The following is a 72089-nucleotide window of genomic DNA, read 5'->3' on the forward strand; positions in this document are numbered from 1 at the left end:
ACAATATGGTAAATACAGATTTTTCAGCTTTAGTGTGTATATCGTATCCACTTAGTTATGTTCGGAAGTTTGCCATCTTTATGGCCGGCCCTGGTAACTTCACCCAAACTTCTCTTATCCCCAGAACACAGTAACTTAAGAACATAAGTGTTTTGGGGAAATTTTATGGAAAATAAAAAATGCATTCGTAGCAGAGCCCCAAGTCCCATGGGGACGTCCTCCCCATCAAAGGCCAGCGGGATTTCACTCTCATGGTGAAATGGATTTCCGCCAATGTGCAGTAAAGAGTGAAGAGCAGTGAAGTCAACAAATGTAAGATTAATACACATACAATCAACAAAGAACAGAACAAATGTTCAGCGGTAGTTTTATATAAGCATGCACACCTATGTTTATGAAGAAACAGATGATTTGTGCATAGGCATACCTTGTCACGGACATAAAGGCCACGCGTGTCCTCATTGAAGAGGTAGGGCAAGAGCAGGATCGCTGCTGTGGTCTCCAGTCCTTGTAAAGTAAAGCAATGATCTTACTACACTTGCTAATTTTATTACAAAATACATTAGAGAAAGGGAAGGAATACCTCTTCTGTATTGTCCTTCAGGGACTGTCGAAATAGCAGGATGATGTCCTCACCCCTGCCTCGCCTCTCTACCTCTGATAGTCCTTGAATTATATTTTTGTCTATATCCATTCCATGGACTTGATTTATTTCTGAGAAGATCTGAAAATATCATTTGCACACATTTTGTATGCGGAACCCCTAGACATAACAAGTTAAGGAAGTGATTGAGGTGGAAACTGGTTATTGGGATTCTAACCTATGGTTAGAATGGATTCAGTATAAAGCCAGATCAGTATCGAATGAAGAATGTTAGGCCTGCGCCTCAGCAAAACCTCAGTTCATAACCATTCCCTTTCCATTTGATGGAATTGTTCACCTAGGGGAATGGCCTGTGTGGTAAAGCTGTTCAAGAGGGCAGGGAGCTGAACAATGACAGTTGCATTGATCTGTGATATCAGTCCCCAGGTGCCAATTACATCCAGACTTCCCCCTTTCACAGTTACAGGAGGATATTATTATTGTATGGCTCGCTACACCACACACAGATAGGACGTAGGGGAAGTAAGAACATAGAACTTGCCATAGGAAAGAGTCTTTACTCTTACCCAGAGTCAGGTAGAATAGTGAGAAGGAGTGCTCTGTCAGGATCTTTTGACAATAGAGTTTACATTGATAGCATTGGAGTTCCAAGGGGGTTACCTGATGAGTTCTGGATTGGAATCAAGCATTTATGGTGATAACTGCTGCAACTAGGTTGATGGGATGACAGAATAGAATAGTCTTGGATATGTCACTGGCTGAAAAGGGGGGGGGGGTGTATGAGGTTCTGAGCAGAATGTTGTAATTTCATCCCCGATAACACGGCTCCAGACAGATCAGTGACCAAGGCCCTGGCTGGTTTAACCACACTAGCTTACGGGCTGGCAGAAAACTCTGGGGTGGATACTTCTCTGACTAATTGGAATGACAGTATGTTTAGAAAATGGAAAAATGTCATGATCACTGTATTGTGGGCTACCTTCACCTGTGTGACTGTGTTAGTTTTGTGCGGATGATTTAGGTGTGAAAGGTTCTTATTTCCAAGACTCTGGAAAAATCAATGACACAACAGATGAGATATGGACCGATTCCAAGCTCTGACCAATGGAATGATGAATACATGCCTCAGATCTAGTAGATGAGTGAATCCGTATCCTTCACATTTTGATGTTTAGAGAATCTAGGTTGTATCTTGTTTTGATGCTAGAATGTTTCTGATGAAGATGGTAACGAAAATCCTGATAAGAAGAGTTTGATTCTGATGTAGGCCTACAGCAGCCAATGTAAATGCATGTATTGGTTTCTATTAGGTTGTATTTGGATAACAATAAATATTTCTAATAAAAATAGATGTGCTTTTTAATATTCTAATAAAAAATAGAGGTGTGATTGGATGTAAGATTTAGTCATAGGCTGGAAAATAGTTTTTTTTCATTCTTTATACAATAAATGTGTGTTTCTTTTAAACTTTGTATTCTGAGTTTGACACCCAAAAATCATCGGGTTTTTATATTTATGTAAAAAGGGGGATTGTGAGGTTCTGTGTTATGCACTATAGCCCGTTACCATATAATATGTGATTGAATATTATTTGCTGTTGGCTTGTGTGGGTGTATGTGTTGTGCAACATAACTGACTTGTGACAATGTGTAGCATAGTGTGAATTGCAACTAATCTAGGGTGTCAACAGTTTCAGGGCCATGGACCTTTCTCGTGATGGAAAAATACAGAATAACATAACAGGAACTGTGCAAAGAGTTGTGGGGGACACATACAGAACGTAGTGTAGCAAACAGACTGTCTTTTAGAACTCAAACTTAGCAATGACAGGAACCAGATGTGTGATAATGGTATCTAGGGTTTGAGCGCATAGATATTCTACTCAGCAACAGTTACATCTATCAACTGGAGTGCCTAGGGGCTGGGACCAGCTCGTGCGCCAACAATCAATGATAGGTTGAGTAAGTTTAAACCACACTTGACCTCTACTCTGACAGGCCGACTCGGAAGCAGGAACTACTTCTGTCAGAGTATTAAAGAAGATACCGTTAGGGTGTTGGCCAGTTCTCTGTTTGCCCTGCGAGGTGTGACAGAGAGCCCGTATATACGAAATCCGCATTTACCTGACATTAGAGAGACATAAAACGAGGCATAATCACAGGTGTTGATTGGGAGAACTAGCTAAGACAACAATGTGTAAGACAACAACAGTTAATCAGCTAAGACAACAACAACTGATAAAATGGCGATGCATGGGCAGAGAGGGTCAGTTAACTACACACAGGGCCTGAATTCGAGGCTGGGGCCGACAGATGAACAAAACAAACAAAATGGAGTACCGTGATTAATGAACAGTCCAGCAGGCATCAGCTATGTAGCCAAGTGATCATAGGGTCCAGTGAATAGGAATATATGAAACAGGGAAGCCGTTAGGTAGTCATTACTACGCTTGCCAGGAGATGCGCCTGGCTTGAGGCAAACTGGTGCTAGCATCGGGACAAGGGTGTCAACAACGTCCGGCAAAGGCCGGTTGAGGGCACATCAGACGGAATTACGTTGGCAGACCAGTCGTGATGGATCGGCAGGGCTCCGTGTCGACAAAGGGTCCAGGCCAATTGGAAAAAGAGGTATTGTAGCTGGAGTAATTTGGTTTGCTAGCCGGGAGATGCACCTGGCTGGAGGATAACTGGTGCTAGCTTCGGGACAAGGGCGTTAGCCACTATAGCCACTCCGGTGCAAAGGTCCAGAGCTTAACGGCAGGAATCCGGTGATGTAGTGGCTTCTAGTCGTCTTGGTGAAGAGTCTGGGAGGCATCAAATGTGTAGCCGAGTGATCATAGGGTCCTGACCTCAATCCTATAGAACATTTGTGGACAGAACTGAAAAAGCGTGTGCAAGCAAGGAGGCCGACATCCTGACTCAGTTACACCAGCTCTGTCAGGAACAATGGGCCAAAATTCACCCAACTTATTGTGGGAAGCTTGTGGAAGGCTACCCAAAACATTTAACCCAAGTTAAACAATTTAAAGGCAATGCTACCAAATTCTAATTGAGTGTATTTCTGACTTCTGATATGTTCTCACCATCACAAGTATATATACCAAACTTTGGACACTCCTTCTCTCCAATCCTTACATCTCCTGGTTCCAGAGGAAGAGGGTAACAAGACACTAAACCCTTATTACTCCCTTTAGGGGATCTGACCTGACCTCCTGACCTCAACCCCTCCTTCGCCTTTTCCACAGGATGTCCATCCGCTTCCCTTATAGCAATCCTGTGATCTCCTCCCATCCACCCAGCACATTCTACAGCCACTCTGTCTTTCTACAGATCTCACTCCTTTATATACTCTGTGTCTGAACTAGCATGTCTTTAATATCTCAATGTTCAAAGTTTAGAATCCAACAATAGTCATAAAGTTACACTCCCTTTCAGTCGGTCAACTTCGGTAAAACATACTATGGGAAAATGCAATCATTCCCCATTCCGACCCAATCGGATACTAAATGAAACGGCCCCTGGCAGACCACCCAGACCTGACCCTGCAAGATGCGCAAGTTTTGTCTTTTGTTTGAAACACCCCTGTCAATGTTGAGTAAGGATGCACACCCAATTACGCATATAGAAGTAGGACTAGTCTACCTGGCCTGTGTGCAAATCTAGGCCTATAAATGTGCCCATTTGGGGATGTCTGATAGTATTTCTAATTGTCTTAATGCACCATCAGTAATGGGTTGTGGAGTTTCTCAAAGTAAATATTTCTTCACCTCAAACAGCAAGTTTGTCAAAATCAATTACGTACGACAATAGTTCCTCAAAGCAATTTCGTTAAATATTTCCACTCGGCATGAAAGGGAAAACTGTAATGCTCTGATCCAATGGAAAAGTCATAAAATACCTGATTACTTTTTATCCTTTGCACAAATAGCCGACAGCTGTGTCTGTCCCGACCTCACTGGCGCGGGAAACTCTGAGGGCCTAAAATATTTTATACAATGTTGCATGCTTGCTATCACGTTTCAGAGGACCCAGTTGATAGTTGATACAATGCAAATGTGATTTATAGGATATTTTCTACCTGCTGGCTGCAATGTTTATTTGTTGGCTTTATGTAGGCTATTTTAACATAGTTGGCAATGGCAATAAAAGTTACTTTTAAAGTTGTATAATTTTCCTTTAGATTTAGATAGAATGTAGCTTAGTCACAGACAATAATTTTGAGATACTATTATAAATTAAATTCAACTGTTCCCCGAAAATGTGCATATGAAAATCATAACTGGCACACAGATTGGTAGAAATGGTCAGATAACTTGACACTCCAAATGGAAAAAGTTTGACGACCGCTGGTGTAGTCTATTACTGAAAACTGCCTGGAGCAGAACGGCAGTCAGGTTATATTGATGACCGGCTCCCTCTAGTCAGGTTATATTGATGACCGGCTCCCTCTAGTCAGGTTATATTGATGACCGGCTCCCTCTAGTCAGGTTATATTGATGACCGGCTCCCTCTAGTCAGGTTATATTGATGACCGGCTCCCTCTAGTCAGGTTATATTGATGACCGGCTCCCTCTAGTCAGGTTATATTGATGACCGGCTCCCTCTAGAGCGTTGGACTAGTAACCGGAAGGTTGCAAGTTCAAACCCCTGAGCTGACAAGGTACAAATCTGTCGTTCTGCCCCTGAACAAGCAGTTAACCCACTGTTCCTAGGCCATCATTGAAAATAAGAATTTGTTCTTAACTGACTTGCCTAGTTAAATAAAGGTAAAATAAAATATTGATGACCGGCTACCTCTAGTCAGGTTATGTTGATGACCGGCTCCCTCGAGTAACTTGTGTATCTGTAATTATTTAATCAAACAGCATGCTTAAAGCATCAGACAAGTTACGTACATATAGTTGATTTTATCAAAACACATGGTGATTGGTAGAAAGAACAGATGACTTGGTTGACCAAGATTTATTTTATGGTGATTGGTAGAAAGAACAGATGACTCTTGGTTGACCAAGATTTATTTTAGTTGGGGACAGCACTAGAACATGATTTTGGGACTCCCGAGTGGCGCAGCGGTCTAAGATACTGCATCATTGGGGCGGCAGGGTAGCCTAGTGGTTAGAGCGTTGGACTAGTAACCGGAAGGTTGCATGTTCAAATCCCCGAGCCGACAAGGTACAAAACTGTCGTTTTGCCCCTGAACAGGCAGTTAACCCACTGTTCCTAGGCCGTCATTGAAAATAAAAATTTGTTCTTAACTGACTTGCCTAGTTAAATAAAGGTAAAAAAGAAAATCTTGGTGATTGAGGCGCCACTACAGACACCCTGGTTCGAATCCAGGCTGTATCAACATGTTTCAAGCAGACCACTATAGTCCCTGTGCCCAAGAACACGAAGGCAACCTGCCTAAATGACTACAGACCCGTAGTACTCACGTCCATAGCCATGAAGTGCTTTGAAAGGCTGGTAATGGCTCACATCAACACCATTATCCCAGAAACCCTAGACCCACACCAATTGGCATACCACCCAAACAGATCCACAGATGATGCAATCTCTATTGCACTTCACACTGCCCTCTCACCTGGACAAAAGGAACACCTATGTGAGAATGCTATTCATTGACTACAGCTCAGCATTCAACAACATAGTACCCTCAAAGCTGATCACTAAGCTAAGGATCCTGGGACTAAACACCTCCCTCTGCAACTGGATCCTGGACTTCTTGACGGGCCGCCCCCAGGTGGTGAGGGTAGGTAGCAACACATCTGCCATGCTGATCCTCAACATTGGAGCCCCCCAGGGGTGCGTGCTCAGTCCCCTCCTGTATTCCCTGTTCACCCATGACTGCATGGCCAGGCACAACTCCCACACCATCATTAAGTTTGCAGACGACACAACAGTGGTTGGCCTGATCACCGACAACGACGAGACAGCCTATAGGGAGGAGGTAAGAGACCTGGTCGGGTGGTGCCAGAATAATAACATATCCCTCAACGTAACCAAAACTAAGGAGATGATTGTGGACTACAGGAAAAGGAAGACTGAGTATGCCCCCGTTCTCATCGACGGCGCTGTAGTGGAGCAGGTTGAGGGCCTCAAGCTCCTTGGTGTCCACATCAACAACAAACTAAATGGTCCAAACACACCAAGACAATCGTGAAGAGGGCACGACAAAGCCTATTCCCCTTCAGGAAACTAAATAGATTTGGCATGGGTCCTCAGATCCTCAAAAGGTTCTACAGCTGCAACATCCTGACTGGTTGCATCACTGCCTGGTACGGCAATTGCTAGACCTCCGGCAGCAAGGCACTACAGAGGGTAGTGTGTGGTCCAGTACATCACTGGGGCTAAGCTGCTTGCCATCCAGGACCTCTACACCAGGCGGTGTCAGAGGAAGGCCCTAAAAATTGTCAAAGACCTCAGCCACCCCAGTCATAGATTGTTCTCTCTACTACCACATGGCATGCGGAACCAAAGTGCCAAGTCTAAAACAAAAAGGGTTCTCAATAATTTTTTACCCCCAAGCCATAAGACTCCCGAATCAAATCAAATCCATTTTTTTATATATATATTTTTTATATAGCCCTTCGTACATCAGCTGACATCTCAAAGTGCTGTACAGAAACCCAGCCTAAAACCCCAAACAGCAAGCAATGCAGGTGTAGAAGCACGGTGGCTATTACCTGAACAGGTTATCAAATGGCTACCCCGGCCTATTTGCATTGTGTGCCTCCCAAAACCCTATTTTACGCTGCTGCTACTCTCTGTTCATCATATATGCATAGTCACTTTAACTGTACATACTACCTCAATTGGTCTGACCAACCAGTGCCCCCGCACATTGGCTAACCGGGCTATCTGCATTGTGTCCCGCCACCCGCCAACCCTTTTACACTACTTTTACACTACTGCTACTCTCTGTTCATCATATATGCATAGTCACTTTAACCATATCTACTACATGTACATAGTACCTCAATCAACCCGACGAACCAGTGCCTGTATGTAGCCTCGCTACTGTATATAGCCTCGCTCCTGCTATTTTTCACCTAATACCTTTTTTTTTGCACTGTTGGTTAGAGCCTGTAAGTAAGCATTTCACTGTAACGTCTGTTGTATTCGGCACACTTGACAAATAAACTTTGATTTGATCACAACCGGCAGTGATTGGGAGTCCCATAGGGCGGCATACAATTGGCTCCCTGTCGTCTGGGGTAGGCAGTCATTGTAAATAAGATTTTATTCTTAACTGACTTGCCTAGTTAATCAAAGGTTACATTTAAAATAAATAAAAAATAGTGTTTTATGGCAAATAGTTTTTTACAAATCAGTCAAGGACCCAACTTTGAGAAGGGTTTAAAACAAACGTTTCAAACCAATTCATGAATGTAACTGAATCTAGGTATGTTTCGCCGAGACCTTATAACTGTTAGACCAAGATGTCTGAACTTCTTGACGAGGTCGCTAGGTGTTGGGTTAAGATTGATACAATAGCTTTCTCTATGAATTTGAGAGTGGTTACATTTCTCCAGCCCCCATCCCTCAGCTGTTTACCAAACCAAGTCTCTGGGCAGCCATTTTGTTGCTGTTTAAAAAACCCTCACATCAATCAATCAACCAATCTGCAGTTCAAATACTGTTTTGGTAACAAGATGATGGATGGGGATGGAACGGGATGGATGGGGCTGGAGAAATGTAACTACTTTCAAATTCATAGACAGACCTACGAATGCAAGGCCTGACCATCCATGATATCAACATTATAGTTTTAACCATGTTGAGGCTATACAGTGTTGATTTACATTGTTTCTAAACATTGGAGTAAAAAAAAGCTTATTTGGGGTTCTGATGGGGTACAACAGTTGAACTAAGCTCATGAGGCATGTGTTATATTCTTCAAGAATCAATAGCTATGAATAAATAATTTGAAAGTCCAAAAATTGATGTAGCAATTGCATATTTCCTCTTTAACACCACACATCAGTTCAACAACTGCAGAGTTTGTGCCTCTGTATTTAAGACAGTACATACTAGTTTTAATCACGGGCCGGTTTCTCAAAAGTTCAACGTTAGAACCATTGGATGCCTTAAGATGCGTTTGGGAAACCAGGCCCAGATATCCAGTTTCCTCATCTCCTTCCTCCTCCTTTTTCGATGTGACAGTCATCTCCCCCTCCTCCTCTTTCACTCCAAAAACTGAATCCTCCTCTCCTTTTACTGTAATACCCTCCTCATCTTTCACTCTGAACGTATCTTCCTCTTCTTTCACTGAAACGTCTTTCTTAACTCTAACAGCCTCACTTAGTACTTTTTTTTACTGTAACAGCCTCCTCTTCCTCCTCCTCTTTCACAAGAGCTTCTTTCTCCGTCCAGCAGACCCCCTCTTCTTTAGCAAGAGGAGAGTAGCTTAGTGACCTCATGGTTGGAGACATTAGCTATCTAGGCTAATTCTAACTTAACCAGTCCGCTAGCTGACTAATAACAACAACACAGTAAATATGACATTTATTTGGATAACTAACTAGACGACATAAGTGGTTTTATAACACAGAGTCTAATATACACTAAAGCGTCTAAAGAGCTTTATTGGTTCATCAATTTTGGCTAGCAAGCTACCAAGGTGGCTGACTAACTGTTGCTGCTGTTGAAAGGAGCGTTACATCCACTAGATTATATGTCACACTAGCAGCATAACCTTAAAATCCCACACCACCATCTGCTGACTGGAGTGGGTAACGCAGTTGAGCAAAATGTATATTACAATGTTCAGGCAAAAAGTTGAAGGGGGTAGGAACTTCCTGAATTGGAATTATTCCTCTACACCCTTTACACATGTACTGCACTGGAATTAACCCTTTACACATATCCTGCACTGGAATGATCCCTTTACACATGTCCTGCACTGGAATTATCCCTTTACACATGTACTGCACTGGAATTATCCCTTTATACATGTACTGCACTGGAAATACCCCATTGGCTGGCAGAAACATGCAGTTTAATTTTTATTGAGCCATCAAAGCTTTCTTAGTGATTTTTGTGATTGGTTACATTTCAGTCACATGTGCATACGGGAGAGTGTCTGATGTCTGCAGGTCAATGCAACTGAGAAATATGATCCTTGTAATTATATTATTCTATGTGAATATCAGTAGTGGTAATGATTGTAAAATATTTTGTTCATTTCATGAGAGCAACATGATAAATAATGATTTCTGAACAACCATTTTTTATTTAATGACTATTAAGAGTATCTTATCAACTTTATTTCACTTGGTGATGTTTCATTATAGAGAGCATAACATGACAATACATGACATCTACAGTGGCAAGAAAAAGTACGTGAACCCTTTTGAATGACCTGGATTTCTGCATAAATTGGTCATCACATTTGATCTGATCTTCATCTAAGTCATCTAGGGAAAAATGAATTCCCGAGTTTATCAAGACATTTTACAGGAGAATGTAAGGCTATCTGTCCGCCAATTGAAGGTCAAGTTGGGTGATGCAACAGGACAACGACCCAAAACACAGAAGTAAATTAACATCAGAATAGCTTAAACAGAAGAAAATACGTTTTAAGACTATTGGCAATCTGTCAAGTAAATTAAGTGATAAAAACAAACAAAAATTATATTACAAAGTAAATCTGCTGAACGATACATCATGTAGCCTCAGAAATAGTGTCTCATTATTGATACTCATTCATAGGTGTAAAGGCCTGTTGGTTAAGAGTTCAGAAATGTCTGCTCCTACTTTTTTCCATGTGTCCAAAGAGGACACATCTGGTGTTGTGTCAGGTTCCTCAGGGAAGCAAAGCTCTTCCCACCGTCAGAGCAGTGGTAAGGTTTCTCTCATGGGTGTGTTTGCTTATGTTCAGTCAGATAATAAGTTCAACCAAAGCTATTCCCACATTGATCACAGCTAGAAGATTTCTCTCCTGTGTGTGTTCTCTGGTGTCGATTCAGGCTGTTTGACTGAATAAAACTCTTCCCACACTGATTACAGCTGTACGATTTATATCCTGTGTGTGTTCTCTGGTGTCCTTTAAGGTGGTCTATCCGAGAAAAGCGTTTCCCACATTGCTCACAGCTATATGGCTGCTCTCCTGTGTGTATTTGCTGGCGTTTTTTAAGTTCTGATGAAGATTTCCCACAGTGAGAGCAGCAGTGAGATTTCTTTCCTGTGGGTCTCTGATGGTGTTTCTTGAGGTGTCCTGATCTGGAGAGACTCTTCTCTGCCTCTTCAGCTTCATGATGTTGTTGAGGCTCCCCAGAGGTTCCATAATAGTCACTTCTGTCTCCTGTGTGAACAACAAAGTCAGACAGATGATTAAAGGCCCACAAAAGCATAAATCCACAGTTTTTTTAGGTAAAAGGTGATGTCCAGAGCGTACCCATGAAGTTGTACAACAATTGCTGTCTTAAATTCAAATACAAATCTTGAATTGTCTTAAGACAGTCAAATGAGCAACAATAGTCATATTTGTCTTGTTTTCACATTAGTAGTAACATTGACGATTGTAGGCTAGAAATATGTCATTAAAGTTGTTGAAATCCTAAGCAGTGTCCCAGACGACTTTTGGTCTCCAATATAGGCTCCTTTCTGTGTTTGCTAAAATTGCGGCACGATGGCGATGGTCACGCAATTTGGTTGTAGAAACTCCTCCCTGCTAATGCGGAAAACACTAGTTATACCAATACCATAGACCTACTGTAGGACCCATAACTTCACCAAACAATAACATATACCTACTGTAGGACCCATAACTTCACCTAACAACAACATAGACCTACTGTAGGAACCATAACTTCACCTAGCAATATAGACCTACTGTAGGACCCATAACTTCACCTAACAGCAGGACTATAAATCATTTAATATTTCAGGTGAAACATAGAAACTAAAATGTCTTTGTCGTGACATTTCATAACCTGATCACCAGATAATTTCGTGAATAATCCCACTAGGCTACTCTGTAATGTGTTGTCATTCTAAATGTCCTGAATAAAGGAAAATAGCTCTGTGTGTTGTACAATAGCCTATCTATCAAGGAACAGTTCTCTGCACATTATGAGATAAGTATCTCTGTGTCCAAACTGACTAACGAGACCTGACAGTAAATCAAGCAGACAATAACATTATAAACATCAATTTGTTAGGGATGTTGGATCCAACGTGGAGCACAGCATAACTGTCTTTACCAGAGTAATGAATGAAGAAGCACTTTGGTTGTTGTTGCATGTCTTGATGTTTGTCATTCGACTGGCATCCAGAAAATTATTTCCTAGATCAGCTGATGATAGTTGAACATGTGACTGTAACTAAATTGCTACAGTATTAAGAATTATGTGTAATTATTGAAGAAGCGCATTAATGACAGTATCCATTTGGGTGTTGTCAATAAAGTTAAGGGGACTCAGTTAAAACCATTGGATTTTGCAAACTCTGAAATTATTTTTAATTTCTGTGCCCATGAAAACTGATTTCCCAGCATAATATAAGGAGACACTAAATGTTACGTAGGTAGAGTGCATTTCAGAGATCTGAATACAAAAAACTGTCCGACAGCAAGATCCAATATTTAAGATGTAGTTCATCATATGACAAGCTTAACGTTATGACTATAACTACTGTTCCCTGAAGGAGGGAAATTAGGTACAACATACTATTAAATCAACATGTTATGACTATAACTACTGTTCCCTGAAGGAGGGAAACTGGGTGCAACATACTACTAAATCCACACGTTATGACTATAAATACTATTCCCTAAAGGAGGGAAACTAGGTACAACATACTATTCAAATCTGTGCCTCGCTGGAAGCCCCGCATTCCACAGGTAATGATTGTGAGGCTTTGATTCATTCCTTCAATTTAATATCGCTCTTCACTGACCCAGGAAAGGGCGGGGCCAAACAGATGTTATACCTCGTTTCCCTCCTTCAGGGAAGAGTAATTATAATCAAAGTTATACTCCCTTTCAGTTACACTCCCTTTCAGTTGGGCAACTTCAGTACAACATACTATGGAGAAATAGAATCATTCCCCATGCCGACCCAAACGGATACTAAATGAAACGGCCTATGGAAGACCACCCAGACCTGACCCCGCAAGATGCGTAATACATTTTGTAAATGTATTCATTGTTTTTTGTTTGAAACACTCCTGTCAATGTTGAGTAAGGATGCACACCTGATTACGCATATAGAAGTAGGACTAGTCTCCCTGGCCTGCGTGCAACTGTAGGCCTATAAATGTGCCCATTTGGGGATGTCTGATAGAATTTCTGATTGTCTTAACGCACCACCACTAATGAGTTGTGGAGCATCTCAAAGTCTTTTTTTTCACCTCAAACAGCAAGTAAACAAAGTCTAATCAAAATCAATTGCAAATGACAATAGTTCCTCAAAGTATTTTCGTAAAATATTTCCAGCTCTCGCCCTTTCGATAACCACTTGTCATAAAAGGGGAAAATGTAATGCTCTGATCCAGTGGAAATGTCATAAGATACCTGATTATTTCTTATTCTTTGCACAAATAGCCTAGAGCTGTGTCTGTCCCAAACTCACTGGTGTGGAAAACTTTGAGGGTCCAAAATATTTTATACTATGTTGCAAGCTTGCTCTCTCGAATTTTGGGCCGAAACAGTTGATAGTTGATGCAGTGTTTCAAGTTTGTTGTAGACAGGCCATGTGCAACAAATGTGATTTGTAGGATATTTTCTACCTGCAGGCTATTTAGGCTATTTTTACATAGTTGGTAATGGCAATAAAAGTTACTTTTAGATTTGTATAATTTTCATTTAGATTTAGATAGAATGATTTTGAGATACTATTATAAATGACATGAAACTGTTCCATGAAAATGTGCATATGAAAATCCTAACTGGCACGCAGATAGGTAGAAATGGTAAGATAACTTGGCACTCCAAATGGAAAAGTTTGCCGACCGCTGGTGTAGCCCATTACCGGAAACTTCAGGAGCATAACGGCAGAATTTTTCTCCTTCTGGTTAAGTTATCTTGATCTCTGGCTCCCTCGAGTCATTTGTGTGTCTTAATTATTTAATCAAACAGTGTGCTTAAAGCATCAGACCAGTTCAGTACATATAGTTGATTTATTAAAAGACATGGGGTGTGTTTATATATGGAAAACCACACATAACATTTCAACCAATCGATTGGTAGAATGAACAGATGACTCTTGGTTGACCAAGATTTATTTTAGGTAGGGACAGCACTAGAGCATTATTTTGGGGCTCCTGAGTTGCGCAGCGGTCTAAGTCACTGCATCTTAGTGCTTGAGGCGTCACTACAGACACCCCGGTTTGAGTCCACAACCGGACGTGATTTGGAGTTAAATCAAGGTTACATTTTTTAAAATTAAATAAAACAGTTCATTCAGGAAGTTCAGACCCCTTCCGTTTTTCCACATTTTGTTACGTTACAGATTTATATTACAATTGCTTTTTTAAAAAGAGAATCCTCATTAATCTACACACAATAATGAAAATGTGAAAACAGGCAAAAAACAGAGAAACCTTATTTAGAGTTGACAGAGCATGTCAGAGCAAAAAACAAGCCATGAGGTTGAAGGAACTGTCCGTAGAGCTCCAAGACAGGATTGTGTCGAGGCACAGATCTGGGGAAGGGTACCAAAACAAATTCTGCAGCATTGAAGGTCCCCAAGAACACAGTGGCCTCCATCACTCTTAAATGGAATACTCTTCCTAGAGCTGGTCACCTGGCCAAACTGAGTGATTGGGGGAGAAGGGCCTTGGTCAGGGAGGTGACCCAAAACCTGATGGTCACTCTGACAGAGCTCCAAAATTCCTTTGTGGAGATGGCGACCGTTCGTCCTACTCCCTCCAGAGAGGAGAGCGTGAGCGCCCTCGTCTCCTCTCTGACTGGACGAGCCCTAAAGTGGGCAAAAGCAGTGTGGAATGGCCCAGACTCGGCGAGGGATCACTACCCCGAGTTCACCCGCCGATTTCGAGCTGTATTTGATCACTCACCAGAGGGTCGTGCGGCGGGTGAACGGCTGGTCCACCTGCGTCAGGAGACGAGGAGCGCGCAGGACTTTGCCCTGGAGTTCAGGACCTTGGCCGCAGGAGTGGGGTGGAACAACAGGGCCTTGATAGACCATTTACGATGTAGCCTCAGGGAGGACATCCGCAGGGAGATAGCGTGTCGGGACACCACCCTCACGCTGGATGGGGGCGGCTTCGAGGGGGACCGGAGGAGGAGTTTCCTCCTGCACCAGTTGTGGTCGGCGATGACACACGGCCGACCGGTGCTGGAAGAACTCGTCTGGGAGTTGGGAGGGCAGGCGGAGCACTACTCGATCACCCCAGGTGAGTCAGCACCAGACTCACCCAGAGCTTCCTGTCGGTCATATGTATGTGTTACCTTCATTCCCTGGGTTTTCTCCCTCTCTACAGCATAAGGCGCTAGTCGATTCAGGCGCAGCTTGGAATTTCATGGATCGGGGGCTCGCATTAAGGCTAGGGATTCTCCTTGTGTCGTTAGACCTACCTTTCCCCGTGCACTCCTTAGATAGCCGACCATTAGGGTCAGGAGTGGTCAGGGAGGCCACGGTGCCGCTGGACATGGTAACTCATGGGAGTCATAAGGAGCAGATTAGTCTGTTCCTTATCGATTCACCTGCGTTTCCAGTGGTGTTGGGAATTCCCTAGCTAGCTCAGCACAACCCAGTTATTTCCTGGCAACAGGGGGCTCTTAAGGGGTGGTCAGAGGAGTGTTAAGGCAGGTGTATAGGGGTTGACGTTGGTGCAACTACGGTGGAGAGTCAAGACCAGGTTTCCACCGTGCGCATTCCCTCTGAATATGCCGATTTGGCTATCGCCTTCAGTAAAAGGAAGGCGACCCAATTACCACCCCATCGTTGAGGAGATATACCTCCTGGAGAACGCTGGAGAACGCTGCACTTCCTAGGAGTCACGTGTACCCCTTGTCCCAGGAGGAGACAGTAGCTATGAAGACATATGTTGCTGAATCGCTGGGACAGGGGTACATTCGGTCCTCCGCATCACCTGTCTCCTCAAGCTTCTTTCTTGTGAAGAAGAAGGAGGGAGGTCTGCATCCGTGCATTGATTATTGAGGTCTAAATTCCATCACAGTGGGGTTTAGTTACCCACTACCTCTGATCGCTACGGCGGTGGAATCATTTCACCGGGTGAGCTTCTTCACAAAACAGGACCTGTGGAGTGCGTATAATCTGGTGCGTATCCGGGGAGGAGATGAGTGGAAAACCCCATTTAGTACTACATCTGGCCATTATGAGTACCGCGTCATGCCATATGGGTTGAAAAATGCTCCAGCCGTCTTCCAATCCTTCGTAGATGAGATTCTCCGAGACCTGCTCGGGCAGGGAGTGGTAGTGTACATCGATGACATCTTGATCTATTCTGCCACACGTGTCTCTGGTGCGTAAGATACTTGGGCGACTGCTGGGGCATGACCTATATTGCAAGAACAGAAATGTGTGTTCTTCAAACAGGCCGTTTCTTTCCTGGGTTATCATATTTCCACCTCCGGGGTGGTGATGGAGTGTGACCACGTTACAGCCGTGTGTAATTGGCCGACTCCGACCACGGTCAAAGAGGTGCAGCGGTTTTTAGGGTTTGCCAATTACTACCAGAGGTTTATCCGGGGTTTTGGTCAGGTGGCTGCTCCCATTACCTCACTGCTGAAGGGAGGACCGGTGCGCTTGCGTTGGTCAGCAGAGGCGGGCAGAGCTATCAGTCGTCTGAAGGAGCTGTTCACCAATGCGCCCGTGTTGGCGCATCCGGACCCCTCTTTAGCATTCATAGTGGAGGTGGACGCGTCCGAGGTGGGGGTCGGGGCAGTGCTGTCCCAGCGCTCGGGCGTGCCACCCAAGCTCCGCCCTTGTGCCTTCTTTTCGAGGAAGCTCGGTCCAGCGGAGAGGAACTATGACGTGGGGGACCGGGAGTTGTTAGCTGTAGTCAAGGCTCTGAAGGTGTGGAGACATTGGCTTGAGGGGGCGAAACACCCTTTTCTCATCTGGACTGACCATTGTAATCTCGAGTATATCCGGGCAGCGAGGAGACTAAATCCGCGTCAAGCTAGATGGGCCATGTTTTTTACCCGGTTTCGGTTCACCATCTCGTACCGGCAAGGCTCCCAAAACACCAAAGCCGACGCGTTGTCCCGCCTCTATGATACCGAGGAGTGGTCCGTTGAGCCAACTCCCATCATTCCACCTTCATGTCCACCTTCACATTTTGAGCTTCTAGTCATGAAATCTATGCAGCCTACTCAATCACTTTTTATAGCTACTGTTTACAGGCCTCCTGGGCCATATACAGCGTTTCTCACTGAGTTCCCTGAATTCCTATCGGACCTTGTAGTCATAGCAGATAATATTCTAATCTTTGGTGACTTTAATATTCACATGGAAAAGTCCACAGACCCACTCCAAAAGGCTTTCGGAGCCATCATCGACTCAGTGGGTTTTGTCCAACATGTCTCTGGACCCACTCACTGTCACAGTCATACGCTGGACCTAGTTTTGTCCCATGGAATAAATGTGGTGGATCTTAATGTTTTTCCTCATAATCCTGGACTATCGGACCACCATTTTATTACGTTTGCAATTGCAACAAATAATCTGCTCAGACCCCAACCAAGGAACATAAAAAATCGTGCTATAAATTCACAGACAACACAAAGATTCCTTGATGCCCTTCCAGACTCCCTCTGCCTACCCAAGGACGCCAGAGGACAAAAATCAGTTAACCACCTAACTGAGGATCTCAATTTAACCTTGCGCAATACCCTAGATGCAGTTGCACCCCTAAAAACTAAAAAAAAATCTCATAAGAAACTAGCTCCCTGGTACACAGAAAATACCCGAGCTCTGAAGCAAGCTTCCAGAAAATTGGAACGGAAATGGCGCCACACCAAACTGGAAGTCTTCCGACTAGCTTGGAAAGACAGTACCATGCAGTACCGAAGAGCCCTTACTGCTGCTCGATCATCCTATTTTTCTAACTTAATTGAGGAAAATAAGAACAATCCGAAATTCCTTTTTGATACTGTCGCAAAGCTAACTAAAAAGCAGCATTCCCCAAGAGAGGATGACTTTCACTTTAGCAGTGATAAATTCATGAACTTCTTTGAGGAAAAGATTATGATTATTAGAAAGCAAATTACGGACTCTTCTTTAAACCTGCGTATTCCTCCAAACCTCAGTTGTCCTGAGTCTGCACAACTCTGCCAGGACCTAGGATCAAGAGAGACGCTCAAGTGTTTTAGTACTATATCTCTTGACACAATGATGAAAATAATCATGGCCTCTAAACCTTCAAGCTGCATACTGGACCCTATTCCAACTAAACTACTGAAAGAGCTGCTTCCTGTGCTTGGCCCTCCTATGTTGAACATAATAAACGGCTCTCTATCCACTGGATGTGTACCAAACTCACTAAAAGTGGCAGTAATAAAGCCTCTTGAAAAAGCCAAACCTTGACCCAGAAAATATAAAAAACTATCGGCCTATATCGAATCTTCCATTCCTCTCAAAAATTTTAGAGAAGGCTGTTGCTCAGCAACTCACTGCCTTCCTGAAGACAAACAATGTATACGAAATGCTTCAGTCTGGTTTTAGACCCCATCATAGCACTGAGACGGCACTTGTGAAGGTGGTAAATGACATTTTAATGGCATCGGACCGAGGCTCTGCATCTGTCCTCGTGCTCCTAGACCTTAGTGCCGCTTTTGATACCATCGATCACCACATTCTTTTGGAGAGATTGGAAACCCAAATTGGTCTACACGGACAAGTTCTGGCCTGGTTTAGATCTTATCTGTCGGAAAGATATCAGTTTGTCTCTGTGAATGGTTTGTCCTCTGACAAATCAACTGTAAATTTCGGTGTTCCTCAAGGTTCCGTTTTAGGACCACTATTGTTCTCACTATATATTTTACCTCTTGGGGATGTTATTCGAAAACATAATGTAAACTTTCACTGCTATGCGGATGACACACAGCTGTACATTTCAATGAAACATGGTGAAGCCCCAAAATTGCCCTCGCTAGAAGCATGTGTTTCAGACATAAGGAAGTGGATGGCTGCAAACTTTCTACTATTAAACTCGGACAAAACAGAGATGCTTGTTCTAGGTCCCAAGAAACAAAGAGATATTCTGTTGAATCTGACAATTAATCTTAATGGTTGTACAGTCGTCTCAAATAAAACTGTGAAGGACCTCGGCGTTACTCTGGACCCTGATCTCTCTTTTGAAGAACATATCAAGACCATTTCAAGGACATCTTTTTTCCATCTATGTAACATTGCAAAAATCAGAAACTTTCTGTCCAAAAATGATGCAGAAAAATTAATCCATGCTTTTGTCACTTCTAGGTTAGACTACTGCAATGCTCTATTTTCCGGCTACCCGGATAAAGCACTAAATAAACTTCAGTTAGTGCTAAATACGGCTGCTAGAATCCTGACTAGAACCAAAAAATTTGATCATATTACTCCAGTGCTAGCCTCTCTACACTGGCTTCCTGTCAAAGCAAGGGCTGATTTCAAGGTTTTACTGCTAACCTACAAAGCATTACATGGGCTTGCTCCTACCTATCTCTCTGATTTGGTCCTGCCGTACATACCTACACGTACGCTACGGTCACAAGACGCAGGCCTCCTAATTGTCCCTAGAATTTCTAAGCAAACAGCTGGAGGCAGGGCTTTCTCCTATAGAGCTCCATTTTTATGGAACGGTCTGCCTACCCATGTCAGAGACGCAAACTCGGTCTCAACCTTTAAGTCTTTACTGAAGACTCATCTCTTCAGTGGGTCATATGATTGAGTGTAGTCTGGCCCAGGAGTGGGAAGGTGAACGGAAAGGCTCTGGAGCAACGAACCGCCCTTGCTGTCTCTGCCTGGCCGGTTCCCCTCTTTCCACTGGGATTCTCTGCCTCTAACCCTATTACAGGGGCTGGGTCACTGGCTTACTGGGGCTCTCTCATGCCGTCCCTGGAGGGGTGCGTCACCTGAGTGGGTTGATTCACTGTTGTGGTCATCCTGTCTGGGTTGGCGCCCCCCTTGGGTTGTGCCGTGGCGGAGATCTTTGTGGGCTATACTCAGCCTTGTCTCAGGATGGTAAGTTGGTGGTTGAAGATATCCCTCTAGTGGTGTGGGGGCTGTGCTTTGGCAAAGTGGGTGGGGTTATATCCTTCCTGTTTGGCCCTGTCCGGGGTGACCTCGGATGGGGCCACAGTGTCTCCTGACCCCTCCTGTCTCAGCCTCCAGTATTTATGCTGCAGTAGTTTATGTGTCGGGGGCTGGGGTCAGTTTGTTATATCTGGAGTACTTCTCCTGTCCTATTCGGTGTCCTGTGTGAATCTAAGTGTGCGTTCTCTAATTCTCTCCTTCTCTCTTTCTTTCTCTCTCTCGGAGGACCTGAGCCCTAGGACCTGAGCTCCAGGACTACCTGACATGATGACTCCTTGCTGTCCCCAGTCCACCTGGCCATGCTGCTGTTCCAGTTTCAACTGACCTGAGCCCTAGGACCATGCCCCAGGACTACCTGACATGATGACTCCTTGCTGTCCCCAGTCCACCTGGCCATGCTGCTGCTCCAGTTTCAACTTCCACCTGACTGTGCTGCTGCTCCAGTTTCAACTGTTCTGCCTTATTATTATTCGACCATGCTGGTCATTTATGAACATTTGAACATCTTGGCCATGTTCTGTTATAATCTCCACCCGGCACAGCCAGAAGAGGACTGGCCACCCCACATAGCCTGGTTCCTCTCTAGGTTTCTTCCTAGGTTTTGGCCTTTCTAGGGAGTTTTTCCTAGCCACCGTGCTTCTACACCTGCATTGCTTGCTGTTTGGGGTTTTAGGCTGGGTTTCTGTACAGCACTTTGAGATATCAGCTGATGTACGAAGGGCTATATAAATAAATTTGATTTGATTTGATTTGATTTGATGTCTCGTGGCACAGGTAGTATGGGAGGTGGACACGCGGAGATAGAAAGGGCCGCCCCCCCCTAACTGTCCAGCGGGGGCTCAATTAGTCCCGAGTTCGTGTCCGGGATAAGCTAATGAGTTGGGCTCATACTCTACCCTCCTCGGGTCATCCTGGCATCGAGAGGACAGTGCTGAGTCTTAGAGGGAGATACTGGTGGCCCACGTTGGCTAAGGACGTGAGATTTTATGTCTCCTCCTGCTCGGTGTGCGCTCAAAGCAAGGCTCCTCGACACTTGCCTAGAGAGAAGTTACAGCCCCTCCCCGTTCCACAATGGCCGTGGACACACTTATCGGTGGACTTTCTTACCGACCTTCCCCCGTCCCAGGGAAGTACTACGATCCTGGTCGTTGTGGATCGGTTTTCTAAGTCCTGCCGTCTCATCCCATTGCCCGGTCTCCCTACGGCCCTGCAGGCTGCGGAGGCCTTGTTTATGCATGTCTTCCGGCACTATGGGGTGCCTGAGGACATCCTTTCTGATCGGGGCCCCCAATTCACGTCCAGAGTTTGGAGGGCGTTTGTGGAGAGACTGGGGGTCTGGGTCAGCTTGACCTCGGGTTTTCACCCCGAGAGTAATGGGCAGATGGAGCGCGTAAACCAGGATGTGGGCAGGTTTCTGCAGTCATATTGCCGGGACCGTTCTGGTGAGTGGGCGATGTATGTTCCTTGGGCTGAGCTTGCTCAGAACTCCCTCCGCCACTCCTCAATGAACATGTCCCCTTTTGAGTGTGTGTTGGGTTACCAGCCGGTCCTGGCCCCATGGCATCAGAGCCAGACCGAGGCTCCTGCAATAGAGGAATGGGTACAGCGCTCCAAGGACACCTGGAAAGCCGTCCAGGAGTCGCTAAGACTAGCGGGAGAAAGGCAGAAGAGGAGCGCTGACCAGCACCGCAGTGAGGCCTCCATGTTCGCACCGGGGGACCGGGTCTGGCTCTCGACCCTCAACCTGCCCCTCCACCTGCCCTGTCGGAAGCTGGGGCCGCAGTATGTGGGGCCATTTAAAGTCCTGAGGAGAATAAACAAGGTGTGTTACAGGTTACAACTTCCAAGGTTTCAGGATTATCCCCTCATTTCATGTGTCTCTCCTGGTCCCCTGCAGGAAGGTGAGGTGCGTGAGGTCCCTCCGCCCCTTCTGGACATCGAGGGGTCCCCGGCGTACACAGTACGTGGCATTCTGGACTCGAGACGCCGGGTGAGGGGCCTACAGTACCTCGTGAACTGGGAGGGGTACGGTCCGGAGGAGAGATGCTGGGTTCCGGTGGGGGACATTTTGGACCCTTCTCTGCTGAGAGACTTCCACCGCCTCCACCCGGATCGCCCGGCGCATCACCCTCCGGGTCGTCCTCGAGGCCGGTGGCGGCGCGCTGCGGGAGCCGCGCGTCAGGTGGGGGGTACTGTCATGACTTCCGCCGAAGTTGGCTCCCATGCCTGTTCGGGCTGTGCTCGGCGGTCGTCGTCACCGTCCTACTAGCCGCCACCGATCCCTTTTTCGTTTGTCTGTTTGTTTTGTCTTATTATGGCTTAATGAGCTTCCCTATTTTACGTACGTGTACCCGCCCTTGTTTTGTGCGGGATTGTCTTTTTGTTACGTGTTACGGACTTGGCATCCTGTGTTTTTGGGTAGTCACTTTGTTGTCTGCGCCCTGTGTTGTTGGGCTTGTCAGTTTTGTGTGCCGTATTAAAGAGCACTTTTCCCCAGTGGAACTCTCTGCGCCTGATTCCTTCACTCACCTAGTCTCGCATGACATATAGTGTTTTATGACAAACTGTTTTTTACAAATCCGTCAAGACACCAACTTAGACTTTACTGTGAAATGCTTTACTTACAAGAACTTAACCAACCGTGCAGTTCAAGAAGAAGAAAACATTTACAAAGTAGACACAAATAAAAAGTAATAATAAAAAGTAGCACAATGCGAAAAACAATAACGAGGCTATATACAGGGGGCACCGGTACCGAGTCAGTGTGGAGACTATATACAGGGGGCACCGGTACTGAGTCAGTGTGGAGGCTATATACAGGGGGCACCGGTACCGAGTCAGTGTGGAGGCTATGTACATGGTGCACCGGTACCGAGTTAATGAGGAAGCTATATACAGGGGGCACTGGTACCGAATCAGTGTGGAGGTTATATACAGGGGGCACCGGTACTGTCACGAGAATCTTCAATCCCAATGATGATAACTAAATAATTATTTAAGCTTTGACCAATCCCCGAGGTTTGTAAGAACCTGGGTTTAATATTAATTAGGCAAAAGGTCCGTAAGGTTTATTCAGAGAACGTTCTGAATAAGTTAAATATGCAAAGACATGTCATTTTATAACTCCCACCCCCACCTACTTACATGCACATACACACACACAAACAGTAGGTGGGATGTATCTTTCCCCAATGTCCACATTCCTCGTTTATCACTACCAAGCTGGCAGTTCCATGCCATTTCCTCCCTCCCTAGATAAGAGGGACCTTGACAAGGTCTCTTTCCTGTCGTAAGTTTTTCAAAGTTCCAACCAGGTCAGGTCATGCATAGTTTAATTGTCCTCTGTATTTTCTTAGTCACACACACACATTTCTCTCCCTTACTTGTCTCGACCAAACCTTATTGGACTTAAGTTTATCACTCTAATAATTCATTATAAATGTTACATAATCTAATAATTACTAATAGCTCCATTTGTCTAATTATTCATGTAACATAATTTAATAATTACATTTCAGGGTGGAATTCTTTAGTCATTACCTTAAACATAAATTCCCTTATCAGGTGGACTGCTGAGGACTGGGGTAAAGACATTTTCTCTGATGAATCCCCTTTCCGATTGTTTGGGGCATCCAGAAAAAAGCTTGTCTGGAGAAGACAAGGTGAGCGCTACCATCAGTCCTGTGTCATGCCAACAGTAAAGCATCCTGAGACCATTCATGTGTGGGGTTGCTTCTCAGCCAAGGGAGTGGGCCCACTCACAATTTTTCCTAAGAGCACAGCCATGAATAAAGAATGGTACCAACACATCCTCCTAGAGCAACTTCTCCCAACCATCCAGGAATAGTTTGGTGACGAACAATGCCTTTTCCGGCATGATGGAGCAACTTGCCATAAAGCAAAAGTAATAACTAAGTGGCTCGGGGAACAAAACATCGATGTTTTGGGCCATGGCCAGGAAACTCCCCAGACCTTAATCCCATTGAGTACTTGTGGTCAATCCTCAAGAGGCGGGTGAGCAAACTCCAAACATTGATTATGTAAGAATGGGCTGCCATCAGTCAGGTTGTGGCCCAGAAGTTAATTGACAGCATGCCTGGGCAGATTGCAGAAGTCTTGAAAAAGAAGGGTCAACACTGCAAATATTGACTCTTTGCATCAACTTCATGTAATTGTCAATAAAATCCTTGACGCTTATGAAATGGTGGTAATTATACTTCAGTATTCCATAGTAACATCTGACAAAAATATCTTAAGACACTGAAGCAGAAAACATTGTGGAAATTAATATTTGTGTCATTCTCAAAACTTTTGGCCACAACTGTACATCTACATGATGTATTGTTACACCATTTAGGAGCAGTATAGACCTAGTCTGTCCATTATATACATCTACGTGATGTATTGGTACACCATTTAGGAGCAGTATAGACCTAGTCTGTCCATTATATACATCTATGTGATGTATTGTTACACCATTTAGGAGCAGCATAGACCTAGTCTGTTCATTATATACATCTACATGATGTATTGTTACACCATGTAGGAGCAGTATAGACCTAGTCTGTTCATTATATATATCTACATGATGTATTGTTACACCATGTAGGAGCAGTATAGACCTAGTTTGTTCATTATATACATCTACATGATGTATTGTTACACCATGTATGAGCAGTATAGACCTAGTCTGTTCATTATTTACATCTATATGATGCATTGTTACACCATGTAGGAGCAGTATAGACCTAGTCTGTTCATTATATACATCTACATTATGTATTGTTACACCATGTATGAGCAGTATAGACCTAGTCTGTTCATTATTTACATCTATATGATGCATTGTTACACCATGTAGGAGCAGTATAGACCTAGTCTGTCCATTATATACATCTACATGATGTATTGTTACACCATGTAGGAGCAGTATAGACCTAGTCTGTCCATTATTTACATCTATATGATGCACTGTTACACCATGTAGGAGCAGTATAGACCTAGTCTGTTCATTATATACATCTACATGATGTATTGTTACACCTTATAGGAGCAGTATAGACCTAGTTTGTTCATTATATACATCTACATGATGTATTGTTACACCATGTATGAGCAGTATAGACCTAGTCTGTTCATTATTTACATCTATATGATGCATTGTTACACCATGTAGGAGCAGTCCATTATATACATCTACATGATGTAGTCTATCCATTATATACATCTACATGATGTATTGTTACACCATGTAGGAGCAGTATAGACCTAGTCTGTTCATTATATACATCTATATGATGTATTGTTACACCATGTAGGAGCAGTATAGACCTAGTCTGTTCATTATTTACATCTATATGATATATTGTTACACCATGTAGGAGCAGTATAGACCTAGTCTGTCCATTATATACATCTACATGATGTATTGTTACAGCAAAAAAAAAAGGAAATTATATTATTTTGTACGGATACAATTGCTCAGAGAAAGAGATTTAGTTTAACATGTAATTCTCAAAAGGTAGGGGTCTGAATTATTGCCACCCTTGTTTTCAATACTCCAGCACCCTCCCCTTGGGAGGATAACTACACTGACATGTTTTATGAGATTAGAGAACACATTGGGTGGGATCTTAGACCGTTCCTCCATACAGAATCTCTGGTTTATTTTTTCTGCGCTTGTGGACTTCCCTGTTCATTTCAAACCACAGGTTTTCAATGGGGTTATAGTCTGAAGACTGAGATGGCCATTGAAAATGTTGATTTTGTGCCCAATTAACAATTTCTTTGTGAATGTTGATGTGTCTTGCTTGAAGATCCACTTATGGCCAAGTTTCAGCCTCCTAGCAGAGAGGTAACCAGGTTTTGGGCTAAAATATCCTGGTAGTGGGTGAAGTTCATTTATCTATTTTATACATACATTTTTAATCATCTTTATCAAGGGTATCAATAACTAGGTGCTTATTTTGATATCTAGTTATTTGACTGAATCAGAAATACAGATGTGGAGTAGATGTAGAGTTTGTTTTAAATTATCATAACTAATCAAACAACACTTGTTGCTCTTTGTACGTGTTGATATAATATTCATATTTAATAGAGAGAAAAAAACGTTTCCCGAAACTGCTTTATAATATTATAATTCAATGAAGAAGAAAAAAAAGTTTTCCCTCCTCAACTGCGTTAACTCCCTCCAGACAGCAGATGGCGATATGTTTCTTTCAGGAGATGTTTCTAGTGTGACGTATAATCTAGTGGACGGAACGCTTCTTCAACAACTGCAGCCACCGCGGTAGCTCGCTAGCCAACAAAGTCGGAACAGTCAAGTTCTTTAGACAATTTCGTGGTTCATTTTCCACAATGATTTAAACATACTTATGTGGAAACAACTAGCTACCCCATTTAATGTAATATTTAAGTTGTAAGTCAACTAGCTGGCTGGTTAAGTTAGCACTAGTCTAGTCGCTAATGCTAACTAGGTAACATCCCCGAACATGAGTTCATTAAGCTACTCTCCTCCTGCTAAGGAAGAGAGGATCTGCTGGACCGAGAAAGAAGTTCTCGTGAAAGAGGAGGAAGAAGAAGAGGCTGTTACAATACAGAAACAAGTAGAGGGTGAGGCTGTTACAGTGAAAGAAGAAGAGAAAGACGTTACAGAGAAAGACGCCTTCAGAGTGAAAGAGGAAGGGGCTGTTATTGTGAAAGAAAAGGAGGAAGATGCAGTTTTGGGAGTGGAGGATGGAGTGAAAGAAGATGAAGACGTTTTTGGAATAAAGGATGAAGAGGGGGAGATTACTGTCACATTAGAGGAGGACGAAGAAGAGAACACTGGAGAACTGATTAACACCAGTAAATACAGTGAGTACTATCTTAAAACAGGGACATTGATCTGATTAACACCAGTAAATACAGTGAGTACTATCAGGGACACAAACTCTGCAGTTGTTGAACTAATGTGTGATTTTTAAAGGGGCATTCCACACTTGAATATGTTTTTGTACTGTCAGAAATTGTTCATGACGTCCTCCAGTGATTTTTAACTTTTCCTGTTGAAAAGTGATATATAAATACAGTAAAGTATAAACACACTAAAGGGAAACAAATAAATGTTTTGAGCAAAATAGTGTTTCTTTTAGACAACTGCAAACTTGAAGGAGTGAGTGATGTCATAGTAAGGCCTTCAAGGAGTTGGCTTAATGGGAAATCGTGATGTCATCCAATAGGCGACAGATCTTAATGTGAATATTCATTATTCTTTTTAAAATCCTAACTGTTCTGTCAAGTTAGTTGTTGATCATTACTAGAAAGCTATTTTCAAGTCTTGCCATAGACTTTCAAGACGATTTATGTCCAAACTGTAACTGGTTTAGGTTATTGTCCTGTTAGTACAGTTTTTTTTGTATTCAGATCTCTGAAATGCTCTCTAACTACGTAACATTTAGTGTCTCCTTATGTTAAGCTGGGAAAACAGTTTTCATGGGCACAGAAATCCTAAATCATTTCAGAGTTCGCAAAATTAAATGGTTCTAACCGAGAGTCACCGTAACTGTATTCACAACACCCAAATGGATACTGTCATCAACGCGGGTCTTCAATAATTAGACATTCTTAATACTGTAGCTACAGTGGGGAGTATGATACACTGCCGATTTTGCAGGTTTTCCTACTTACAAAGCATGTAGAGGTCTGTAATTGTTGTCATAGGCACACTTCAGCTGTGAGAGACAAAACACAAATCCAGAAAATCACATTGTATGATTTTTAAGTAATTCATTTGCATTTTATTGCATGACATAAGTATTTGATCACCTACCAACCCGTAGGAATTCTGGCTCTCACAGACCTGTTAGTCTTTCTTTAAGAAGCCCTCCTGTTCTCCACTCATTACCTATATTAACTGCACCTGTTTGAAATCTTTACCTGTATAAAAGACACCTGTCCACACACTCAATCAAACAGACTCCAACCTCTCCACAATGGCCAAGACCAGAGAGCTGTGTAAGGACATCAGGGTTAAAATTGTAGACCTACACAAGGCTGAGATGGGCTACAAGCAGCTTGGTCAGAAGGCAACAACTGTTGGCGCAATTATTAGAAAATGGAAGAAGTTCAAGATGAAGGTCAATCACCCACGGTCTGAGGCTCCATGCAAGATCTCAACTCGTGGGGCATCAATGATCATGAGGAAGGTGAGGGATCAGCCCGGAACTACACGGCAGTACCTGGTCAATGACCTGAAGAGAGCTGGGACCACAGTCTCAAAGAAAATCATTAGTAACACACTACGCCGTCATGGATTAAAATCCTGCAGCGCACGCAAGGTCCCCCTGCTCAAGCCAGCGCATGTCCAGGCCCGTCTGAAGTTTGCCAATGACTATCTGGATAATCCAGAGGAGGGATGGGAGAAGGTCATGTGGTCTGATGAGACAAAAAATTGAGCTTTTTGGTCTAAACTCCACTCGCCGTGTTTGGAGGAAAAATAAGGATGAGTACAACCCCAAGAACACCATCCCAACCGTGAAGCATGGAGGTGGAAATATCATTCATTGGGGATGCTTTTCTGCAAAGGGGACAGGACAACTGCACCGTATTGAGGGGAGGATGGATGGGGCCATGTATCGTGAGATCTTGGCCAACAACCTCCTTCCTTCAGTAAGAGCATTGAAGATGGGTCGTGGCTGGGTCTTCCAGCATGACAACGACCCAAAACACACAGCTCGAAGTGGCTCCGTAAGATGCATCTCAAGGTCCTAGAGTGGCCTAGCCAGTCTCCAGACCTGATCCCAATAGAGAATCTTTGAAGAGAGCTGAAAGTCCGTATTGCCCAGCGACAGCCCCGAAACCTGAAAGATCTGGAGAAGGTCTGTATGGAGGAGTGGGCCAAAATCCCTGCTGCAGTGTGTGCGAACCTGGTCAAGAACTACAGGAAATGTATAATCTCTGTAATTGCAAACAAATGTTTCTGTACCAATTATTAAGTTCTGCTTTTCTGATGTATCAAATACTTATGTCATGCAATAAAATGCAAATTAATTACTTAAATCATGCAATGTGATTTTTTTTTTTTCTGGATTTTTGTTTTAGATTCCGTCTCTCACAGTTGAAGTGTGCCTATGATGAAAATTACAGACCTGCACAATTGGCAGTGTATCAAATACTTGTTCTCCCCACTGTATGTAGCTAGTCATATGTTCAACTATCATCAGCTGATCCAGGAAATCATTTTCTGAATGCCAGTTGAATGACAAACATCATGACATGGAACAACAACCAAAGTGCTTCTTCATTCATTACTCTGTTAAAGACAGTTATGCCGTGCTCCATGTTGGATCCAACATCCCCAACAAATTGATGTTTATAACGTGTTATTGTCTGCTTGATTTACAGTAGGGTCTCGTTAGTCTGTTTGGACACGGAGATACCTAGCTCATAATGTGTAGAGAACTGTTCCTTGATGGATAGGCTATATTTATTGTATTTTTATTTAACCTTTATTTAACCAGGTAAGCTATTTGAGAACAAGTTCTCATTTACAACTGCGACCTGGCCAAGATAAAGGAAAGCAGTGCAACAGAAACAACAACACAGAGTTACACATGGAATTAACAAGTGTACAGTCAATAACACAATAGAAAAGAAAGAAAGTCTATATACAGTGTGTGCAAATGGCATGAGGAGGTATGGCAATAAATAGGCCATAGTAGCAAAGTAATTACAATTTAGCAGATTAACACTGGAGTGATAGATGAGCAGATGATGATGAGCAGATGATGGTGTGTAAGTAGTGCTACTCGTGTGCAAAAGAGCAGCAAAGTAAATAAAAACAATATGGGGATGAGGTAGGTAGATTGGGTGGGCTATTTACAGATGGACTATGTACAGCTGCAGTGATCGGTAGCTGCTCAGATAGCAGATGTTTAAAGTTAGTGAGGGAAATGTAAGTCTCCAGGACTATAGAACCACACACATAGCTATTTTCCTTAATTCAGGACATTTAGAATGACAACACATTACAGAGTAGTTTAGTGGGATTATTCACAAAATTATCTGGTGATCAGGTTATGAAATGTCATGACAAAGACATTTTAGTTTCCATGTTTCACCTGAAATATTAAATGATTTATAGTCCTGTTGTTAGGTGAAGTTATGGGTTCTACAGTAGGTCTATGTTGCTGTTAGGTGAAGTTATGGTCCAATTTGGCAAACACTTAGTGGACAAACCCTTATTGTCAGGCTTTTGGCAAAGCTAGCCAAATTGCATTTTAAGTGTTTAAAAAAGAAGTATAAAGCAGTTGATTTGCAACAATAACACAAACATTATATTAAGCAGGACATTCAAACGAGCCTTGCAATTCTAATCCAAAAGTAATGTGAAATGCACTCATAAGCAACCTGGAAATTTTGCTGTCAGCCTATGAGAACTCCAGTGAGTTTTCCCCCACGGTGGTGAATTAGTGAATAGACACAGAGCTTAATGTGAGCTTACTTGAGTAGCACTCCTGATCTTGCGATAATAGGGAGCTGTAATATTCAGAATACATTGTGGAAACTAAAGTCTTTGCTCAACATTTTTGCTCCATGCACATATACTACATCCGTAACTAGTGGTTTCCTCATCACCAGATATACTACATCCATAACTAGTGGTTTCCTCATTACCAGATATACTACATCCATAACTAGTGGTTTCCTCATTACCATGGAGGAGTTTCTGCAATCAAATTGTGTGTGCATCGCCCCTGTGCCGCAATTTTACCCAACACAGAAATGGGCCTGTATTGGAGACCAAAAGTCATCTGGCACACTGCTTAGGATTTCAAAAACTTTAATAACTTATTTCTGGTTACTACTAATGTGAAAACAATACTAAATATAACTATTGTTGCTATCTTGACAGTCTTGTCAAATAATTTAACAGACGTCAATTGTTATACAACTTCATGGGTATGCTCTGGGCATCATCTTTTACCTCAAATAAACAGTGGATTTCTGCTGTTGTGGGACTTTATCCATCTGTCTGACTTTGTCATTCACACAGGAGAGAGACGGGACTATCGTGGATCCTCTGGGGATCCTCAACAATATCATGATGCTGATGAGGCAGAGAGTCTCTCCAGATCAGAACTCTGCAAGAAACACCAGCAGAGATTTATAGGGAAGAAATCTCACTGCTGCTCTGACTGTGGGAAAAGATTCAACTCTTCATCAGACCTTAAAATACATCAACGAATTCACACTGGAGAAAAACCTTATGGCTGTGATCACTGTGGCAAGTGTTTTACTACATCTAGCTATGTAACTATACACCAGAGAACACACACAGGAGAGAAACCATATGTCTGTAGTCAATGTGGGAAGAGTTTTATACGGCTACAAACCCTGAAAGCACACCATAGAATACATACTGGAGAAAAACCTTTTGGCTGTGATCACTGTGAGAAGAGTTTTTCTACATCTAGCTATCAAATTATACACCAGAGAACACACACAGGAGAGAAACCATATAGCTGTAGTCAATGTGGGAAGTGTTTTACACACATCAAAAGCCTGATAGTACACCAGCGGACACACACAGGAGAGAAACCTTATAGCTGTAATCAATGTGGGAAGAGTTTTTCCACATCTAGCTATGTAACTATACACCAGAGAACACACACAGGAGAGAAACCATATAGCTGTAATCAATGTGGGAAGAGTTTTACTCAGCTAAACAGCCTGATAGTACACCAGCGGACACACACTGGAGAGAAACCTTTTAACTGTGATCAATGTGGGAAGAGTTTTGCTACATCTAGCTGTCTGACGACACACCAGAGAACACACACAGGAGAGAAATCTCTTAGCTGTAATCAATGTGGGAAGAGATACTCTGATAAAAGATCACTGATTAAACATCAGAAAATACATGGAGTTGTTTCATGATATCAATGAAATGATGTCTCAATGTAGAACCTAAACGTTTGCCCCCTGTTCTATTTATGTCAGCATGATATGGATATTCGGAACAAATCCAGGCTCTGAATTGATAAAGTACTATTTATAAGCTTTAACAAAAACTGACTAACTGACTAAAAAATTAGTTGTGTTACACTTACCACGTTGGTGACCCACTTGAATTAAAATGCAACACTTCAAAATGTAGCGAGCTGTTTTCTACAAATTGTCCTCTAACCAATGCTGTACACATTATTCTCAGATTCCGTGTGGTTTTTAAACTCTTAACTCATCGATATCATGTTGAAATCAATTATGACTGATAAGTGTTGCGTTCCTTTGTTTAGCGACCCCTACATTTAAATGCATCACTCCAAAATGTAGCTGACTGTCTTATGCAGGTTGTCCTTTAACTAGTGAGGTGAAAGATTTCTCCTTCCATTTGTTTTTTTTAGTTGTGTTAATTTCAACATCAGGTACAACCTGATTTCCCCCCTAATTGATATCAGTGATGTATTGCTACTTGTCAAAACAACAGTGTTTCTGGTGCTTGTGCAGTTAAAAATAAAGAGTAATATGATTATTGTGGCAGATGTTTGTGTATATAGCACATGTTATGTTTTCAATATATCACAAACTGTTTCTGCATATTGGTTATTGATTTGGACATGTTAAAACTGTGTTTTGTCATTGGGGCTGTCCCACCTAGCAAAATATAATTGAAAATATGTTGAAAGAAGACCAATTGGTTGAAAGATGTATTTTCTGGTTGTTTTTTCAATTACTTGATATTTCATATTTACAATTGAATAATCATAATTATTTATGCAATCAACTGACCATTTTTGGGTACAATTATATTGACATTGTTGCCCTACTTTTATAATATCAGGGTTCATTCTCACATGTGCCAACCCAAATGTACTAGAGCATGACATTGGGGACTGGGCCCTGATCCAACAACATGTCTATCTAGTGAACCCTGAAAAGAGAGAGAGAAGCTCCGCAGTGAGGTGGAAAGTTACTACGGATATTGCAGGAGTTTCCTCTTGAAATCAGACATGTCTGTTGTAAGGACAACTTGGTTGCTGATTGTCTAAAGGGTGGGCAGTCAAAAAGGGTTGTGTTTTGCGTTTAGCCATTGCGTTGCCATGGATCCCAATTGATTTTGACTGCACGTTATTTTGACAGAGTTCTAGAAGCTAGTGAGTTTTAGGAAGATGAGAGTTCTAGAAGCTAGTGAGTTTTAGGAACACGAGAGTTCTAGAAGCTAGTGAGTTTTAGGAACACGAGAGTTCTAGAAGCTAGTGAGTTTTAGGAACACGAGAGTTCTAGAAGCTAGTGAGTTTTTCAAAACTTGTGAGTTTCAGAAAGAAAAAGGAGAAAAAATATATATATTTAAAATGTGTTTTTGCTTGTTTTTAATTGTTGCCTTCCAGTAGACACCATGTTTTATATTGGTGAAGCATTGTAGTTGATTATAATGTGAAATGGAAGTTGTTTTCTGTTGGTGGTGAGCAAACATTTCCAACAAAAATATAGGATATATTTGTTGTCTTAAGGGGGGGAAGGTGTTACAGGCTTTGGTTTTTCCATTTATGTTTTGAGGTTGGACTTTCGCACATAGGAAAAGGGGATACCTAGTCAGAATGCATTCAACTGAAATGTGTCTTCGGTGCATTGATTGGTTTCACCTCGTTAGTCAGTATGTGTTACACCTGTGCTGGCTTGTCCATCTCAATTAGTGGGAAGGTGTTTCACCTGAGCTGGTCCAGGTTCTATGTAAGAGTGTCTGGCCCAGTGCTCCAGTTGTCTTGATAGAAGTGGAGAGGCAACATCTTTAGTTGCGCTACCTTTTTGGTTTGCTTCCTGTCTTTAAGTGGTGTGGGTTTTTCTTTTGTATGCCTCTTCTTGGGCAGATTTAGTGGGTCTCATGGTGGGTGTCTTTTAGGTCCCAGTTGTTGTTACTAGTCAACTTTCAGTGGACACCCCATAGTGTCTTTCAGAACCCCTCCAAAAACCCCACCTGTTTAGTTGTTAGTGACTCTTTGTTAGTTCCCTTTTCTGTTTGAGCAACAATTTAGATTTGTTTTACGGGGAACGTAAAAACAATGTAGTAAAACAAGCTTATATTTTGGGTTGGATATTGCATAATTTTTATTTTTTTGAATCAATGACATTTCCTTAGAATGTATATTAGTCTTTCAGTTGTTAGTCTTCTGTTTTTTTATCCTCATGTTTGTTGTGTACTAAATATTGTTTATTTTCATTGTTTTTCTCCTGTGATCGCGTTCCATCCATGTCTGAAATGTGCTGTATAAATAAAGCTTGATTTGAACAAACAAATGAACCCAATGACTGACCAATCAAGACTCTTGCCAAACCAATGAACAAATATGTGTAAAAGCAACACATTTCTTGGTCCATCTTAATATGAAAAACTATCACTTTTCAAGCCTGCTGAAGGCGTGGTGGAGTGGTAAACACCACCCCCGGCTCTACCAGGGGCTTGATGTGGTCTCCCACAGCTCTGCTTATGTCATGTTCTGTGGCCTTGCTGTTCCATTTCTTGACTGCCCCTGAAACACATTTAGTCATATTATATAAATAATTTAGGGCCGGTTTCACATACAAGGCTTAAGCTTAGTCCCAGGCCAAAATGCTTGTTTGAGCTGTCTTAACTCAAAGCAACTTACACAGACTTACCTTAAAATAGTGGTATATGTTGCCTGTTCTGGACTAAACATAGCCGATTGTAAGTGGGCAGATTAGAGCTACTTTAGGTCTAAATGGAAGTTTAAGTTAATCTTTCAAAGAGGCAGGTTTAACTTCTGCTTCGCGCTGTTTGTGAGGGAGCAAGGACTATTTGCAATGTCTAAATGAAGGCCAACTTGCACTACAGAGTCCAGCCAGACCAGTACTTGTGGATAGGAGTAATCCATTAAATTACTTTGAGACCACTTTCGTATGTACAAAGAAAATGCATTGGAGATAATATCTCTGCTTGAGCCTAGACTTTCCTCTCTGTCTCAAAGAGGAAGGCTTTTACCCAATTCTCTCGAAGTTCTGATCACTTTGAGGTTTTTGGCATCTGGAGTCTTTTATCGTGAAACTGGCTATTTGTGTGGTGCCAGTGAAGCAACTGTGTGTTTAATCGTTCACAAAGTCTGCAGGGCCATTTGTGATCTGAGGAGTCTTTACATCAAGTTTCCTGATGCTGCTGGCCAAGCCAGCTATAAGTGCAATTCTATGAATATGGGCAGTTCCCAGGAGTGATTGGCTGGTTAGATGGATGTCATGTTCTCATCAAGTGTCCATCAACTCCTGATGCTGAGGAACACCGTAACCATAACAGCTGGTTTTCCATCAACTCCTGATGCTGAGGAGTACTGCAACCATAACAACTGGTTTTCCGTCAACTGATGCTGAGGAGTAACGTAACCATAACAACTGGTTTACCATCAACTCCTGATGCCGAGGAGTACCGTAAACATAACAACTGGTTTTCCATCAACTCCTGATGCTGAGGAGTACCGTAACCATAACAACTGGTTTTCCATCAATGTTCAGGGTGGATGCACTCCTCATTTAGAGTTCTCAAACATTGTTGCCCGTTGGAAAGGTGCAACTCAGGATGGAAGGATTTCCCTCAACTCTTCTTTGGTCTCAGTTTCAGAGAGGACAACATAGTGGACTACTACTTGGTGACAGTGGATATTAGGGTGAGAAACATGGTCTACTAATAGTTACATAGTAACATGGTCTACTAATAGTTACTATATATTAATATGGTCTACTAATAGTTACTACATAGCAACATGATCTACTAATAGTTACTATATAGTAACATGGTCTACTAATAGTTACTACATAGTAACATGGTCTACTAATAGTTACTACATAGTAACATGGTCTACTAATAGTTACTACATAGTAACATGGTCTACTAATAGTTACTATATATTAATATGGCCTACTAATAGTTACTACATAGCAACATGGTCTACTAATAGTTACTACATAGTAATCTGGTCAGAGTAACTTTTTATTCACTCCAGACATAAATCCCACAACCGCTGAGCAGCAAAGATACAACAGAGCTCATATCCACATGAGAGGGATGGTCGAGCGTATGTTTGGAGTATGGAAAAATAGATGTGCCCATGACTGAGGCAGATGTATCCGTGGCTGAGGCAGATGTGCTCATGACTGAGGCAGATGTGTCCATGGCTGAGGCAGATGTCCACATGACTGAGATAGATATGGCTGTGGCTGAGGCAGATGTACCCATGTCTGAGTCAGATGTATCTGTGGCTGAGGCAGATGTGCTCATGACTGAGGCAGATGTGTCCATGACTGAGGCAGGCAATGATCAACGAGGACTTGCACATGGAGTTGCTTCACATTGCAGCACTTCAGCTAGATGAGATGCATTTAAATATGGAATGTATTCATGATGGCTTATTTTTGCTTTGATAATGTTTGTTCGGTACAAAATTCAAATAGTGTGTAGCAAAATTAAACAAGTGACTAAACCAAGGCTGGTTTAAAATGTAGTTTGTGGTGATTAAAATACTCTCTCTCATGAATATCCAAATGACAAAACATTTATTTTTGAACATATCATATTGTTCACCATGGCTGGTAATCACTATTGTCTCATTACTGTCTCTTTGTTGGATCATACCTCTCTTCCAACTTCATATCCAATTCAACCTGTAGAATTCTCATGTTCTTCCTTCAGATATTTAATTTTATGCTCATTAAATTCTCTGTTTAACTTTTCATGCATGGTCATCTTCCTTGTTCTCTGCTGAAAGGTGGTGGCAGCATCTTCTCTCAGGGATGTTATAGCAGATGTGGAGGGAACACACTCACTGTGTACTTGCTCTTCCAACCTGTTCACATTACACACTCACTGTGTGAGGTCGGTCATCATCCGGCGTACCATCCAGAGGTCGGTCATCGTTCGGCGTACCATCCAGAGGTCGGTCATCGTCCGGCGTACCATCCAAAGGTTTAGTTATTACAATAGGTGTCTGCTTACCTTTTTTAGTTGACCAGTCAGGATTTTCTGAGGCACAACGTCCGACAACAGTACTGGCCAATCGGCTGGCACACCAGCGTCCAGCGAAGTCCTTCACCAGATCACGTCGGGGCCACCATGTTAAGGGTTGCGTTAATTCGAATCTGCTATCAGAACAAGTATGACACTGAGTCACCGCTTTCGGGAAAAAGATTTCCGAACACCCTCCTGTATTTGAGCTCCTTGATGTGGGGGCTGTTGATGGAGAGCGGCATGCAGACAGCTAGATGCTCTCCCTACATTCTGTTCCGTAAGTCTGTTTTGACCTGCAATAATAGAGATAATAAGACAAGGGAGAGGGACAAAGAGGATCTACTTTCACCTCCGAACTTCCGGTCTAGGCTGTCCTGGAGGCCAACAAGATGAGGATAATTACAGCCATTACATTAAAAGCGAAACGTACCTAGATTCAATAACATTTATGAATTGGTTTGAAACCTTTGTTTTCAACCCTTCTCAAAGTTGGTGCCTTGATGGATTTGTTAAAAATTGTTTATCATGAAACACTTCTTGCCTTTCCTTGTATTTATGGCAGTGTAGTTCCCTTAAGGGTCAGTCAACTTTGGTACAACATACTATGGGGAGTTGTGACTTCGTTGAAGGATCTAAAATCACACCTGAAAAGGCCAATGAAATCCTATCCTGGCTGGAAGCCCTGCCTTCCACAGGTGATGAGCGTTAGGCTCGGATTCATTCCTTCAATTATTCCGCTCTTTACCTCGATGTGAACAGGAACAATTAATGCTACTAAAACAAACAATTGAAACACGAGACTGTCTTACGTTGCACCAACTAAACTGACCCTTGTGGTAGAGCGTAATCACCCCCTGGACTTTGTGTGGTTCTCATAGTTTCCTAATAACTAATTCTGATTCAGCTACGACAATGGTAAAACGTTTGATTTAATTACATCAAGTGTTCCAATGGTAAAACGTTTGATTTAATTACATCAAGTGTTCCAATGGTAAAACGTTTGATTTAATTACATCAAGTGTTCCAATGGTAAAACGTTTGATTTAATTACATCAAGTGTTCCAATGGTAAAACGTTTGATTTAATTACATCAAGTGTTCAAATGGTAAAACGTTTGATTTAATTTTGTCCTGACACTGTCACTTTGCCTGCTGTTTATTGCCCCCATTTTTTTCTTGAATGATAGTGTTTCACAATATTCCTAAACAAAAAAAAGAATCTCAATCTTCTATTGTGTTATTGACTGAACATTTGTTGATGTGTAGCTCTGTGTTGTTTGTTTATGTGTAACTCTGTGTTGTTGTTTTTGTCGCATTGCTTTGCTTTACCTTGGCCAGGTGGCAGTTGTAAATGAGAACTTGTTCTCAACTGGCCTACCTGGTTAAATAAAGATGAAATAAAAAAAGAATTAAAAGAACTGTAGGATCAGTATAGACCTAGTTTATTCATTATATACATCTACATGATGTATTGTTACACCATGTTGGAGCAGTATAGACCTAGTCTGTTCATTATATACATCTACATGATGTATTGTTACACCATGTAGGAGCAGTATAGTCCTAGTCTGTTCATTATATACATCTACATGATGTATTGTTACACCATGTAGGAGCAGTATAGACCTAGTCTGTTCATTATATACATCTACATGATGTATTGTTACACCATGTAGGAGCAGTATAGACCTAGTCTGTTCATTATATACATCTACATGATGTATTGTTACACCATGTAGGAGCAGTATAGACCTAGTCATCATGTAATACATCTACATGATGTATTGTTACACCATGTAGGAGCAGTATAAACCGTATAGGAGCAGTATAAACCGACAGTAGCTGGCTACTTATTTAAATGTACTTTGACTGAATGAAACTGCCTTAAATGTGCTGTAGTAAACCATTTTTGTTTGCACTAATCAATCAACACATTACTGTCTTTGTATGTCTCAATATAATAGTATTATTTAATTAAATCCATTTTATTGAATCTCTGTCTGAAAATAAAATATGATCCTCAACTGCGTTTCTCACTCCAGTCAGCAGACGGCGATGTGGGCGGCAGGGTAGCCTAGTGGTTAGAGTGTTGGACTAGTAACCGAAAGGTTGCAAGGTCGAATCCCCGAGCTGACAAGGTACAAATCTGTCGTTCTACCCCTGAACAGACAGTTAACCCACTGTTCCTAGGCTGTCATTGAAAATAAGAATTTGTTCTTAACTGACTTGCCTAGTAAAATAAAGGTAAAATAAATAAAAATGTGCGTCTTTCAGGTGATGCTGCTAGCGTGACGTATAATCTAGTGGACGGTTCTTCATAAACAGCTAGTCAACCACCTCGGTAGCTTGCTAGCCAACATAGCGGAAAGATTCAAGCTATTTTACGCTTTCGGTACATATTAGCTACTGTGTTTTAGACACCGCTGTCGTATCTACTTGTTAACCTTACGTTATTTTTTATAAGTCAGCTAGAGTAGCTGGCTGGTTAAGTTAGCACTAGCCTAGTCGCTAATGATAGCTAGCTAGCTAACATCCCCGAACATGAGCTCCCTAAACTACTCCCCTCCTGTTAAAGAAGAGGAGGTCTGCTGGACGGAGAAAGAAGCTCTGGGGCTGAACATTGTCGTGAAAGAAGAGAAGGAAGAGGAGGATGTCACAGTAAAACAAGAAGTAGAGGGTGAGGCTGTCACAGTGAAAGATGAGGAAGACACGTTCAGAGTGAAAGAAGAGGATGACGATGTTACTGTGAAAGAAGAGAAATACGCATTCAGAGTGAAAGAGGAGATGGATGTAACTGTGAAAGAAGAGAAAAAGGAGGATGAAGTTTTTGAAGTAAAGAAGGAAGGGGAGATTACTGTCACATTGAAAGATGAAGAGGTGGAGATGGATCTGATTAACACCAGTAAGTACCGCCTTCAATTGCTTTTTAACTTTGGATATTCGGAGTTCGCTCATCAATACCTCAACGGAGGGCCCTAGGATGATGACTGATATGTCTAGAATCAGACGTAGCGAGCAAGCTACCCCTTGTTTTCTCCGTTCCGTTTCCAAAAAGTGACTAGACCCTTATTTGAGAAGGGTCTATCTCCTTACTGCAGACTGGGGGGCACGGCCTATAGTGATTTTCATGTAGTGATGATTTACTACACACCGTGCCCCCCCAATAGTGCCATGCGAGAGTTGGGTTGGCTACACCGAAGATTATGGATATTTTTTTTAAATGTATTTTACCTTTATTTAACTAGGCAAGTCAGTTAAGAACAAATTCTTATATTCATCCTGTCTTTGGATTGGTGGATAGATCTTATTATTGTAATCTATATTTTATATTCTATGAGGGTTGTTGACGTCAGCCGACTGTATTCAATGGAGAGAGATGCTATGCTACTAGCATGAATATGCATAGGGATCTGGAGACAACTCCTATAGTTTTATCAAAAGTGTCTGTATGTCTCCTGTCCACATAACTTAAGCATTACGAAACTTCTGTTGGATCAAGTAAATCTCACCTAACAAATAAGCCATTAATTTGGTTGTTTACCAAATTCGACACTTATTACATTAGGTTGATAATTGTTTCCACTTGGATACAACCTACTGTAGCCTACTGGCATGACCTAGAGAGATACAACCTACTGTAGCCTACTGGCCTGACCTAGAGAGTTACAACCTACTGTAGCCTACTGGCCTGACCTAGAGAGTTACAACCTACTGTAGCCTACTGGCATGACCTAGAGAGATACAACCTACTGTAGCCTACTGGCATGACCTAGAGAGATACAACCTACTGTAGACTACTGGCATGACCTAGAGAGTTACAACCTACTGTAGACTACTGGCATGACCTAGAGAGTTACAACCTACTGTAGCCTACTGGCATGACCTAGAGAGATACAACCTACTGTAGCCTACTGGCATGACCTAGAGAGATACAACCTACTGTAGACTACTGGCATGACCTAGAGAGTTACAACCTACTGTAGCCTACTGGCATGACCTAGAGAGATACAACCTACTGTAGCCTACTGGCATGACCTAGAGAGATACAACCTACTGTAGACTACTGGCATGACCTAGAGAGTTACAACCTACTGTAGACTACTGGCATGACTTAGAGAGTTACAACCTACTGTAACCTACTGGCATGACCTAGAGACATAAAACCTACTGTAGACTACTGGCCTGACCTAGAGAGTTACAACCTACTGTAACCTACTGGCATGACCTAGAGAGTTACAACCTACTGTAGACTACTGGCATGACCTAGAGAGTTACAACCTACTGTAACCTACTGGCATGACCTAGAGAGTTACAGCCTACTGTAGCCTACTGGCATGACCTAGATAGTTACAACCTACTGTAATCTACTGGCATGACCTGGATAGTTACAGCCTACTGGCATGACCTAGAGAGTTACAGCCTACTGTAGCCTACTGGCCTGACCTAGATAGTTACAACCTACTGTAACCTACTGGCATGAACTAGAGAGTTACAGCCACTGGCATGACCAAGAGAGTTACAATCTACAATAGCCTACTGGCATGCCCTAGAGAGATACAACCTACTGTAACCTACTGGCATGACCTGGATAGTTACAGCCTACTGGCATGACCTAGAGAGTTACAGCCTACTGTAGCCTACTGGCCTGACCTAGATAGGCTAGATAGTTACAACCTACTGTAACCTACTGGCATGAACTAGAGAGTTACAGCCTACTGGCATGACCAAGAGAGTTACAACCTACAATAGCCTACTGGCATGCCCTAGAGAGATACAACCTACTGTAACCTACTGGCATGACCTAGAGAGTTACAGCCTACTGTTGCCTACTGGCATGACCTACAGTGATACAACGACTGGTATTCTAAAAAAAAATCTAATTTTTATGGGGTATTGTGATGTCATTACGAGGTATTGTCTGAAGATGGATGACTTTTTTTTTTAAATATCAATTTTGTATTAAGGCTCTAACGTAACAAAATGTAGAAAAAGGGAAGGGGTCTGAATGCATGCATGTTGTATGTCCCAGATATTAAAAAAAAAAAGTGTTTTATTTCTACCAATTGATTGGTTGAAATGTTATGGTGTGTATTTTTCCATATAGACACACTCCATGTGTTTAATCAAATCAACTGTATGTGTTTAATAAAATCAATTGTATGTGTTTAATCAAATCAACTGTATGTGCGGAACTTGAACTGAACTGATGCTTCAAGCGTTTGATTAAATAAATAACACAAATGACTTGAGGAAGCCAGAGATCAATATAACCAGAAGAAAATAACAAATTCCCGACCTGCTGCTGGCCTTCCTAAATTCTGACGTTCTGCTGCTGAAGTTTCCGATAAAATTGGCAAACTTTTCCATTTGGAGTGCCAATTTATCTTACAATTTCTACCGATCTTCGTGCCAGTTATGAACGAGTTACAACATCTATTTGGCCCCGCCACTTCCTGGGTCGGTGAATTGTGGTATTAAATTTAAGGAATAAATCCGAGGCTCACGGTCATCCACCTGTGAAAGGCAGGGCTTCCAGAGAGGCGTGGATTTAATAGTATGTTGTACCTCATTTCCCTGCTTCAGGGAACAGTAGTTGTAGTCATAACGTGTGTGGATTTAATAGTATGTTGTGCCTCATTTCCCTCCTTCAAGGAACAGTAGTTGTAGTCATAAAGTGTGGATTTATTAGTATGTTGTACCTAGTTTCCCTCCTTCAGGGAACATTAGTTGTGGTCATAACATTTCAGAGTTTGCTAAATCCAGTGGTTCTAACCGAGAGTCACTTAAAGTTGATTCACAACACCCAAAAGGATACGGTCATTAATGCGGTTCTTCAATAATTACACATAATACTGTAGCTGTTTAGTTTGTCACATGTTCAGCTATCATCAGCTGATCCGTAATCATTTTCTGCGTGCCAGTCAAATGACAAACATCACGACATGCAACAACAACCGAAGTGCTTCTTCATTCATTACATAGTAAAGCAAGTTATGCCGTGCTCCACGTTGGATCCAATATCTCAAACAAATTGATGTTTATAATGTGTTATTGTCTGCTTGATTTCCTGTAGGGTCTCGTTAGTCTATTTGCACACAGAGATACTTAGCTCATAATGTGTAGAGAACTGTTCCTTGATGTATAAGCTACTGTACAACACACAGAGCTATTTTCCTTTATTCAGGACATTTAGAATGACAACACAATACAGAGTAGGCTAGTGGGATTATTCACAAAATGATCTGGTGATCATGTTATGTAATGTCATGACAAAGACATTTTAGTTTCCATGTTTCACCTGAAATATAAATTGATATATAGTCTGTTGTTAGTGGAAGTTGTGGTCCAATTTGGCAAACACTTACTGGTCAAAGCTAGCCAAAATGCATTTGAAGTGTTTTTTTAAAGTATAAAGCAATTGATTTGCAACAGTAACACAAACATTATATTAAGCAGGACATTCAAACGAGCCTTGCAATTATAATCCAAAAGTAATGTGAAATGCACTCATAAGCAACCTGTAAATGGAGGCTATTTTTGCTGTCAGCCTATGAGAACTCCCATGAGTTTTTCCCCATGGTGGTGAATTAGTGAATAGACACAGAGATTAAGCGAGTTTCCTTGGGTAGCACTCCTGATCTTGCACTGTAATATTCAGAATACATTGTGAAAAACTAAAATCTTTGCTCACCATTTTTGCTCCAGGCAGATATACTACATCCATAACTAGTGGTTTCCTCGTTAGCAGGGAGGAGTTTCTACAACCAGATTGCGTGTGCATCGCCCTCGTCCCGCAATTTTAGCAAACACAGAAAGTAGCCTATATTGGAGACCAAAGGTCATCTCAACAACTTATTTCTAACCTACAATCATCGATGTTACTACTAATGTGAGAACAAGACAAAATATGACTATTGTTGCAAGCTTGACTGTCTTAATTGTAAAATTTAAGATGACAATATTTGTGCAACTTCACGGGTATGTTCTGGGCATCACCTTTTACCTCATAAACAGTGGATTTCTGCTGTTGTGGGCCTTTAACCGTCTGTCTGACTTTGTCGTACACACAGGAGAGAGACGAGACTACTGTGGATCCTCTGGGGAGCCTCAACATCATGATGCTGAAGAGGGAGAGAAGAGTCTCTCCAGATCAGAACACCTCAAGAAACACCAGCAGAGACCCACAGGGAAGAAATCTCATTGCTGCTCTGACTGTGGGAAAAGATTCAACAGTTCATCAGACCTTAAAATACATCAAAGAATTCACACTGGAGAGAAACCTTACAGCTGTGATCAATGTGGGAATAGTTTTACTCAGCTAGGCAGCCTGATAGTACACCAGCGGGGACACACAGGAGAGAAACCTTATAGCTGTGATCAATGTGGGAAGAGTTTTACTACATCTAGCTCTCGAACTACACACCAGAGAACACACACTGGAGAGAAACCTTATGGCTGTGATCAATGTGGGAAGAGTTTTACTCATCTAAACAGCATGATAGTACACCAGCGGGGACACACAGGAGAGAAACCTTTTACCTGTGATCAATGTGGGAAGAGTTTTACTACATCTAACTATCTAACTATACACCAGAGAACACACACAGGAGAGAAACCTTTTGGCTGTGATCACTGTGGGAAGAGTTTTATTCGGCTACAATCCCTGAAATCACACCAGAGAATACACACTGGAGAGAAACCTTTTGGCTGTGATCAATGTGGGAAGAGATACTACGATAAAAGATCTCTGATTAAACATCAGAAAATACATGAAGGAGTTGTTTCATGATAATGAAATAATGTCACAATATTGAATGTTTTAACATTGTAGTTGCAGTATTTGAATGAATGTTAGAATGTAGAACCCTAAACGTTTGCCCCCTGTTCAATTGATATTAGCCTCAGGGGAAAAATCCAGGCTCTGAATTGAAAGAGTACTTCTGAGATTTAACAGAAAGTGACTAACAAAAAATTAGTTGTGTTACTACACTTACCACGTTGGTGACCCACTTGAATCAAAATGCAACACTATAAAATATTTAGGTTTTCAATATTTCCCAAACGGTTTCTGCATATTGGTTGATTTGGACATGATAAAACTGTGATTTTACATTGCGCTATTCCCATTTAGCAAAATGTAATTGAAAAGACATTGAAAATAAGACCATGCCCGACATCCAATATATGTTCGGTTGAAAGTTGAAAACATGTATTTTCGGGTTGTTTTTTCAATGACTTGAAAACAACTTAATTTCAACTTACTTGCAGCCTATTCACACGGACGCAGTATAATAAATTTGTAATCATTTTAATTAACAATCCTACTTCACTCCAGTATTTCTTTACAACATTCAAGTGCTAATTGTCTTTATTCCACTACTGAAGAAGCATGTCTCAAATCACCTACTCATATTTCAAACATTCAGCCTGACAAAAGATACATGTTTTATTATTCCATGCCTCACCATTAAGTGAATTATTGCCAATACATATTAACAAAGGGGTGTACATTTGGTTTTGATATCATTTTTTATGTAACCAACTGACAATTTTGGGGTACAATTATATTGATGTTGTTGCCCTGCTTTTAGAATATCAGGGATCATTCATAGATGTGCCAACCCAAATGTACTAGAGCATGACATTGGGAACTGGGTGTCGATCCAACAACATGCCTATCTAGTGAACCCTGAAAAGAGAGAGAAGCTCTGCGGTGAGGTGGAAAGTTACTACGGATATCGCAGGACATGTCTGTGGTAAGGACAACTTGGTTTCTGATTGTCTCAAGGGTTGGCAGTCAAAAAGATTTTTGTTTTGCATTTAATCAGTGTGTTACCATGGATCACAATTTATTTTGACACGTTTTTCCGTGTTGGAGATGAGTTAGATCTCTTATTCTTTTCCGTATTGAAACTGCATTGTTGGTTAGGGGCTCGTAAGTAAGCATTTCACTGTTGTATTCGGCGCATGTGACTAATACAATTTGATTTGAGTTTTGATTTTCCGTATTGGAGATTAGTTTTGTTTTGTGCTTGTTCCAAGGGGATGAGAGTTTTAGGATTCTATAGAAAGAAAAAGGAGAAAAGATATGATTGTATATTATTATTTAGAAATATGTGTTTTTTCTTGTTGACAGCCAGTAGACACCATGTTTATATTGGTGAAGGTGAAGCATTGTAGTTGATTATAATGTGAAATGGAAGTTGTTTTCTGTTGGTGGTGAGCAAACGTGTCCAACAAAAATATAGGATATATTTGTTGTCTTAAGGGGGAAGGTGTTACAGGTTTTGGTTTTTCCATTTATGTTTTGAGGTTGGACTTTAGCTCGTTAGCACTTAGGCCACACTGATTGGTGTCACCGTTAGTCAGTATGTGTTACACCTGTGCTGGCTTGTCCATCTTGTTAGTGGGAAGGTGTTTCACCTGAGCTGGTCCAGGTTCTATTTAAGAGTGTGGCCCAGTGCTCCAGTTGTCTTGATAGATATGGAGAGTCAACACCTTTAGTTGCTCCACCTTTTTTGGTTATTTGCTTCCTGTTTATAAGTTTGAGGTGGTGGGACGGGTGCGCCATCGTCCGTGAGGAGATGGCGCAAAGTACATCTGGACCGTCGGTTCCGGGAATTGGACTGGCCAACACGGTGCGCTTTTCTTGGCGGGGAAAAGAGATGGAGCCTTGGGGGAGAGAAACCTTCGGGAGGAACATCCTAATGGGGCACCTAAAATTGAAGGTTAAAGATGTGCTATGCCTTCAGGGGAACCCAATGGAGAAGGGGTTTGATGTAACCCTATATTTGGAAGAAAAACACAATGAGATTATGAAGACGGTGACGGAAGGAAAGGAGAAGGTCCCCTGTGTCATTACGCGGTGACCAGCCTGGCAAGAAACAACTTCAGGGTGGTCACCGTAAACATGTATAATCCGCACGTGAAGGACGAAGAAGTGAGGGCCTTTCTGGGGAGGTACATGGACAATGTCTCCTCAGCGAGGTACCTCAGGGACTCCCTGGGTTTCTGGAACGGGAGGAGAGGGTTCCAGGCGTTACTCAGGGAGTCCCCGAAGAGTGTGGATGGCTACCTCCATCCTCCAGCGATGTTCTCCCTGGGGGCTGACAGGGGAACACTCTACTATGCACGTCAGCCCCCGTTCTGCAGGCGTTGTATGGCCTACGGCCATATCCTGGCCTCGTGCAGCGCCAAGAAATGTCGTTTTTGTGGGTCGGAAGAGCACGAGGCCAAGGAGTGTGACGAGCCCAAGGCTTGCCACGGGTGTGGCTCGAAAGTACACCTGTGGCGTGATTGCCCGGCTCGTCACAGGTCATACGCGTCTGCAGCTGGGGGGGAGCGGGGGATGGGGGGAGGAAAGAGAGGACGCATGCGGATTGTACGGATGGCACAGGGGAAAGGAAGGAGAAGGACGAAGAAGGGAAGAAGGAAGAGGCGAAAAGAAAGAGGAGAGAAGATGGAAAGAAGGAAAAAGAAGGAGAGATTAAAAAGAAGGTGGAAGAACGTGGAGGAGCTGAGAAGAGGGAGAAGGGGACAGTGGTACGAGAAGGAGTGGAAGAAGGAACGGGGACAGTGACGGAGAAGGAGGGAGGAGTGGAGTTGGGAGGGGTTGGGAGGGGAGGGAGATGGGGGGGGAAGGAGTGGGGGGACAGCCTGCCAGGCTTCCTCGAGGTCGAAATGAGGGATTTGGTGGAGGAGTTAGCGGGGATGGGACGTTGTGTCTCCCCGCTACCTCCTTCACCAAAGAAGAAAGGGATGAAGAGGGGGAGCTTGGCAGGAAGTGAGAGGGAGGGGGTGTGGGGGGGGGAGGGGGGCTAAGAGAGTGGCGGGGGGGGGGGGAGGGTATTTTGTCCTCCCGGTTTGCCTCAGCCCCTTGCATTTTAGTGGATGACTCCAGTGAGGGGTCGGTGGGCTGTTTGCTAGAGGGATCCCAACTCCTGTTTGAGGAGGTGGGGTCCCCTACATGCAGCCCCGAGGCAAACAGGGAGGGGGGGATGGTGGGTGGGGAGGGAGGACCCAACACACTGCCTGGGTCATGGGTTGGGATGGAGGACGGGGGGGCGTCAGGAGAGGAGAGGACGTCCCCGCCGGTGGAGATGGACCAGGGGAGCATCGGGTGAGTCTCCTGGTTTTTTTGGGGGTTTTTGGGGGTTTTATTTGTTGTTAATAATTAAATGAATAGATAGTTCTGTTTCTTTTTTTAGTCTAAATGTTAGGGGGTTAAGGAATAATGTTAAAAGGAGGGCGGTTTTTTGTTATTTAGAGGGTGTGGGGTTTGATTTCTGTTTTTTACAGGAGGTTCACCTGAGGGATGGTGGGGATGTGTGTAGATTTAAGAGGGAGTGGGATAAGGGGGAATCTTTTTGGGGCATAGGAGGGGTGCACTCAACAGGAGTAGGGATTTTGTGTGGGCATAGAGAGGTTAAAATAGAGAACACTTTTGTAATAATGCAGGGTAGAGTTTTGGGGATAGATGTTAAGTTTAGAGAAGCTAGATATAGGTTAATTGGGGTGTATGGGCCACAGGTGGCGGCAGACAGGAGGGAGATGGTGGACTGTCTGGCGCCCCTGTGTGTTACAAACAGGCACTTGGTGATAGGAGGAGACTTTAATATAGATTTAGGGGTAGGCGGTGATAGCAGTGCAGGTGCCATCTCTGAGCTAATGGCTTGCCATGGTCTGGTTGATGGTGGCCTGCACACTAATCCGGCAATGGTCGGTCCTACATGGCGCAACTCCAGAGGGGTTGCGCGGAGGCTCGACTACATTTTTGTATCCAGGTCTTTGGGTCAGTTGTCTGGGCGGCTGTTGCCTGTTTTCTTCACGGATCACGACGGGGTGTTCCTGCAGGTGGGGTCGCCAGTCTGCCTCTTCGGTAGGGGGTACTGGAAGTTAGATCGGGATATACTGGAGGAGCAGGCTTTCGTTGACGCATTTTTTGTTTCTTTCGGAGGCTTGACGGCCTCCGGTCCATGTGCGAGGGGGTGTTAGAGTGGTGGGATTTAGTTAAGGTGAGGATTAGGGCTTTTATAATAGGATATTGTAGAAGGAAAAAAAGGGAGGAAAGGAGGGAGGTGGATCGTATCCAAAGGTTAATTGAACTCGAGTACGAGGCAGGCAACCTCGGCGGGTCGATTGACTGGGAGAGATTCGCAGCCCTAAAGGCGCAGCTCAGGGAGCTGCAGGAGCAGAAGGCTCGAGCTTTCCTGGAGCGTGCGCATAGTGGCTTTCTAGAACATAATGAGACTTGTTCCGCTATGTTCTTTAAGTCGGTTAGGGCCAGGCAGAGTAGGAAGGTAATGCATGGAGTTAGGGAAGAAAATGGTAGTATAGTAAGTAAACCAGAGGAAATGGTCAGGGTGACAACTGATCATTTCCAAGGTTTATTTAAGGAAAGGGAAATAGATGTAGAGCAGGGAAACGTGTTTTTAGAACACTTGTCCCGGCGGTTGCCAGAGGACATTAGAGATGTGATGGAGGCCCAGATCTCACTAGAAGAGGTTGAGAGCGCTCTTAGGAGGATGGGAAAAGGGAAGGTGCCTGGGATGGATGGGCTGCCGGCTGAGTTTTACCTCAAGTTTTGGGGTATACTTGGACCAGTGGTTCTCGAAGTCTTGAAGGCCATCCTTGAGACGGGGTCCCGGGGGATCAATGGCTGTTGGTGTGCTGTCACTTCTTTATAAGAAGGGGGAAGCAACTGACCTTGGCAACTGGCGGCCATTGACCATGCTGTGCGTAGATTACAAGATTCTTGCAAAGGTTTTAGCAGACCAGTTGCACACAGCCCTTCCCTACGTCGTCCACGAGGATCAGACGTGCGGGGTAGAGGGCCGCTCTATAAGATGGAACCTACAGTTGATCAGGGATTCCATCGCTTGGGTTGAAGATAGAGGGCTGCCTTTAATGGTAGCAGCGCTAGATCAGGCGAAAGCTTTTGATCGCGTGAATAGATCTTTTCTATTCAGGGTGTTAGGTAGATTAGGATTTGGGGAGAAGTTTATAGGATGGATCCGTACTTTATATGTCGGAGCGGGGTGTCGAGTTAGTGTAAATAGTCACTTAGGTGACGTTTTTGACCTCTCGTCTGGGGTCAGGCAGGGATGCCCACTCTCGGCTCTCCTCTTCGTTCTGTACATGGAGCCTCTGGGGGCTGCCATTAGGGCAGACACAGGGGTGGAAGGCTTGTTGATCCCTGGAAGTGGTGGGCTGCGTGTTAAGATGACGCAGTACGCCGACGACACTTCCTTGCTGTTGTGCAAGGACTCGTGCCTGACAAGGTCCCTTGCCATCTTTGGGGATTTCACCCGAGCGTCGGGAGCAGTTCTGAACCATGCAAAGTCTTCCGTCAAGTTTTTCGGAAGATGGCGCGGTAGAACGGATGTGCCTGGGGGGTTATCTCTCTGTGAAGGGGCCCTGAGGATTCTCGGGGTTCATTTTGAGACCTCCGGCTCAGCGACGCTAAACTGGAACATGCAAAAAGATTGCCGGTATTTGTCTTTGAGGAGGCCTGGTCTAAAGTGAGGCTTGTGTTTCAGCTTTTATGAGGAGTGGCAGGTGTTTATGTGGAGTGGCAGGTGTGGGTCGCCAGGGCACGCATGATCTGTCCCATCGGGGAGGGAGGTAGGGGGTACCACATTTCCCCTCAAGCTGGACTCAATTTTTGTTTCTTTCTTGTTAGCGGAGCTTGCTCAGCCAGTGATACACCCGTCCGGTTACCTCCTGCGGGTGTTCTTCTCGTATCAGGCGAGAAGCGTAATGGTGTGGTCTAACACGGGTCCTCGGGCGGAACAGCTGCCGTGGCACTTTGGTCATGCGGCCTGGCTGCGTGCGCACCCCGAGGTTGAAGTTGCCTGAGTAGGTTTAGACCACAGGCACCTGTACGAGGAGGTCAGGCAGGCAGGGAGTCCTGCGCCCGTAGCGGGCATCTCGTCAGTGGTCTGGGAGGGAGTGCAGGCGCGGGGCCTGGACAACGGGCTCAAGGACCTGAATTGGTTGAGCCTTCATAAGCGTTTGCCGGTACTTTCCATCTTGTACCGGTATAGTTTGGTGCGATCCCCCACCTGTCCAAGATCTGCTTGTGGCAGGGAGGAGACTGTGCGCCATGCCTTCTGGGACTGTGCCTTTGCCGGACTAGTATGGGCTAGGGCACGGGTGATGCTAGGTGTGGTTAGGAGTGATTTTGTTTTGACATGGGCTAGGCTAGAGAGAGGCGTAGGGAGAGCAAAGGGAACGGATAGGGACAGGTTTCTGCTCTGGCTTCTCATGAGTCTCTTTAAAAAGGGACTGTGGGAAGCCAGGAAGAATTTAGTCAAGACAGGGAGAGATTGGGGGGTGGAAGGGATAGTGAGAAGGGTGGAAGGTGATTTGAGGGGGAGGATGAAGAGGGAGGAGAGGAAGTGGGGGAAGCATGCGGCACGGGAGAGGTGGAAAGGGGGTTTAGGGCTGGGAGTGTTAGAGTGAGTTTGGTAAGGGGATAGATTAGGGAAGGGGAGATAGGGAAAGGGTTAGGTATTGGTTAGGTATGACGGGGAGGGACGATGCTCCCCTGAGGTTTGTTTTTGTTTGATGTTTTTGTAAATAGAATTTTATTAAGAATGAATGAGAATTATGATTTTGTAATAGTATGAATGGTTTTGATTGTAATAAATTATTTTAACCACCACCATTTTGGTTTGCTTCCTGTCTTTAAGTTTGGTGTGGGTTTTTCTTTTGCTTTTCCTGTTTCCATTGGGTTGCATCCATGTCTGAAATGTGCTGTATTTATAATGCTTGATTTGAACATATTGTAAGTCAAATGAACCCAATGACCGGCCAATCGACAGACTCTTGGTCCATCTTAGTATGAAAAAAAGTATCAATCGCAATTTTCCAGCCTGCTGGAGTGGTGAACACCACTCCCGGCTATACCAGGGGCTTGAGGTGGTCTCCCACAGCTCTGCTTATGTCATGTTCTTTGGCCTTGCTGTTCCATTTCTTGACTGCCCCTGCAACACAGAAATAAACACATTTAGTCATATTATATAAAGCACTCAAAGTAATGGATATAGAGCATCTATGGCCTCAGTTACACCTGGCACCTAAATGTGACTTCTGTCATCTGATCAATACAAGCTGCATGAGGTTCAGATCTACCAGGATGGGCCTTTGACATAGTCTGGACGCAGTCAGGCCTCCAAATATGCATAAGCAATGTAAAGATGTGGGGGAAAAGTACATTATACACAAATGACCTTCATAATATCAAAGAACAAATGTGTGTGCCTGAGGGGAAATTAACTTTCATACAGCCAAAACGGGTGAGAAATTACACCAATATCAGTGGACAATTTGCACTAATGTAAATAAACATAGATGATGGAACATTTTGTTGATGTGATGAACCACTAAGGGGACATACATATTTACCATCTAAACCATCTGTGACCTCTCACCTCTCTGGCTGTAGAAGTGTTCTTCCTAACCAGTCCCTCAACAGCTCTCTGACTGAGCTCCACCCTCACTGGGTCTTCAGAGGAGAGGAAGGCTGAGGAGGGATGAATGGATCAGTCAGTCAATGAAGTGTAGAGCTGCTGTCTGACCAAATCACTATTTTAGTAGTTCATTAAAGTAAATAAGGTTTTATGACTGCTGAGTACCAACTATCAATCACTTAGATCATGTATTTCCAGGTAGAGATACATCCTTGGGACCTCCCTAGCCCATTGAAGTTGACATTTAAAATGGTTAAGGTAGGGGTTAAGGATGTCCCAAGAATCCCAGATAGCATTGACCATTGTGGATTTGTAACCAATGTGAAATGGCTAGCTAGTTAGTGGGGTGCGCGCTAATAGCTATGGTAACGATTTTTCGTGGGAGGCAGTTGTTGATGTGTGCAGAGTCCCTGGTTCGGGCCATGGGCGAGGGATGGAAGCTATACTGTTACACATTCTTCGGTCTCTTTTACGTAGCAGGTGTAAAAGAAACACAGACAAGACAAGTAGGCGCTCAGGTCATTATGGTCATTGTAGTTGAAAAAATAGCATGATTGTCAGCCCTAACAATACATTCTAGCAGCTCATCAGGCTCTGAAAAAGTCTTCATTGATGACGTGTTCCATCTATTCCAGGGGACAGCAGAGGAACTTCATCAATTCCACTCCTTCAATACAAGCAGTGAACATCTGAAATTCACCCTCACCTTTCATGTGCATGAAATAAGTTATCTGGACTTTTTGATTAAGAGGGAGGGGGGTGGCTTTATAGCACAGACCTACAGGGGGGGTTACGTGATGCAGCAAAGCTAGCCTGTTATGGCTGTGACCGAGAGCTCCCGATAAATCTTTAACCTGTTATGGCTGCAATCCTGATACCGGGATCGATATGACAACTACCAGTGAAAATAGAGGGCGCCAAATTCAAACCACAGAAATCTCATAATTACAATTCCTAAAACATACATGTGTTTTATATCATTTTAAAGCTTTTCTCGTTGTTAATCCCACCAAAGTGTCCGTTTTCAAATAGGCTTTTCAGCGAAAGCACTACAAACGATAATGTTAGGTCTCTGTTTGAATGTTAAATGACGAGACAGAGGCATTGATGCGAGTAACCAGTCTTGTTCAGTACATGACAACACATCCGGGTATCTCAAGCACCCCGGTAAAACACAAGAGTTGCAGTAATGAACATTTACCAACAGATAACATAACTAACAGTACATAACAGTACATAATTTACACCCATAACATCTTCCATTTAATAAAATAGGACAGGGGGTGTCAATTCACTAACAAAACAAAACTAGTAACAATTTCCAACATTAACAGTTTAGTAATGTTTTTTTAACAACAACACATTTTGATATTCTCTTCACTTTTATCTCTGTCAACAATCCCTGATGGGAAACCTACAGATTAAGTATTTTTGGTGGCTGGGACAGACGCCCGCAGCGTGAAAAGACAGGGGGCTTGTCTGCGAGGACTGCGGGTTCCCGCACAGGCGTGTCACCTGAATGTCTAAGGGGAGAATTGATGGGCGAGGGAGCGGCCGACCTGTGATCCCCTGGCTCTTCGCCCAGTGCCTCAGGCCCCATGTGACTTGCTGGGGTCCTGTCTTTTGTCATGCGACCCCTTTGAGTAGGTGCTGGCTCAGCAAACCGAAGGTCAACTCTGTTACGACGGTACAGTGATCCATTCACTTCGACCAAGTAGGAGCGTGGTGCCACTTTCTGTACACAGGATCCGAGTCTCCAGAGGCCTGTCCAGTCCCCTGGTAGTGGCTTCATTCGCACCGTTTCACCCATCCTGAGCTCAGGTAAGTCTTTTGCTGATTTGTCGTAGATGAACTTGGAGACCTGTCATCTGTGACGTAGCTTCACCAGCACGTCTGTCACCACACATGGCTCCAGGAGAGTGCAGGCTACTGGCAGAGCTGCTTTTAAGCACCGTGCCATGAGGCGCTGTGCCGGGCTGCTGTCCATGCCTTCTGTCAGGGTATTGCGCCACTGCAGGATTGCTTTCCAGGCATCTTTGCCCTCTCGCAGAGCCTTTTTGCAGAGGTTCTTTGCGATTTTTACTGCGGACTCCACCTTCCCATTAGCTTTTGGGTGTCGTGGTGATGAAGTGACGTGCTCGAATTCCCATCCTGCAGCAAATTTTCGGAACTCAACTCCGGAGAATTGGGGTCCATTGTCTGAAATTACCCTATCTGGCTGGCCATAGCGGGCAAACTGAGCCTTGCAGCATTTGATCGTTGTCTCTGCTGAGAGGTCGGGGAGGAGGTCGATCTCCCAAAAGTCTGAGTAATGATCGACTACCAGCAGAAAGTCTTTGCCACTGTGCTGGAAGAGATCTAGACTTACTATCTGCCAGGGGCGCATCGGTAGCTCGTGGGACATCATCGTCTCTCTCTGTTGCTCAATGGCAAATTCATTGCAGATTGTGCATTTACTGACATAGTCTTTGATTTCACTCTGCATTCCTGTCCAATACAGTGTGTCACATGCTTGTCTGTAACAGGCCTCACCTCCTATGTGACTTGAGTGCACGCGTGCCAACATCTCAGGGCGCAGAGACCGGGAATAACGACTCTCTGACTCTTGAATATTACTCCGTTTTGAACACTGAGCTCCTCTTTGACTGGCCAATATTCTCTGACGGCTAAAGCAGTTTCTTCCCTGCAGTCGGGCCAGCCCATCAGAATCACAGACCTCAATGCCTGGAGTTGCCCGTCCCTGTCTGTGTGCTGTCTGATTTGTATAAGGCGCTGGTCCGTAACATTAAGGTAGTCAGCCTGGTTGATGTGTTCAACATCCACTTGCTCTGTTTGTAAGCTGCACACTGCGTGTTGTTCATGCATGGAGTGTGTGTGAGTTCCTGATGCAGTAGCCCTGCTGAGCGTGTCAATCACAGATCCACAAGGTCTGCCATGAGAAGTGACTGTATAGTTCCCCTAAGGAAAAGCACCTTTAGTAAATCTGCATTCTCTGTGAGAGCTTCCCATGTCTGGAATACACTGCCATCAGACACACATAACTGCACCACATATCACACTTTCACAAAATGCTTGAAGACATGGCTAAAGGTCAATCAGATTTGTGAACATGGTCCCTAGCTGTGTGTTGCCGCTCTCCATGTTGTCTGTTGTCTGTAGCTTGTGAGGTGTGGAAACACTTTGTTGCTTTTATGAATTTTGTCTTGCTGCTTTTTGTTCTATGTTGCTTTTTGTTCTGGATTGCTGCGTCCAACTCAGTGGACTTCCCCAGGAACTGACTCGACCGGTGCGTTGAAGACATCATGGTACTTGCTTAGGAGTGTCTCCTTGCTCAGGGGCCCAGCCTGGACTTTGTCTATAATGTTAAGATCAGCTGGGATGGTGAAGTTAATATGTCCAAGGCGCTCGCATGTAGAACCTGACAGTAATAGCTGTTGACTAGCCTCAACTATTTCAAACTCAAGGGTGTATTTCTGGCCACGTAAAACACACTCTGTCACAAACAGGCCTAAAGAGGTCATGAACTGGCCTGAATACAGTTTCAGCTTGGTGCTACTCTGTGTGAGTTTGTCTCTGGGCGCGAGTAGGTGTCCTGGAGGGCAGGTAGTTTGCCCCGGTGATGCGTTGTGCAGACCTCACTACCCTCTGGAGAGCCTTACGGTTGTGGGCGGAGCAGTTGCTGTACCAGGCGGTGATACAGCCCGCCAGGATGCTCTCGATTGTGCATCTGTAGAAGTTTGTGAGTGCTTTTGGTGACAAGCCGAATTTCTTCAGCCTCCTGAGGTTGAAGAGGCGCTGCTGCGCCTCCTTCACGATGCTGTCTGTGTAAGTGGACCAATTCAGTTTGTCTGTGATGTGCATGCCGAGGAACTTAAAACTTACTACCCTCTCCACTACTGTTCCATCGATGTGGATAGGGGGTGTTCCCTCTGCTGTTTCCTGAAGTCCACAATCATCTCCTTAGTTTTGTTGACGTTGAGTGTGAGGTTATTTTCCTGACACCACACTCCGAGGGCCCTCACCTCCTCCCTGTAGGCCGTCTCGTCGTTGTTGGTAATCAAGCCTACCACTGTTGTGTCGTCCGCAAACTTGATGATTGAGTTGGAGGCGTGCGTGGCCACGCAGTCGTGGGTGAACAGGGAGTACAGGAGAGGGCTCAGAACGCACCCTTGTGGGGCCCCAGTGTTGAGGATCAGCGGGGTGGAGATGTTGTTGCCTACCCTCACCACCTGGGGGCGGCCCGTCAGGAAGTCCAGTACCCAGTTGCACAGGGCGGGGTCGAGACTCAGGGTCTCGAGCTTGATGACGAGCTTGGAGGGTACTATGGTGTTGAATGCCGAGCTGTAGTCGATGAACAGCATTCTCACAGGTATTCCTCTTGTCCAGATGGGTTAGGGCAGTGTGCAGTGTGGTTGAGATTGCATCGTCTGTGGACCTATTTGGGCGGTAAGCAAATTGGAGTGGGTCTAGGGTGTCAGGTAGGGTGGAGGTGATATGGTCCTTGACTAATCTCTCAAAGCACTTCATGATGACGGAAGTGAGTGCTACGGGGCGGTAGTCGTTTAGCTCAGTTACCTTAGCTTTCTTGGGAACAGAAACAATGGTGGCCCTCTTGAAGCATGTGGGAACAGCAGACTGGTATAGGGATTGATTGAATATGTCCGTGAACACACCGGCCAGCTGGTCTGCGCATGCTCTGAGGGCGTGGCTGGGGATGCCGTCTGGGCCTGCAGCCTTGCGAGGGTTAACACGTTTAAATGTTTTACTCACCTCGGCTGCAGTGAAGGAGAGTTCGCATGTTTTCGTTGCAGGCCGTGTCAGTGGCACTGTATTGTCCTCAAAGCGGGCAAAAAAGTTATTTAGTCTGCCTGGGAGCAAGACATCCTGGTCCGTGACTGGGCTGGTTTTCTTCTTGTAGTCCGTGATTGACTGTAGACCCTGCCACATACCTCTTGCGTCTGAGCCGTTGAATTGAGATTTTACTTTGTCTCTTTACTGACGCTTAGCTTGTTTGATAGCCTTGCGGAGGGAATAGCTGCACTGTTTGTATTCGGTCATGTTACCAGTCACCTTGCCCTGATTAAAAGCAGTGGTTCGCGCTTTCAGTTTCATGCGAATGCTGCCATCAATCCACGGTTTCTGGTTAGGGAATGTTTTAATCGTTGCTATGGGAACGACATCTTCAACGCACGTTCTAATGAACTCGCACACCGAATCAGCGTATTCGTCAATGTTGTTATCTGACGCAATACGAAACATATCCCAGTCCACGTGATGGAAGCAGTCTTGGAGTGTGGAATCAGCTTGGTCGGACCAGCGTTGGACAGACCTCAGCGTGGGAGCTTCTTATTTTAGTTTCTGTCTGTAGGCAGGGATCAGCAAAATGGAGTCGTGGTCAGCTTTTCCGAAAGGAGGGCGGGGCAGGACCTTATATGCGTCGCGGAAGTTAGAGTAACAATGATCCAAGGTTTTTTCAGCCCTAGTTGCGCAATCGATATGCTGATACAATTTAGGGAATCTTGTTTTCAGATTAGCCTTGTTAAAATCCCCAGCTACAATGAATGCAGCCTCAGGATGTAGAGATTCCAGTTTGCAAAGAGTCAAATAAAGTTCGTCCAGAGCCATCGATGTGTCTGCTTGGGGGGGAATATATACGGCTGTGATTATAATCGAAGAGAATTCTCTTGGTAGATAATGCGGTCGACATTTGATTGTGAGGAAGTCTAAATCAGGTGAACAGAAGGATTTGACTTCCTGTATATTTCTGTGATCACACCACGTCTCATTAGCCATAAGGCATACGCCCCCGCCCCTCTTCTTACCAGAAAGATGTTTGTTTCTGTCGGCGCGATGCGTGGAGAAACCCGCTGGCTGCACCGCCTCCGATAGCGTCTCTCCAGTGAGCCATGTTTCCGTGAGGCAAAGAACGTTACAGTCTCTGATGTCCCTCTGGAATGCTACCCTTGCTCGGATTTCATCAACCTTGTTGTCAAGAGACTGGACATTGGCGAGAAGAATGCTAGGGAGTGGTGCACGATGTGCCCGTCTCCGGAGTCTGACCAGAAGACCGCCTCGTTTCCCTCTTTTACGGCGTCGTTTTTTGGGTCGCCGGCTGGGATCCATTCCGTTGTCCTGGTTGAAAGTCAGAACACAGGATCCGCTTCGTGAAAATCATATTCTTGGTCGTACTGATGGTGAGTTGACGCTGAACTTATATTCAGTAGTTCTTCTCGACTGTATGTAATGAAACCTAAGATGACCTGGGGTACTAATGTAAGAAATAACACGTAAAAAAACAAAAAACTACATAGTTTCCTAGGAACGTGAAGCGAGGCGGCCATCTCTGTCGGCGCCGGAAGTTATTGGGGTTGTCTACTGCAGAGTTGGCTGTAGTATTAGCATTAGCTGTGGCAAAGGGGAATTTCTTTACTGGCTGCCTGAATGTAGCATTGACATTGTCTGTATGTTGCCTTTCTAGCTCCATGGACCTCATCCGTATATCAGTAAGCTCTGCTGCACGGCATGTCTCCACTGCCAAGGCCAGCGTCAGGTCATGTTCTCTCAGCAAACGTCTGCGGGTGCCCTCATCAGTTATGCCAAGCACAATCGTATCTCTGATCAGTTCATCTCTTAAAGCACCATAGTCACATGTAGCTGTCTTTTCCCTTAAACTAGTGACAAAGCTGTCAATGGACTCCCCGTCATCATGTTTGCAACGACCGAAAACATAACGCTCGTAGATAACGTTCTTTGCTGGCGTAAAGTAATGTTCAAGAGCATCAAGAATAGCTTTAGCGTTACCTTGCTGTGCTGCTGTTAGGTTCAGGTTGTGTTTGTATACGTGTCGGCATTCAGTTCCCATTATAGTCCTTAAAGTGGCATCCACTACCTCATCTTCCTTTTCCAGAAGTCCCGTTGCTAGCGCATAGTCCTCCCATTCACCTCTAAACGTATCCCAGTTCGTGCTCCAATCCCCGCTGAGCTTCATAACAGCGGCAGGGGGAATGTTCGCTGCCATGTCTAACCGGTGCTAACAACACTGAAGATAACTAGCAAACTCACTCTAGCTTAAGGCCAATTCGGGGCGAAATTTTACACAAATAAGCATTTGTTTGTAAACCAGAGCATGTGACTCTAATTTGCGGAAAGCATGGTTAGTTATCCGACTCTGACACCATGTTTGAATGTTAAATGACGAGCCAGAGGCATTGATGCGAGTAACCAGTCTTGTTCAGTACATGACAACACATCCGGGTATCTCAAGCACCCCGGTAAAACACAAGAGTTGCAGTAATGAACATTTACCAACAGATGGCATCACTGTGCCATCTTACACCCATAACAGTCTCCACCAAACCACAATAAGCACAGCCATTTTCCAGCAAAATATAGCATTCACAAAAAGCTGAAATAAAGATAAAATTAATCATTAACCTTGAATTATCTTCATCAGATGACACTCATAGGACTTCATGTTACACAATACATGCATGTTTTGTTTGATAAAGTTCATATTTATATTTTAAAAAATCTGAGTTTACATTGGCGCGTTAGATTCACTAGTTCCAAAAACTTCAAGTGATTTTGCATAGCCACATCATTCAGCAGAAATACTCATCATAAATGTAGATGATAATATAGTTATACACATGGAATTATAGATATACCTCTCCTTAATGCAACCGCTGTGTCAGATTTCAAAAAAAACTTTACGGAAAAAGAAATGCATGCAATAATCTGAGACGGAGCTCAATTTAAAAACACCACAGCCGCATAGATGGCGTCAACATAAACAAGAAATTACATGATAAATATTCCCTTAACCTTTGATTATCTACATCAGAAAGCACTCCAGGAATCCCAGGTCCACAATAAATGTTTGTTATGTTCGAAAATGTCCGTTATGTCCAAATACCTTCTTTTGTTAGAGCATTTGGTATACATATCCAAACGCTAATTCTGGTCAGCGTTATATCGGACAAAAAGTGATATTACCGGTCAAAGAAACATTTCAAACTACGTACAGAATCAATCATTAGGATGTTTTTAACATATAGCTTCAATAAAGTTCCAACTGGAGTATTCTTTCTTGTCTTCGTGAGCAATGGAACGCAAGTGAATACCACGAGGAAAAAGTGGGATCACAAAATGGCTGCTTGATGGACATCTGAAATATTCTGCTCTCATTCACTCCCACAAAAACATAGAAGCCTCGTTATAATTTCTATTGATGGTTGACATCTAGTGGAACCCCTAGGCAGTGCAACAACATTCATATCTCAAGGGGATTTCATTGGGGACTCTGGTGAATACATACAAGCTCAGATTTCTGACCTCCTGTTTAGATTTCAACTCAGGATTTTGCCTGCCAATATGAGTTCTGTTATACTCACAGACATCATTCAAACAGTTTTGGAAACTTCAGAGTGTTTTCTATCCAATACTAATAATAATATGCAAATATCAGCAACTATCACTGAGGAGCAGGTCATTTGATATGGGCACCTTTCATCCAAGCTACTCAATACTGCCCCTGCAGCCATAAGAAGTTAACAAACTTATCCTAAAACTTGATAACTTCCCCCATACTGATTACTACACTGTAGCCAAGTGTGGGGATATGCCTAGGAGACAAAAACAACATACTGATTACTACACTGTAGCCAATTGTATTGATATGTCTACAAGACAAAAACAACATACTGATTATTACACTGTAGCCAAGTGTGGTGATATGCCTACGAGACAAAAACAAGGCAAGGGAGGCACCGAAACAGACCCAGAAACGACAAAGAATGAACCTCTGACCATGGCCTCTTTGGAAACACAAGACCGCACCATGACATCTCAGGAAGAAGCTAGGCTAGCTCACATCCTCAAAGTGATCAAAGAAGGAAATGACTCCCTCACAACACAATTTAACTTGAAAACGGCTGAGTTCAGCTGCTCCATCTCAGCACAGTTGGCTGAAATCAAAAACTCCATCTCAGGTTTACAACGACTATCAACACACTAGGATCACGAATGAAAGAAGCTGAAGAGCGCATCAGCACTGCTGAATGGTGACAGAACTACAGAAACTGTGCAAAAACAGCGAATACCTAATGAATAAGGTCGACCATTTGGAAAACTACAGTAGGCGAAGCAACATTAGAATGATTGTCCTCCGTGAGGGCTGCGAGGGGATGGACCCCATTGATTTATCTGCTGCCATTATCCCCTCCCTACTGGGCAAAGAACATTTAGCTGAACCTCTGGTTATCGAACGGGCACACACTTGGCCCTCGCCCATCCCTTGATCAGAACACACATCCCTTCCTCATTCGGTTCCTGAGGTACCAGGACAGAGAGAAAGTTCTTAGAACCGCGGCCAAACATTTCAAGGAGAAAGGAGTGATCCGACGCAACGGGGAGGCAAATACATTTTTTCCAGGCATGGGATTGTCAAATGTAGGAAGGATTTTGACCAGGTGAAAAAATTACTTCAAAGTACTTGCCCTTGAGCTGCTTCAACCTCTGACGATGAGAATCATCCATGGAGGACAGAGAAGATTCTTCAAAACGCCCAAAGAACTCACAACTTTTCTCTGCAGACTGCAGGCGACAGGCTCGGGACACGGTTGATTGGCTAGCGGACCAGGTTAATTTCACTGCTAACTGGGCTGTGTCCCACTACCCTGCCTTATTACTGCTAGCTGGGCTGTGTCCCACTAGCCTGCCTTATTACTTTCAAAACTAGTAGGACTGCTTCGCTGGATTATACTACAGCTGAGATCTCAATACCCATGTAAACACAGCTTACTGACAGATCAATGAGGTTAGATTCCAATACCCATGTAAACAGCTTACTGACAGATCAATGTGGTTTAGATCCCATGTATACATGGCTTACTGACAGATCAATGTGGTTTAGATCCCATGTAAACATAGCTCACTGACAGATCAATGAGGTCAGATCCCAATACCCATGTAGACATAGCTTGCTGACAGATCAATGAGGTTTAGATCCCATGTAACCTTAGCTTACTGACAGATCAATGAGGTGAAATCCCAATACCCATGTAAACATAGCTTACTGACAGATTAATGAGGTGTCATGACGTTTGCCTTGTTCCTCTCTCTACCCTACTGATGTGACATTTGAAAATCCCTTGGTTAACATAGAGATTCTGGGAACATCAGAAGGTGGGGGGAAATGAACTATATTCTGGTAATCCGACCAATTGAACATATGCGGTGGTACTTAATGAATATGATGTCAGTTCGGTTGTCATCTGAGACATTCTCATCAATGATAGGATGACATAAACTCTACAGTGGAAAGTCTGCACATTGTAGTTATCGGATTCACATGGAATTGTTGTTCAATTTAAATGTTTGAATATAAAATTATTGGTGAAGAGATTAAATGTAATTTTAGCTTCCAAATGAGAGATTTTGGTTTTCATAAGGTTAGGGCTCTGCTCAATCAGTGGCCCGCCCCTGTGAAGACACATGGTCATAAAACTTTTCAAACACACCCTTCTCCCTCCACGATAAAAAGCCTTGACGAAAATGTAACCTCCTGTTCCGAGGATGTGAGGACGTAGGTCCGATGTCAGAATGGTTCAGATAATAACTACAGAACGAAGATAACCTCCGCGTGAGCTTTGGTTGCGAATGGTATGAACTTTGAACTCTTATACACTACAGAAGTGATACCTCCTAGCCGTTGAGTTAGCAACAGCATATGCAAACGTGGCCTAGGAAAGAACAGACAGAGTATCCCGTCTACCACACAACGACGTTACTACAATGTATCCAATTTACCACCAGAGACATTCTTCAAAGGACTCTGTTGGGCAACACGACCTTCCATCTACCACCAAACTACTGAAGCGCAGCTCAGAGTAAATATTTATTGTATTTTCCTTTTCCAAATGGGCGGTAATTTAGAATGCATAAGATACTGTATTTACGATAGAGACATCGCTTCTTCCTTTGTTCTTCAGTCTTCCCGCTCTTTCACTCAAACCCAACCCCCCCTTTTCTTTGTGTAACCAGCTGTCATATCTGTTCCGTCCACTAGGGACGTTTTCCTTTATTACGTAATTTGTAATCAAGGTATGATTAATTCTGTGTATATGTAATTCGGTGTAATTAGTTAGGTATTTAGTAAATAAATAATTAAACCCAATTTTGCATTGCTGATTCAACTTGTTAGCCAGGGTTCGTGAAGATAACCAAGAATTTACAACTTTCAGATGAGACTGAAATAAGGTGACGATTAATATTGACTGCTATTGATGTAAAATATTACTAGGTCTTTAAGAGTTTATGCGGAAGATAACTGCTCTATAAATATTATTTTGTGGTGCCCCGACTTTCTAGTTAATTACATTGACATGATTAGCTCAATCAGGTGATATTAATTTTCGATAAATTATTTTATAGAATAGCATGTCATATCACTTAATCCGGCATAGCCAAAGAAATGACAGAGGTCAGATCACTATACCCATGTAAACATAGTTTACTGACAGATCAATGAGGTCAGATCCCAAAACCCATGTAAACATTGCTTACTGACAGATCAATGAGGTCAGATCCCAAAACCCATGTAAACATAGCTTACTGACAGATTAATGAGGTCAGATCCCATGTAAACATAGTTTACTGACAGATTAATGAGGTCAGATCCCAATACCCATGTAAACACAGTTTACTGACAGATCAAAGAGGTTAGATTACTTTTTTTCATTCAATTTTTTCACTCCGGGCGCTTTATCTGGACATGGTTCGTCAGGACCTCCAACAGCCGAAGCTAAGTAGTAACATTAACATGATGCCTTCTAATTGCAGTCGCTGTACTCATAATATACAGGAGAACGATCACCTTACTGCGACGATAGCTGTGCTGCAAGCCCAGCTTCAGGCGCAATCGTTAGGCAAGTGTAATTTCAGTGTAGGAAAGGATGAAACGGTGTCTGTGCCACCAGTAAGTACAAATAGTAACGTTAGTACAAATCCCCTCGCACGGTCCCTGCAGCCGGACAACTTTCTCATGGCTTCTGGAGGAAATGCTGTAGGAATGCTCAACCGGTGTCGCTCATGCAGCCGACAGAAACTTTCAATCGGTTTTCCCCATTAGGCAGCGAGTCGGAGTCTGAGGCCGAGCCTTCTCTGGTTTCTACTCGGGGTCTGAGATGCCGAAGCTTCCCACCATTAGCTCTGACAAATTGAAAACCCTAGTCATTACCCGCAGTATTAGACTTAAAACGAATCATCCAGTGATCATACACTGTTTACCAGAGGACAGGGCTACCGACGTTAAGGCTAATCTGAAGATGGTGCTGGCTAAAGCTAAAACTTGCGAGTGTAGAGAGTATAGAGACATTGTTATCCACGTCGGGACTGTTGGAGCTAAGCATTAAGGAGAGCTAAGCATTAAATATAAATAGGTCTAGTTGCCAGGCTGAAGAAGCAAGGACATGCACATTAAGAGAAGATGACACCCAGGCCATATGACACCCAGGCTATACTCTATTTTTGAAAGACTACATTAACCAAGGCCATACGTACAGTGGGGCAAAAAAGTATTTAGTCAGCCACCAATTGTGCAAGTTCTCCCACTTAAAAAGATGAGAGAGGCCTGTAATTTTCATCATAGGTACATTTAAACTATGACAGACAAAATGGAGCATGAGTTTTTCCTCACCAGTGTAACAACACAGTGTGGTTAAAGACTTAGTAACTTAGTTGTAGCCACGATTTGGTTACCTATGAGTACAAACAGTTATGTTTTTGTTTTAAATTTACAAAATTGAAATGACATTTTAAATGTTTTCTTTACTCAAGTATGACAATTGGGTACTTTTTCCACCACTGTATTTTTATAACGATCCCTTGCGTCATGCAGCCATTCCTCTGGGTAACCCCGCTGTCTGAAACACTCATCCAGCCATTCCTCTGGGTAACCCCGCTGTCTGAAACACTCATCCAGCCATTCCTCTGGGTAACCCCGCTGTCTGAAACACTCATCCAGCCATTCCTCTGGGTAACCCCGCTGTCTGAAACACTCATCCAGCCATTCCTCTGGGTAACCCCGCTGTCTGAAACACTCATCCAGCCATTCCTCTTGGTAACCCCGCTGTCTGAAACACTCATCCAGCCATTCCTCTGGGTAACCCCGCTGTCTGAAACACTCATCCAGCCATTCCTCTGGGTAACCTCGCTGTCTGAAACACTCATCCAGCCATTCCTCTTGGTAACCCTGCTGTCTGAAACACTCATCCAGCCATTCCTCTGGGTAACCCCGCTGTCTGAAACACTCATCCAGCCATTCCTCTGGGTAACCCCGCTGTCTGAAACACTCATCCAGCCATTCCTCTTGGTAACCCCGCTGTCTGAAACACTCATCCAGCCATTCCTCTGGGTAACCCCGCTGTCTGAAACACTCATGCAGCCATTCCTCTGGGTAACCCCGCTGTCTGAAATGCTCATCCAGACAGTCGGCATGTTTGTCATAGTCACTCTGTGTACTACAAATCTTGTGTATGCGACTTTATTGGATGATGGGGAGGATCTTTTTTAGGGGTGTAGGGTGGAATCTGTCTCCGTGTAACAGGGAATTCCTGTCCGTCGGCTTCCTGTATAGGTCTGTGCTAAAGCCACCCTTCTCCCTCTTAACTTCTTTGGGATAGGGGCAGCATTTTCACCTTTCACAAGTTTCTAAAACTGTTTAAATGATGTCTGTGAGTATAACAGAACTCATATGGCAGGCAAAAACCTGAGAAAAATCCAAACAGGAAGTGGGAAATCTGAGGTTTGTAGTTTTTGAACTCAGCCCTATCGAATACACAGTGGGATATGGGTCAAGTTGCACTTCCTAAGGCTTCCACTAGATGTCAACCATCTTTAGAACATGGTTTCAGGCTTCTACTGTGAAGTGGGACCGGATGAGAGCTCTTTGAGTCAGTGGTCTGGCAGAGAGCAACGCACTGGTCATGCGCATTTCACATGAGAGCGACCTGCGTTCCATGGCTTTTCATCAATGTAGTCCTTTTCAGAGCCTGATGAGGTGCTAGAATGGATTGTTAGGGCTGACAATCACGTTCTTCTCAAACAACCTCACATACAGATTGGCATAATTAGATGCTATTTTTAAAACTACAATGACCATAATGACCTGAGCGCCTACTTGTCTTGTCTGTGTTTGTTTTACACCTGCTACGTAAAAGAGACCGAAGAATGTGTAACAGTATAGCTTCCACCCCTCTCCTCACCCCTACCCGAGCTCGAACCAGTGACCCTCTGCACACATCAACAACGGCCTCCCACGAAACATTGTTACCATAGCTATTAGCGCGCACCCCGTTAACTAGCTAGCCATTTCAGATCGGTTAAAAATGCACAATGGTCAATGCTATCTGGGATTCTTGGGACATCCTTAACCCCTACCTTAACCATTTTAAATCTCAACTTCAATGGGCTAGGGAGGTCCCAAGGATGTATCTCTACCTGGAAATACATGATCTAAGTGATTGATAGTTCGTATTCAGCAGTCATAAAGCCTTATTTACTTTAATGAACTAATAAAATAGTGATTTTGTCAGACAGCAGCTCTACACTTTGACTGACTGATCCATTCATCTTTCCATCCCTCCTCAGCCTTCCTCTCCTCTGAAGACCCAGTGATGGTGGAGCTCAGTCAGAGAGCTGTTGGAAGAACACTTCTACAGCCAGAGAGGTGAGAGGTCAAACATGGTTTAGATGGTAAATATTTATGTCCCCTGAGTGGTTCATCACGTAAGCAAACAGGAATATGATCCATCAGCTATGTTTATTTACATTCGTGCAAATTGTCAACTGATAATGGTGTAGTTTCTCACCCCTTTTGGCTGTATGAAAGTTAATTTCCCCTCAGACACACACATTTGATATCATGGTCATTTGTGTCAAATGTACTTTTCCCCACTCATTCACCTCTCTCTTTACATTGTTTATGTATAGTCGGTGGCTAGACTCAAATTCCGAACACAATGCCTTTCCTGGCAGATCTAAACCTAATGCAGTACATTGTGACTTTTGTGCATCCAGACCTACTGCAGCTTGGAGTACTAAACTCATGTGACATAAAACATTTGATTTCATTTATTATGAAGGTCATGTGTAAAATGTACTTTTCCCCACTTATTCACCCCATCTCTTTACATTGCGCATTTATATTCAGTGGCCTGACTGCATCCAGACTATGTCAAAGGCCCATCCTGGTAGATCTGAACCTAATGCAGCTTGGAGTGATCAGATGACAGAAGTCACATTTAGGTGCCAGGTGTAACTGAGGCGCTAGATGCTCCATATCCATTACTTTGAGTGTTTTATATAATATGACAGTGTTTCTTTCTGTGTTGCAGGGGCAGTCAAGAAATGGAACGGCAAGGCCACAGAACATGACATAAGCAGAGCTGTGGGAGACCACCTCAAGCCCCTGGTGGTGTTCAACACTCCTTCAGCAGACTGGAAAGTGGGATTGATACTGTTTTTCATACTAAGATGGACCAAGCGTCTGTTGATTGGACAGTCGTTGGGTCCATTTGTTTTGCAATATGTTCAAATCAAGCTTTATTTATACAGCACATTTCAGACATGGATGCAACACAATGGCTCCACAGGAAAAAAAATGAAAATAAAGAGAAATATTTAGTACACAACAAACATAAGATAAAAAACAGAAGAATAACTGAAAGACTAATGAACATTAAGGAAATGCCTTTGATTAAAATATTAACAATTAGATGCAATAGCCAACCCAAAATATAAATTTGTTTTACTGCATTGATTGTTACGTTCCCCATAAAAAAAACAGGTGTTGCTCAAACAGAAGAGGGAACTAACAAAGAGTCACTGACAACAACCACAACTAAACAGGTGGGGTTTTAGGAGGGGTTCTGAAAGACACAATGGGGGTGTCCCCTGAAAGTTGACCAGTAACAACTGGGACCCAAAAGACACCCACCATGAGACCCACTAAATCTGCCCAAGAAGAGGAAAACAAAAGAAAAACCCACACCAAACTTAAGGACAGGAAACAAACCAAAACAGTGGCGCAACTAAAGGTGTTGACTCTCCACATCTATCAAGACAACTGGAACACTGGGCCAGACACTCTTAAATAGAACCTGGATCAGCTCAGGTGAAACACCTGCTTACTAACGAGATGGACAAGCCAGCACAGGTGTAACACATACTGACTAACGAGGTGACACCAATCAGTGCGCCCTACATGCTAACGAGCTATACGTGCTGAAGTCCAACCTCAAAACATAAATGGAAAAACCAAAGACAACAAATATATCCTATTTTTTCCCACTAGCTTCTAGAACTCTTGTCTTCCTAAAACTCACTAAGTTCTAGAACTCTCATCCCCTTGGAACAAGCCCAAACACAACTCATCTCCAATACTGAAAAACGTGCAATAAATTGTGATCCATGGCAACGCATTGGCTAAACGCAAAACTTGTTGACTGCCCACCTTTGAGACAATCAGCAACCAACTCCTGCAATATCCGTAGTAACTTTCCACCTCACTGCGGAGCTTCTCTTTTTTCAGGGTTCACTCGACAGGCCTGTTGTTGGATTGGGGCCCAGGCCCCAATGTCATGCTCTAGTACATTTGGATTTGCACATCTGAGAATGAACCCTGATATTCTAAAAGCAGCGCAACAATGTCAATATAATTGTACCCAAAAATGGTCAGTTGGTTACATAAATAATTATGATTACTAAATGTTACAAATTGTAAATATGCAATATCAAAACCAAATGTACACCCCTTTGTTAATATGTATTGGCAATAATTCACTTAATGGTGAGGCATGGAATAATAAAACATGTATCTTTTGTCAGGCTGAATGTTTGAAATATGAGTAGGTGATTTGAGACATGCTTCTTCAGTAGTGGAATAAAGACAATTAGCATTTGAATGTTGTAAAGAAATACTGGAGTGATGTCAGATTGTTAATAAAATTGATTATAGGTGAACAGGCTGCATTCATGTGTATTTAAACAAATTTAAACCTTCATTTAACAGTAACCGAAAGGTTGCTGGATTGAATCCCCGAGCTGAAGAGGTCAAAATCTGTCACTCTGCCACCAATAAGTCAGTTAACCCTCTGTTCCCGGTAGGTCATCATTGAAAATAAGTCAGTTAACCCTCTGTTCCCCGGTAGGTCATCATTGTAAATAAGTCAGTTAGCCCTCTGTTCCCTGGTAGGTCATCATTGTAAATAAGTCACACAACTAAAAAAAAACACATGGAAATGGAAGACATCTTTTACCTCACTGGTTAGAGGACAACCTGCAGAAGACAATCAGCTGCATTTTGGAGTGATGCATTTACATTTAGGGATCGCTAAACAAAGGAACACAACACTTATTTGTCATAACTCATCGATATCATGTTGAAATCAATTGTTGCAGAGAGTAGGGAGATGAGGTTGCACGTCCTGTTAAAACTAACAGCTCAAAAACCACACGGGATCTGGGAATAATGTAAACATCACTTGTTAGAGGACAACTTGTGGTAAACAGCTTAGCTACATATTGAAGTGTTGCATTTTGATTCCAGTGGGTCACCAATGTGTTAAGTGTAACACAACTCAACACAACACAAATTTCACTTCAGAGCCTGAATTTGTCCCCTGAGGCTAATATCCATATCATGTTGAAATCAATTGATAAAGGGGCAAACATTTAGGCTTCTAAATTATGACATTATTAAAATACTTCTAGTACAATGTTAAAACATTTTACAATGTAACATTAATTCATTGATATCATGAAACAACTCCTTCCTGTATGTACTTTCTGATATTTGATCTGAGATCTTTTATCAGATTATCTCTGGTCACAGCTAAGAGGTGTCTCTCCTGTGTTTGTTCTCTGGTGTTGTACCAGGCTGTTTGACTGAGTAAAACTCTACCCACATTGATTACAGCTATAGGATTTCTCTCCTGTTTGTGTTCTCTGGTGTACAGTCAGAAGGCCAGATGAAACAAAACTCTTTCCACATTGATCACAGCTAAAAGTTTTCTCTCCTGTGTGTGTTCTCTGGTGTTGTACCAGGCTGTTTGACTGAGTAAAACTCTTCCCTCATTGAGTACAGCTATATATGGATTCTCGCCTGTGTGTGTTCTCTGGTGTACAGTCAGAAGTCCAGACGAAACAAAACTCTGCCCACATTGATCACAGCTAAAAGTTCTCTCCTGTGTGTATTCTCTGGTGTAGAGTCAGATTTCCAGACTTAGTAAAAATCTTCCCACATTGATCACAGCTAATAACTTTCTCTTCTGTGTGTGTTCTCTGGTGTGATATCAGGCTGGTTGAATGACTAAGTCTCTTCCCACATTGAATACACCTAAAAGATTTCTCTCCTGTGTGTGTTCTCTGATGTACTGTCAGACCCCTAGATGAAACAAAACTGTTCCCACGTTGATTACAGCTATAGGATTTATCTCCTGTGTGTGTTCTCTGGTGTGATATCAGGTTGCTTAGATGAGTAAAACTCTTCCCACATTGAGTACAGCTAAACGCTTCTCTCCTGTGTGTATTCTCTGGTGTAGAGTCAGATGTCTAGACCTAGTAAAGATCTTCCCACATTCATCACAGCCATACGATTTCTTTCCTATGTGGATTCTCTGATGAATTTTAATGCCTGATGAGGTGAATCTCTTTCCACAGTCAGAGCAGCAATAAGTTATCTTCCCTGTGGATCTCCGCTGGTGTTCTTGATGTGTTCTGATCTGGAGAGACACTCTCTGCCTCGTCAGCATCATGAGGTTGTTGAGGCTCCCAGAGGAAACACGGTAGTCCCGTCTCTCTCCTGTGTGAGCAACAAAGTCGGACTGATGGTTAAAGGCCAACAACAGCGGTAATCCACTGTAAAAGGTGATGCCAACAGCGTAGCCATGATGTTGTACAACTATTGACGTCTAATGATTTTTTAAATGATTTGACAATTGTCTTAAAATGAGCAACAATAGTCATATTTAGTCTTGTTTTCACATTAGTAGTAAAATCAATGATTGTAGGCTAGAAATAAGTTACTAACTTCTTGATGCACCCATCCCTTTAGCGGGATCATTTTCATCAACACCCACTGAATTTCAGCACGCCAAATTAAATTACAAAACATATTTAATTTTCATGAAATCATAAGTGCAATATAGCAAAACACAGCTTATCTTGTTGGTAATCCACCTGTCGTGTCACATTTCAACACAGCTTTTCGGCGAAAGTATAACACGCGTTTATGTAAGAACATCTCTCTCAGTAGACAAAATATTACAAACACTAGCAGCCAAGTAGATTTGTCACGAAAGTCAGAGAAGTTATGTAGTGTAGCTGGTTGCACTCTTCCCTGCTAATGTGAAAACCCCTAGCTATGGATGTGGTGTATCTGGTTGCAGAAACTCCTCCCTGCTAATGAGGAAACCGCTAGCTATGGATGCAGTATATCTGTTTGCATAAACTCCTCCCTGCTAACGAGGAAACCGCTTGTTATGGATGTGGTTTATCTGGTTGCAGAACTCCTCCCTGCTAGCAAGGAAACCGCTAGCTATGGATGCAGTATATCTGGTTGCATAAACTCCTCCCTGCTAACAAGGAAACGGCTAGTTATGGATGTGGTGTATCTTGTTGCAGAAACTCCTCCCTGTTAACGAGAAACCGCTGGTTATGGATGTGGTGTATCAGGTTGCAGTAACTCCTCCCTGCTAACGAGGAAACCGCTAGCTATGGATGCAGTATATCTAGTTGC

General features: G+C 43.2%; 2 protein-coding genes across 2 annotated transcripts; both read left to right on the forward strand.

The window, feature by feature from the left end:
- Positions 1–26093: 26093 nt before the first annotated feature.
- LOC112223769 (zinc finger protein 664-like) lies at positions 26094–33348 on the forward strand. Its single transcript, XM_024386964.2, has 2 exons — positions 26094–26684; positions 30865–33348. The coding sequence occupies exons 1-2, from the start codon at positions 26321–26323 to the stop codon at positions 31746–31748; spliced, it is 1248 nt and encodes a 415-aa protein (XP_024242732.2). The 5' UTR covers positions 26094–26320; the 3' UTR covers positions 31749–33348.
- A 5694-nt stretch (positions 33349–39042) lies between these two features.
- LOC112244733 (gastrula zinc finger protein XlCGF17.1-like) lies at positions 39043–45870 on the forward strand. The gene is made up of 2 exons (XM_024412502.2): positions 39043–39720; positions 43889–45870. The coding sequence occupies exons 1-2, from the start codon at positions 39360–39362 to the stop codon at positions 44605–44607; spliced, it is 1080 nt and encodes a 359-aa protein (XP_024268270.2). The 5' UTR covers positions 39043–39359; the 3' UTR covers positions 44608–45870.
- The last annotated feature ends 26219 nt before the right edge of the window (positions 45871–72089 follow it).

The sequence above is a fragment of the Oncorhynchus tshawytscha genome, linkage group LG18 (genome assembly GCF_018296145.1).
Source record: "Oncorhynchus tshawytscha isolate Ot180627B linkage group LG18, Otsh_v2.0, whole genome shotgun sequence".
NCBI classification, from domain to species: Eukaryota; Metazoa; Chordata; class Actinopteri; order Salmoniformes; family Salmonidae; genus Oncorhynchus; species Oncorhynchus tshawytscha.

Excerpts from the sequence above, each read along its gene's own strand:
- LOC112244733 (XM_024412502.2), top strand. The coding sequence starts at position 39,360 with ATGAGCTCCCTAAACTACTCCCCTCCTGTTAAAGAAGAGGAGGTCTGC. Across the intron at positions 39,721-43,888 it reads GATGGATCTGATTAACACCA|GAGAGAGACGAGACTACTGT; the intron begins GTAAGTACCGCC and ends TCGTACACACAG.
- LOC112223769 (XM_024386964.2), top strand. The coding sequence starts at position 26,321 with ATGAGTTCATTAAGCTACTCTCCTCCTGCTAAGGAAGAGAGGATCTGC. Across the intron at positions 26,685-30,864 it reads GATTAACACCAGTAAATACA|GAGAGAGACGGGACTATCGT; the intron begins GTGAGTACTATC and ends TCATTCACACAG.